The sequence below is a fragment of the Anolis carolinensis genome, chromosome 1 (genome assembly GCF_035594765.1).
Source record: "Anolis carolinensis isolate JA03-04 chromosome 1, rAnoCar3.1.pri, whole genome shotgun sequence".
NCBI classification, from domain to species: Eukaryota; Metazoa; Chordata; class Lepidosauria; order Squamata; family Dactyloidae; genus Anolis; species Anolis carolinensis.
In genome coordinates this window covers 291,317,918-291,390,006 of record NC_085841.1, presented here as the reverse complement: position 1 = coordinate 291,390,006, position 72,089 = coordinate 291,317,918, and the positions used below count along the sequence as shown (strand labels likewise).

General features: G+C 41.4%; 2 protein-coding genes and 1 long non-coding RNA gene across 4 annotated transcripts in view; all 3 read left to right on the top strand.

Moving 5' to 3' along the window:
• Positions 1 to 28,003: 28,003 nt before the first annotated feature.
• On the top strand, positions 28,004 to 32,309 carry LOC134295424 (uncharacterized). Its single transcript, XR_010001989.1, has 2 exons — positions 28,004 to 28,198; positions 28,803 to 32,309. It is a non-coding gene; the product is annotated as an uncharacterized LOC134295424 (long non-coding RNA).
• A 21,255-nt stretch (positions 32,310 to 53,564) lies between these two features.
• On the top strand, positions 53,565 to 60,154 carry lmo2 (LIM domain only 2). Its single transcript, XM_003225163.4, has 3 exons — positions 53,565 to 54,172; positions 56,606 to 56,821; positions 59,094 to 60,154. Exons 1-3 carry the CDS (start codon positions 54,132 to 54,134, stop codon positions 59,311 to 59,313), a joined length of 477 nt encoding a protein of 158 aa, XP_003225211.1. The 5' UTR covers positions 53,565 to 54,131; the 3' UTR covers positions 59,314 to 60,154.
• Positions 60,155 to 67,294: 7,140 nt separating this feature from the next.
• The window catches only part of fbxo3 (F-box protein 3), a 20,072-nt gene continuing 15,277 nt past the window's right edge, over positions 67,295 to 72,089 (top strand). Inside the window, exon 1 of one of the 2 annotated variants that reach the window (XM_062967858.1) lies at positions 67,295 to 67,371. In XM_062967858.1, the coding sequence (XP_062823928.1) occupies positions 67,310 to 67,371 (62 nt within the window). In that variant the 5' untranslated portion in view covers positions 67,295 to 67,309. Of the gene's footprint in view, positions 67,372 to 67,588; positions 67,757 to 72,089 lie in introns of those variants that run through there. The other variant, XM_003225162.4, reaches the window with a different exon arrangement.

The window sequence follows — 72,089 nt, the reverse complement described above, 5'->3', positions numbered from 1 at the left end:
TTTATTCATCAAGAATTGTGCAATTTTGATATATCACCACTCAGCTGTTGCTATATTTTACCTCGTTTTAGATCTAGATTTTGACTTCCACAATTCCAAGGTTTCCCCTTTTTCAATTAAAAAATAATGCGGTTTGGGCAGTAACTACACTCACCTGTGTGATAGGTCAGAACACAGATGATACTATAGAAATGGACAAAAGTACATCACATATGATGGGAGTGAAAATATTATCCGCAGGGCCGGTTGAACGTAGAGGCCGCTGAAGCGGCCACTTCGGGCGCACGCCGATAGGGGCACTGTCGAGGCGTTGACAGCGCCCCCATAGCGCCGCCGATGTCGCCGCTCCGCACCAAACTGCACAGCACCATCGCCCAAAATGGCTGATGATGCTATACGCAGGCGCAGATCGGCCAAAATGGGCAATCTGCGCCGTGCGCACGTGCCCATTTTGGCCGAGGCTGCTCAACGCAGGCTCAGATCGCCAGCTGATCTGCGCCTGCATTGATGTCACGACCCAGGCTACAGGGCACCAATAACCATACGCAGAGGCCAGATTCTATCTAATATCTTTATTAAGGAAATATATAAAGTTAGTAAAAGCAAATGTAAAAGATAGTCCAGAAGCAGACCTTTCAGGAAAGGTCAAAATTAGTCCAAAGAAGTAATGTCCAATATGAAATATTAAGGTCCAAAGTTGTAATCCAATAACCGAAACACTCACTTTGCCAAGCAAAGTGAGGGGAGACGACAAGGTCCTTTAGTCTATAAACTTGAGCAAGGCTAGGAAATAACTTGATACTTGAAACAAGGCTTAAAACGTGGAACAAGGTAACTAGGAACAAGAACAAGGTCCATGGAATAACTTGGTAAAATCCGTGGATCAAGGCAAGGATTGGTCCTGGGAAACAAGGCAAAGTCCGTAGATAAACAAAGGCTGGGAAGCAAGGCGAAGGCTGGATAGCAAGGCAAGGCTTGAGCAGGAGCGAGGCTTGAATCGGAGCGCGCTGTCCAGACACAACTCGCTCCGTAGGCTGACGAATTGACTCCGCGAAGTTACTACGCGGGTAAAACATCTATATAGAGTCTAACTTTCCCACCGAAGCAGTTCTCTGGGAATCAGAAACGAAAGCTAAACTCTGAGACCAGATGTTAAACTCCTTAAAGATTCTCACGAGAAGTAGTCTTAATTGGCTACATTCTTAGCTGCAATCCTCGCACTCCTGCGCGAAGCTGAATCCAAACTTCTCTGTTGTTTACAAAACTCCCGGCGCAAGAACACGGGAGAAGTAGGCTCTGGGCTTGTTTGACATACTTCTGGGAGACAACTTTCTTGCAGGTGCAAGGTTCCCAGATCTGCCTGGGAAAGATCTGGCTGAGAGGAATCCAGTTCAGACTGGGAAGGTAAAAAACCCAAGTTCTCATCTTCATCAGGAATTACAATGTCCTGAGCAGGACTACAAGGCCCATGGATCATCACACTATCCCCCTCCTCAAGGCCCCTCCCAAACTGGGGCCCTCTCCCCGAGGCGCGAGGTCACGGCTTGGCGGGATAGGTCTGATGAAAGCGACGGGTTAGATCAGGAGCGTGAACTGTGGAGGCGTCTTCCCAAGAGCGCTCCTCAGGGCCAAAACCTACCCAGTCAATGAGATATTGCAGGCGGCGGCGGTGAAAGCGAGAATCCAAAATGTCCTCAACCTCGAACTCCTCCTCCCCATTCATCAAAACAGGAGGGGGGGCCGGTTGGTCTGTATCAGGACGCACACCTTCCGCCGGAAGGAGCAGGGAACGGTGAAACACTGGGTGGATGCGCATTGAACGCGGAAGTTGGAGTTTGAAAGTCACGGGGTTTAATTGCGCCACCACTGGATAGGGGCCAATGAAACGGGCATCTAACTTCCGGCAAGGGCGGTGGGAGGGCAGAAAGCGAGTGGACAGGAAAACCCGATCTCCTACCTTGATTTCGGGGCCCGGCTGGCGATGTTTGTCAGCGTGGCGTTTATAGTCCTCCTTGGCTTGGTCCAGTTGCTGGAGCAAAAGTTGTTGTACCGCTGTGAGTTCCTGCAGCCAATCCTCTGCTGCGGGAACTTCTGAAGTTTCAATGACAGGGGGAAAGAAACGTGGGTGGAAGCCGTAGTTTGCAAAGAACGGCGTTTCTTTTGTAGAAGCTTGAACTCCATTGTTATAAGCAAACTCTGACAGTGGTAACAGAGAAGCCCAATTGTCCTGTTGGTAGTTTACATAACAGCGAAGATACTGCTCCAAAGTGGCATTGGTGCGCTCCGTTTGCCCATCTGTTTGGGGATGATGAGCTGAAGATAAACGAGAGTCTATGCCCAATAGTTTTTGTAGTGCCTTCCAAAAACGAGAGGTGAATTGAGAACCACGGTCTGTGACTAAACTCTTGGGCAATCCATGTAGTCTGAAAACATGTTGGAGGAATAGATCTGCAGTCTCTTTGGCCGTGGGAAGACCTTCACAGGGTATGAAATGGGCTAACTTGGTGAAAAGGTCCACCACCACTAGGATCGTGGTGAATCCACAGGAAGGTGGTAGGTCAGTGATGAAATCCGCAGAAATTATTTCCCATGGGCGAGATGGGGTAGGAAGGGGATGTAGAAGCCCTGAGGGTTTCTCCCTTCTTATCTTGGAGCGCTGGCATACTGGGCAGGTGTTGACATATTTTTCCACATCTTTGCGGATCTTGGGCCACCAAAAGTCCCTTAGGATCAGATGCATGGTTTTAAATAGTCCGAAATGCCCTGCTGGTTTGCAGTCATGACACAGACGAAGCGCTTTTTCCCTGCCCGGTCCGGGTGGGATATAAACATGATTTCTATAGCAAAGCAGTCCGTCTTTAAGCGAAAAGGGAAAATGCAGACCTTGACGAAGTTGGTCCTGCGCCCAGGCATCTGCTTGCTGACTAGCCCTGATTTCTTGAGCACAGATGGGTCCTGGAGTAGAAGAAGTTGAACCAATGGGAGTGGATTTGGTGTTCCCCACTGTGAGCGTGGCAAAGTTCTCGGGTTGTAGTAGTTGGGATTCAAAGGTCTCCTTGCGTCCTGCAGCGTATTCCGGTTTACGTGACAGGGCGTCCGCTTGCTTGGTTTGGGCTGGGGTCACATAATGGATCTGGAAGTTGAAACGTTCAAAGAATAAAGCCCAACGTTGCTGCCTCTGATTTAGTTTGCGGGCAGTTCTTAGATGTTCTAGATTACGATGATCAGTGTGGACTTCAATGGGAAATTTGGCCCCTTCTAGCCAATGTCTCCAAGTTTCAAAGGCTGCCTTTATGGCCAGTAGTTCTTTTTCCCAAATGGTGTAATTCCTCTCCGGTGTGGTTAGTTGACGAGAGTAAAAGGCACAGGGATGGAGGTGGTCTCCCACCGGTTGTAAGAGTACAGCCCCAATTGCCACATCAGAGGCGTCCGCTTGCACCACAAAAGGGGTTCCAGGATTTGGGTGCTGTAGAATTGGCTGGGAGGTGAATAGTTTCTTTAGTTGCTGGAACCCTTTCTCTGCTTGATCAGTCCAGCGGAAAGGCTGCTTTCCACGGATGCAGCTAGTGATGGGGTCAGACCAGCGGGCAAAATCTGGAATGAACTTGCGGTAATAGTTCGCGAACCCCAAGAAACGCTGCACCTCTTTCTTGTTAGTTGGCGCCCGCCATTCCAATACTGCTGAAACCTTGGCTGGATCCATGGAAAGCCCTAGAGGCGAGATGCGGTAACCAAGGAAATCTACCTCTTGTAGATCAAAGGCGCATTTTTCCAGCTTGGCATAAAGTCCATGATCCCGCAATCGTTGTAACACCATTTTGACGTGGTTCTCATGTTCTGATTGTGATCTAGAAAACACCAAAAAATCGTCCAGGTAGATTATCAAGAACCTGTCTAGATAGTCCTGAAAAATGTCATTGACAAAATGCTGGAACGTTGCGGGAGCTCCGCATAAACCGAAATTCATAACTCGGGACTCGAATAATCCGAACTTGGTCTGGAAGGCGGTCTTCCACTCGTCCCCTTCCCTGATGCGAACTAAGTTGTAAGCCCCCCGAAGATCCAGCTTGGTGTAAACCTTGGCTCCTCGAAGCCGGTCCAGTAGATCTGAGATTAAGGGCAGGGGATAGCTGTTCCGCTTGGTGATATTGTTCAATGCTCTGTAGTCCACCACCAAGCGTAGTTCCCCTGACTTCTTCTTCACAAACATCACTGGGGAGGCGGCTGGGGATTGAGAGGGTCTGATGAATCCCTTGCGAAGGTTTGTCTCTAGGAATTCCCTGAGAGCTTCTTGCTCTGGTTCAGTCAGGGAGTAGAGATGCCCTCGCGGGATCGGGGCCCCCTCCACCAAGTCAATGGCACAGTCATAAGGTCTATGTGGGGGTAATTTTTCGGCTTCTTTCTCATTGAATACATCCCAATACTCGGAGTACTTCTTTGGCAAGGTGATGATGGGCTCGGTGTCTGTGGCATGGCAGACCTTGGCTACGAGGCAATGGTTTTGGCAGTACGGTGAAGCAAACTGCAGTTCTCTGTTGGACCAGGAAATGTTAGGGTCGTGGAGAGTCAGCCATGGAATTCCCAAAATCACAGGGAAATGGGGGACCTCGGTAACAAAGAAGGAAATCTCTTCCATATGTTCCCTTATCCACATCCTGGTGGGTTCCGACCACTGACTTACGGGCCCCGTCTTGAGGGGGCGGCCGTCTATGGCTTGCACCACACGGGCATTCTTGAAATCATGATATTGTAATCCCAGAGAGTCGGCATACTCTCTATCAATGAAATTGTTGGTAGCTCCAGAGTCTATCATGGCGTGGATCATGACGGGTCCCCTTTTTGCTGACCATAATGTGACCACGAGAAGGAACAGGACCCCGGTTGGCGGCTCTTGAATGGATTTTTTGACCGGGTTGGCGAGCCTCTCTACACCCGGTCGTTGGCTTCCCCCGCCGGCTGTGTGCCAGTCGGCTCAGACGCCTTCGTCTCCGTGGAGGACGCCGCCGCAAGACGGGCGGCAGGCTTCCCTTTGGCTGGGCACTCTCTGGCGAAGTGGCCCCCGTTCCCGCAGTACCAACAGAGGTTTAAGCGTTGACGACGGGCCTTCTCGGCGGCATCTAGTCTGGGACGCACATTGCCCAACTGCATCGGCACCTCCTCGCCTCCTCTGGGGTATGGGGTTGGCGGTGGGGGTCTCCACACTGGACGTGGCTGAACGCTGGCGGGAGCGGGGGGTTTTGCCCCGGCTCTACTGCCCTGGCCTCGAACCCACTGTTTCCTGTTGGCAATCATGACTTCAGCCCGTAAACATTGATCAATGAGTGCCTCGAGGGTCTGGGGAGGATCCACCTTGGAGATTTCTTCCAGCATTTCAATGTTGAGACCCTCCCGGAATTGTCCTCTGAGGGCTACATCGTTCCAGCCGGTGTTGTGGGCCAGCACTCGGAACTCGGCTATATACTGAGACATAGGTCTGTCTCCTTGGAAAAGGCGACGGAGTTTGTGACCGGCTGCCTCCAAATTGTCCTCGATTCCCCAAGTCTCCTTGAGGTGGTCCAAGAAGTGTTGCGCTGATCTTAGGTGTGGAGAGGCTTGGTCGAACAGTGCCGTCGCCCAGTTGGCCGCTGGCCCGTCTAGAAGACTGTAAACCCACGCCACTTTGATGTCTTCTTGGGGAAACTCGGCATCACGGGCCTCTAGATAAGCTTGACATTGGCGACGGAAAACATGAACCTTAGAAGCTTCTCCAGTAAACTTGGTAGGCAACGCCATGGCCGGGAGGCGGATTCCGCGCTCCCGCAAGCCCTTTATTTCTCCATCCTGGGCGTTGAGTCTGTCGCGGATGCGATCCACTTCGTCCTTGCTGATGGTGTAGCTCAGTGGCTGCCCACCGGGCACGGTTCCGGTAGACATTCTGGCCGAGGTTAATTGGTGCTTAGGGTGGCGGAGTCAAACTGTCACGACCCAGGCTACAGGGCACCAATAACCATACGCAGAGGCCAGATTCTATCTAATATCTTTATTAAGGAAATATATAAAGTTAGTAAAAGCAAATGTAAAAGATAGTCCAGAAGCAGACCTTTCAGGAAAGGTCAAAATTAGTCCAAAGAAGTAATGTCCAATATGAAATATTAAGGTCCAAAGTTGTAATCCAATAACCGAAACACTCACTTTGCCAAGCAAAGTGAGGGGAGACGACAAGGTCCTTTAGTCTATAAACTTGAGCAAGGCTAGGAAATAACTTGATACTTGAAACAAGGCTTAAAACGTGGAACAAGGTAACTAGGAACAAGAACAAGGTCCATGGAATAACTTGGTAAAATCCGTGGATCAAGGCAAGGATTGGTCCTGGGAAACAAGGCAAAGTCCGTAGATAAACAAAGGCTGGGAAGCAAGGCGAAGGCTGGATAGCAAGGCAAGGCTTGAGCAGGAGCGAGGCTTGAATCGGAGCGCGCTGTCCAGACACAACTCGCTCCGTAGGCTGACGAATTGACTCCGCGAAGTTACTACGCGGGTAAAACATCTATATAGAGTCTAACTTTCCCACCGAAGCAGTTCTCTGGGAATCAGAAACGAAAGCTAAACTCTGAGACCAGATGTTAAACTCCTTAAAGATTCTCACGAGAAGTAGTCTTAATTGGCTACATTCTTAGCTGCAATCCTCGCACTCCTGCGCGAAGCTGAATCCAAACTTCTCTGTTGTTTACAAAACTCCCGGCGCAAGAACACGGGAGAAGTAGGCTCTGGGCTTGTTTGACATACTTCTGGGAGACAACTTTCTTGCAGGTGCAAGGTTCCCAGATCTGCCTGGGAAAGATCTGGCTGAGAGGAATCCAGTTCAGACTGGGAAGGTAAAAAACCCAAGTTCTCATCTTCATCAGGAATTACAATGTCCTGAGCAGGACTACAAGGCCCATGGATCATCACAATTGAGCAGTCGTGGCCGAAATGGGCGATCTGCGTTGTGTGCATGCACCCATTTTGGCCAAGGCTGCTCAACACAGGCGCAGATCGCCGGCTGATCTGCGCCTGTGTTGAGCAGTCGCGGCTGAAATGGGTGATCTGCGCTGTGCGCATGCGCCCATTTCACCCGAGGCTGCTCAATGCAGGTGCAGATCGCCGGCTGATCTGCGCCTGCATTGAGCAGTCGCGGGCGAAATGGGCGATCGCATAGCGGCACCGTTGCCGCCGCAGCCGCCGCAATCGCGCCGACCTCTGGTTTGTGTGTGTGTGTGGGGGGGGGGGGGGGGTTGGGCACCAAAATGGGGGAGGGGGGCGCCAAGTAGTAGGTTTGCCTACTACTTGGAATGACCTCGGGCCGGTTCTGATTATCCGTTTTCATTATGAACACAACAGAACACATACAGTAAGAAAACGATCACCCCTGCTTCCCGCACCCTCAATGGGATGAAGTCCTTAATCTTACTCTGTAAGATGCCTTGGGTCTCCATATTATAAAAAAGACAAAATATAAAATAAGAAAATGAATACATTGTGGGAAATTTTAGCACCCCATCTCATTTTCTTTGATTTTTAGCGTGCCTCAAGCTTCTATGAATTTGGCCATTAAACAACTGCCCCAACTTTGTTATGAAGACTATTCTGCATTCTAATTGTTTGGTGAAAAATATTGCTCAGCTACAACATGAACCATTTTAATTGGCCCCAGAGCCCAAAATGTGCTTTTTTTGTTTGGCTGCCAAGGCTGCTTTCCCGCTCACTAATTATGCTGAGTTCTAGCTTTTAGCAAAAACAGGAAATAAAGCATCCATTACTCAAATGACAACTTCACACCCAGCCTGCTTTTCAACATCCATTGTGTAATTTCCTACTCCTAGGCCCAGTTAAGAGCTAAACATGTTTTAAAAACAAGCCACCACTCTTTGCCAGGGCTACTCTACAGTTTATGCGACCCATTAGTAGACTGCAATGCTTGCAATTTTAGAAATGCTCCAAAGAAGTTTGCTGTGCACCCAGCATGCATCCTTGATACAGAAGTCATTATCTCCCAGTATGGATCCTGCTGCCTACCTATTTTCAATAAATAAACCCACCACGGGACTATATCAGCCTTCAGGCAAGACAACGGGTGAAACTGCCCCATGGGATTTTGAGTCATGGTCCTTCAGGAATAATCTTTCTCCATTTTCTCTCAACAAAGGATCACCACCATGCATCAGCCTCTTTGCGTTCAGCCCCTCATAGAGTCACCTTTCCTCAGCTTTAGCCACCAAAGAAAAATAAATAAATTATTGACTCTTTTACAGAGCTATAATGGGACAATTGTTCTCAAGGGAAGTGTCTGCTTTTGAAGTGAGAGCTCAGAACAGGAAGGAAGCAAACAAGCGAGCAAGCATCCGTGACCTCTTGGAGATGGAGGGAGGCTGGAAGACATTGGGCAGAGCTTGTCCTTCTCTGGCAAAGCATATTATGGCTATTTGCAAGAAAGCCAAAATTGTATAGCAAAAAAAGCAGAGTACTGTTCTGAACTTCAAGAATAGGACCGTAGTATGATAGTTTTTAGCATTGTATGCCTCTTGCTGATTTTAATGATTGTTTTTTTTACTGATGTTGATGTTTTTATTGGGTTAATTGTACTCTTGCTTTGTATTGATGTTTGATTGTTGTATCGGGCAAGGCCCCATGTAAGCCGCCCCGAGTCCCTTCGGGGAGCTGGGGCGGGGTATAAAAATAAAGTTATTATTATTATTATTATTATTATTATTATTATTATTATTATTATTTGAATGGCAAACTTGGCAAATTGTTTGTGGTTTCTTTTCCGACTATATCATTAATATTTTTTTTAAAAAACGTGTTGGTTGATTATGCATACATAATGAAATTCAATGAGCTTTCAAGTGCTTAGATTAAAGGCAGATGCAGTACTTGTAACAAAGGTCACAGGTGAACCTGTGTGTAAGGATTTCATTTCTCCTTTGTTTACTCTCATAATTATACATGAAATTTTATTATCATACTGAATTCCATGAAAAGGTTGGGCCAAAAATGTATTAGTCTCTAAAGCACTCTGTGTTGTTTTCGCTGGTGCAGATTGGCACAGCTGTCCTCTTCTCCTGGGAATTTAACACAATATAGTCTCTAGCATAGTTGTGACTCCCCATTAACCTTTGCTGCAGGTAAATCCATGGCATTTCAGCGGTTGAAAAAATTCTCATCTTTCTAGATGAGCAGATTTTTTTAAAGTTCATTGTATGCCATCAAGATGATGCATCTCTTCTGGGAATATTGCCTTTTCTTTGTGAAAAACCCACAAGATTCCTTAAGATAGCCTACTTTGTCACATTGCAATTACATTGTGCCTTATGTGCATGAAAATAGCTCCTACTGATCATGTGTGAAATTTGGGAGATTCTGGCAGGGAAACAGTATGTTTTTAGTGGCTTATTATATATTGCTGCTCATACTTTCTCATATTTGATATAAGCAATGTATGTGTTGCAGCAGCTATTCCCAGAATGACCAGTATTTTATCCTTTTTGTGCTGAAAATGTTGAACTTGTATCAACTATAATCACTTTCTGTATTTCACCATACTGCAAATATGACTCTAATTTTGCTATACTCACTATTACGGTATGGGTATAATTTCCTTTGCATTACACCTCCTTCCCACTTTCCTCCTATCTAACTTCTGGCATTAGTTAGGGAATGCAGTCTTCATGGCAAAATATGCCCCTATAGCTCACTAAGCTATCATCTGAACCTGCTGTAACTAACAAAGCAGTATGTACAGAAAATTATTACATATTAAACAGCAGTTCACTTTTCAAACAAAAACATACCGTGCTTTATTTTCCCTTAAGAATGGTGATGTGATTCACTCATGCACTATATCATTCTATTCAAAGACATAGCTGTGTTAGTCTGTAGCACTTTAGAAACTGAGGGATCTTGTAGCACTTTAGAAACTGAGAATGGAGTTGGTAGCTTAAGCTTTTGCATACAAAATTTACTTCATCAGATTCATGGAGTGAAGAGCCTAGGAACACACTTTTAAGGTAGATTGTGTATGTGAATAACCATAGAATTGCAAAACATATGGGTATGGTGATGAGGTGATGGGTTTAGTATTAATAATCGTTATTGGGGGACCAGAGGGAGGCAATATGATGAAATTATGCTTGTGGGCATGAGGGATGCAATTAGTACTGAAAAATCTTTTGTAGAATTGAGGTCTGTGAGGTGGGGGTGTTGTTCTCCAAGGTCATTTCAGGGCCGATGGTGCCACCAAACTCCAGACAAATAGTGTGCCCTGTAATTTCAGCAGGGATCTCCCATCCCCACAACACACCATATTCATTTTCCCCCATTTTTTTTACTGTTTTGCAGACAAAACAGATACCAAGCTTATTGATTGCACCTGGGGTGTAGTAAGTTGCCCAGTATGTCAAAAGCTTTTTCTAAAGCCCCTTGAAAGTACAGCCGAGCTATATCCTCTCACCCTCCCTATTCAACTTGTATGCAGAGCACATCATGTGATGTGCGGGGCTTGATGAATCCAAGGCTAGAGTTAAAATTGCTGGAAGAAACATTAACAACCTTAGACATGCAGATGATACCACTTTGACGGCTGAAAGTGAGGAGGAGCTGAGGAGCCTTATCACCAAGGTGAAAGAAGAAAGTGCAAAAGCTGGGTTGCAGTTAAACATCAAGAAAACCAAGATTATGGCAACTAGACTGATTGATTACTGGCAAGTAGAGAGAGAAAATGTGGAGGCAGTGACAGACCTTGTATTTCTAAATCAGAAGACATTTACTTCTTGGGAAGAGAGCAATGGCCAATCTCAATAAAATAGTGAAGAGTAGAGACATCACACTGGCAAAAAAGGTCTGCATAGTTAAAGCAATGGTATTCCATGTAGTAACCTATGGTATGGATGTGAGAGCTGGACCATGAGGAAGGCTGAGCGAAGGAAGATAGATGCTTTTGAACTGTGGTGCTGGAGGAAAATTCTGAGAGAGCTTTGGACCGCAAGAAGATCCAACCAGTCCATACTCCAGGAAATAAGGCCCGACTGCACACTGGACGGAAGGATATTAGAGGCAAAGATGAAGTACTTTGGCCTCATAATGAGAAGACAGGAAGGCTTGGAGAAGAGAATGATGCTGAGGGAAAATGGAAGGAAAGAGAAGAGGGGCCAATCAAGAGCAAGATGGATGGATGGTATCCTTGAAGTGACTGGCTTGACCTTGAAGAAGCTGGGGGTGGTGACAGCCAACAAGGAGCTCTGGTATGGGCTGGTCCATGAGGTCATAAAGAGTTGGAAGCGACTGAACGAATAAACAACAACAAAGCCCCTCAATACCAAGGTGAATCTTGCAGTTCCCCAAGACAAAATCTCAATAGGCTCTTGATTATTATCAGTTCATGGAAATATTTGAAGGCTCAGTGCCAATGCTGTCCTTTGCTAAAGTGTGCATTGCCCACTCTTTTAGAATGCAAGTCCAACATACCATTATGTGCTACAAAATTTAATGACAGTTCCACAACTTTTTGCTCTTTCATCTCTTCTCCCAACCCATCTGATGAGTCTGGAAGGGATGTCATGCTTTATGGATTTGCAGCAGTTAACCACAAAGGCTAAGATGTGTTTATGACATTTTTTGCTTGATTGCATGGGGAAAAAAATCTTTATCAAGGTGGAACCAGTTCATGTTCTGTCCATGAAGATGTGGATAAGCTCTGCTCTGAGGGAAAGAGATAATTCCAACTTCTGGTTCAGTGTGGCTGAGAGCTGAGTTCAGCCCTTACAAACTCTTTTCTCATAGTCCTTTATTTTCCCCATCACTTTTTGTTCTGCTTTCACTGTTGTTAGTGTTGTCGACCGCGTTTCTAGGGGATCGGGCCCCTTAAGGAGAGAGCCGATCCGGTCCTGAGAGAACGGACCCTGGCGGAGCCAATAGGAGAATATGAGCCGCAATACAACCTGGAGCCGAAATGAAGAAGGTCCGCCAAAGTTGAAGGAAAATCCGCCAAGGAGTCTTTATTGAGCGATTCAGCTGAAAAGGACACTAGTAGCGATCATTCAGTCTACTAGCGTACCATATAATCAAAATACAGCCATATTTATACAAAATTTCAGTCTGACAGCCCTTTGAATTTCCCGCCCCGCTCCCCCGCCCATCTGATCGCTGATAGGCTAGAAGGTTGAACGAGGCGGGCTTTCGTTTCCCGCCTTGCTCTGTTGGCCCAATAGGGAGCTGCTTTTTGTCCCCACTCGAGCCAATCAGGAAGGAGAAGGCGGGAGTTATTGAAACAATGAAGTGACAGGGCAGGAAATATCATATTAATTCCTGCCCGGCCGAATTCTAAAGGGATTAATGTCAGCAATCAAGGGTTCCTGTCACGTATACAGATTTTAGATATGCCTTGGGGTGTCAGGGGGGAAGTGGTGATGGGTGTTGATGAGCCAAAATTGACAGGCTCCACAGGGCGCCTTCCTGAGGTGTCCTGGAATTTCCTGAGATATGACAATGTTTGCCCTGGGGGCTGAATCACCTTTAGGACTGTACTCCGAATTTGGTGACTCAAGCCTTATATTGTCCATGCAATCTGAATTAGATTGGGTTAAGCTGTGGCAGATTATCCTTTTGTTTTGGGGAAGGTAAACCTGGGTCATAGGAGCTGGGGTTCATGTTGGGGTCAAAATATTTCCCATTTGATTTCATGATTTGACAATTATATGAAATAAAATGAAAAATAAAACAAAGTTGGAATATAAACCCTGCTGGGAAAAATACATATTTTCCGGGGATCCCAAAGAGTACAAATACATATAGGCAGACAGATAGATTTCATGGAAATAAGGGAGAATCCATAAAAGTGAGTTACATTGCATAAAGGGGAATCATGAGTGATATAAACAATTGAAAATATTTGATAAGAACGAAGTTCATAACATCTGGAGAACCCAATATGGAAATTCATAAAAGTGGAGTTTTAGCAGCATGATTTTACAATTCATGAAGTTGTTATCTCTTGCCTCAGAGTGCAGGGATAATCCACAGTAAATTCCAGTAAAAAGTCTCAATCACCTTCTACTATAACTATATGGAATATAGAACATAAAGTCTTGATTTTTGAACTATCTTTTACAAAGTCCTGGGGGGAGAGGGTGGTCACCTCGATCACATTAGTTAATCATATTAAAATGATCAGAAAATACTTCTCCAGAAGGAAATACATCCGTAATATAAAATCTAAAACTGTAGACTGAACAGAAATGTCACAATGGAACAGACACAGAACAAAGTAACAAAGCCATCATTCTTTTTAAAATTCTTGTTCGCCTTTACTAAAATGTGTTGGCAAAAAGGAGCACAATCAAATAGGCCTCTACTATTTGTTGTATGGATCATTTATCCAGTTATGATAAGACGTTGTCAAAGACTTTTTCAGACTGTATATTGTGGAAACTTTCTTCTCACAGGCATGAGATGGTAAGCCTCTGCTTGTTTAGAGGTAATTTCCAATATTTAAGGAAGTATGCCCTATCAACAACTAGATACACAAACACACAAATCTTTGGGATATTTTGTTACTGACCTTAAAATAGCCAATGTGGAAGAAAGAAAGTTCAAAGGGAAATTGGAACCTTTGTTGCTAGACTTTTGAACTGAGGAGAGCCAGCACCTATATCTTATCCTATCGCCCTTCCCTACTAAAAGTGGCCGAAAGCAACCCAATGGCTTCCCACAATTGCTTTTAGCTGACCATGTGCAATTATCTTCATAATGCCTCCTTCATTTTGTATAACATTGAAAACAGTGGAAGGTTACAAATCAAGTCTGGCTGATGGTTTGGGGCTACCAGACCTGCTGACCAGAGGCCTCTGATAGAATCTACATAACATAACAAAATATAGTCATTGCACAAAAACCTCAGTATATTCTGAAGCTTCTTGGACTGCTATTTTTCTTCCTCTTTTTTGCTGTATTGCAATTTGTTTTTAACAATCTTGACAGCTGACCTAGAAATACAATGTGTTGAAGAGCAGTAAATGAATAGCTAGCAGGGCCAAGGCATGGTAACATGAGGTCCATTGATGAGAATAAAGCAGGGAGGGAGACAGAAGGAACCAGGTAGGTGGCTGCTGAGGAAACTGGAATTAGAGAGTAGTCCCAACTGCAAGTTCTCTAGTCTTCTGGGCAAACAACTAACCGATTACACCAGCTAATGACAAGAGTTTGGAAAAGTTACTTTTTGGACTACAGCTCCCAGAATCTGTCAGATAGTGCAACTAATAGCCATCCATTTTTGGAGGGAGCTTCTGGGAAAGTAACTCTCCCAAGATCTGCTGACTAATATGCAGCCTTGGCAGAAAAACACTTTTTTATCCATATAAATTCTTAGCTCAGTAACTTCTAAATCTGCTATATTGCCCCATTGTTACACTGTGCACACTTCGATAAGACATATGCCATCTTGAATCTATCTATATATATAAAAGAGTGATGGCATCAGGGCAGCAGACAAAACAACAAAACTACAGGCCCCCCAACCTCGAAATTTGACAACACTACCCATCATTCACGGCTCTAGGTTGATACAACAAGAAGAAAAGAAAAACAAAGTCCTAATTACAGGGAGAGGAATAATTGTTTTTATCCAATTGCTGCCAGTTAGAAGGCTAAGCTCCGCCCATTTGGTCTCCTAGCAAACCTACTCAGCCCAGGGGACAGGCACAGTTAGGCCTCACTTAGGCCTCTTCCACAGATTATGAGATTTTAACTGGATTATATGGCAGTGTAGACTCAAGGCCCTTCCACATCTATATAACCCATTTAGAATCTTATATTATCTGCTTTGAACTGGATTATCTTGACTCCACACTGCCATATAATCCACTTCAGTGTGCATACTAAACATAAAGACAGCCATACAACAGACATTCAATACCACCACTACCTCAACAATTTCTCACCAACACCACCAGACAACGCCACAGCAACGCGTGGCCGGGCACAGCTAGTATATATATATAAATGTAATGTTTGTTTTACTATGGAGTAAACAACAAAACCACTGAACCAAATCATACCAAATTTGGCCACAAAAGACATAGTCATCCAAAATATGTCTTTTAATTAAAAAAAAAAACCTAGAAAAATAGTCCAAATTACAGAGGATGAGGAAGAGACTTTCTCCCCCTAACTGCTAGTTAGAAAGGTAGGCTCTGCTGCCTTTAACCTCACCTGCTGCCTTTAGGCCCTGCCCCTTTTGTATCCTAGCAACTCCCTCAGTCAAAATGGTGCCCAGGGCAAAGGCAGAGTGCCCTTAGGCCTGATCCACACTGCCTATAAAATACAGATTATCTGATTTGAACTGGATTATATGGCAGTGTAGACTCAAGGTCTTTCCACACAGGTATATTACCCATTTATAATCTTATATTATCTGCTTTGAACTGGATTATCTTGAGTCTACACTGCCATATAATCCACTTCAGTGTGGATTTTATACAGCTGTGTAGAAGGGGCCTCATATAATCCACTTCTAAGCAGTTAATATAAGATTATAAATATAATATGAAATAATTACTGTGGTATAATAATACAGAACAATATAATCTCTAAAACCAGGACAGTAAATAAAAAGCAACACTCTGAAAGCAGGGAAATAGGGAATTCCAGAAAGGAAACAATCAGGGCCAGCTAACACTTCCCAACAAAGGATTCCCCCAGGCAGAAAGCAGCCAGGCTTTGAAGCTGCAAGGCCATTAAATGCTAATCAAGGTGCCTAATTGCAGCATTCATACCTGCCACACCGAGACTCTTGATTGCTATTCAAACTGGCCAACCAAGGATTCCGCAAGGTAGAAAGAGGCCAGGCTTGCAAGCAGCAAGGCTATTCAGTGCTTTTCAACCTGGCCAAGCGAGATTTCCCCTAGGTGAAAAATCCCCAGGCTTTGAAGCCACGAGGCTACTCCATCCCATTCAACCTGGCCTAGCAAGGATGCCCTATTTAGAAAGCAGCCAGGCTTTTAAGATGCAAGACTATTCAGTGCAATTCAAGCTGGCCAAACAATGATTCCCCTACAAAGGAAGTAGCCAGGCTTCACAGCGGCTCTTTGATTGAGGGTGCTACTCCAGCTACTCCAGAAAACGGCCAGGCTTTGAGACTGCAAGGCTATTCACTGCTATTCCACCTGGCCAACAAATGATTCCCATAAGCCACAGCAACACGTGGCCGGGCAAAGCTAATCTTTTTATATAATTCTTTAAAACTATAATTCTTACAGAAGACATTCTGAGATACTAGTTATCACGTTTCTTCTTATATTGAGACATCTGTGAAATGGCGGGAGGCATTGATTTACACTATTCATTGCAAATCCATGTTTCCTGCCATTTCACAGATCCTCATGTTTCAATATGAGAAGAAAAGAGATGCTTGGTTCATGCATTTCATAGATATTCATAAATCTGGGAGGAAACATTCAATCATTTTGGATATGATATAACCTATACTACGTGTAGGCTCTGTATTACTAGGACAAATCAAGGTGCTTTTTCAATTGTCCATAAAAACAATGGGTGCAAAGTACTTATATTTTCATGGGCAATTTGCAAAGCTTATTGATCACCTTATGTTTAATCTAAAGTTTGATGTCCCAGAACAGGCTATTCAGTACCAATGGGTTGAGACACACAAATAGACATGCTTAGTGAGAATGAAAACCCGTGCACAGAGCAGCAAACTGTTCCCAAATAAGCTCCAAAAGCCAGTTAATATGAAACCAGTTCATACTAAGAGTATTGTCCACTTGGGTGTTGGGGGGGGGGGGGGGTAGAACTAGCACATCAGGGAGAAAAGTGTGGATATCATTGAAAGAACAAAATGCCTTATGGCGCCTTAAAGTGTAACAGGTTTATTGTAACATAAACTTTTAACATCTGATGAAATAAATTCTAGTCCACAAAGGTTTATGCCACAATAAAAGTGTTAAGTCTCTAAGGTAAGATCAAACTTTTCCATGGTTTTGTTGCAACAATCAGTCATCTCTGCAGAACATTCTGACCCTGAAATATTAGTTACAACATTAAAAGAAAAAAACTTTTCGCAAAGGCAGAACATTTCCACATGTCCTACCCTCAGTCTGAAGTCCAGAATTCAACCACCTCAAATAATAATACTCTATGCTGAGCAAGAGATGACCCCACACAGAGAAATCTTGGCTAGCAAGAGCAAAGCATCAGTTGCTGTTTCAAATGGAACTAAATATTGTGGTTTGTGAGGAACATGAACTTGGCCATGCAAGAAATAATGGCAAACCAAACAGTGATTCATATACCATGAAATCATGATGAAACAAGATTATATATGCCTGCCCCATACATGTATGTTGTCATAAGTAATCCTAGGTCAATGCCCCATTCAACTTGGTATCCTAAACCACCTTGATGAGATATTGTATTTTATATGCAGCATAATTAGATCCTTGAAGCAGCTGAGACTATGGGCCCTTATTATACCACTATGATCCTACTTGAACTGCCATAGTTGCATTATATGGATTCAAGTTCATTTAGAAACTAGAGCAATCTGGCTGAGAACTCTAAATACCTTTTTCTAGACTACAGGATTCCATAAGATGGTACCATAGCAGTTAAAATGGAATAATGATGTTATAATTGTGGAGTTGGAAGGGCCTCATCATTTGTTCAGAAGCCCATGAAGGTCTTCCTGGAAATATGGTGGAGTCTCCTTCCCTGGAGGTTTTTAAGCAGAGTGTTTTGATTTTATGTTCCTGCTTGGCAGAGGATTGGACTAGATGGCCTTTATGGTCTCTTCCAACTCTGTGATTTTAATGTCATTTTCATATTGCAGTATCATACGGGTATGAATATCCCAAAATGTCCAGTGTTAAGAAAGGAGGGGAGGCAAAAACAGAAGAACAATCAGCTTTATGTGAAACGACTGGGGTTTTTTTAGTTTTGAAAAAAATTGAATGAGAAGAAATTTGACCCAAAGGATGACGTGAGAATTTAATTTCCTCTTTTGATGATGAATAGGATATAACTTGATCAGTAATAGGAAATTCAGATACTAAAAGCCTAGGATATGGGGCGGGATGTCAGTACACTGGAAAATAAATTAGTCCAGAGAATGAAGGATATGGTGACATGGAAATGCAAGAGAGACTATTAAGCAAATAGAAGACTTGAATATATGCTTAAGATTTGTAAGACTGCATTTGAAGAATGTAAATTAGGCCTTAGAAAACTGGGAGCAGATTGAAATAAAACAGTGACTCTCAGCATTGTTTTCTGTGATCGGAAATCTCAGTGCTAGTTTATGCACTATGTTTAGGTGCCCAGTTTGAAACACATGAGGAATTTGGAATATAGTAGAAAGTAGTAACTTCCCACAATTACTACTTTCTTCTACATATATTCCAAATGCCTCATATGTTTCAAACTGGTAATTCTGCACAAGGGCCAGCCCATAGCCTTATTTACACACTAATTTATTTAGCGTGTAAATAATTCCCATTTATGTTTCTCACTACAGGGATGAAAGCAAGAGTTTGGTGTGTTGTTGCATACTTATTGTCTTTGGCTATTTTCTGAAGAAAGAAAACATTAAAATGTAGAACATAATGGTATAAAAGTAGGGAAATCCATGTATATATTCATGTGTAAGTCTAGAATTTTAGTAAAAAAAAACTACCCCTGGGTCAACCTAGCCATGGTCACTGTAAGTATTGTGCCTAAGCTTTTTTTTTTAAAAAAAGCAACAACCCCTTTCTCTGAACAGAGTGGTGAGAGACAAGAGCTTTGTCCTGGTCCAGGAGAACCTCCGAAAAGAAACACCAACCCTTCTACTATCTCTGCTGCAGCAAGACTTCTGGCCTTTTAAAATGCCTAGATGGGAAAATGGAGGGGACCAAGACACTTTCCCTTCTTCGTGGAATGACGCTTGACTTATCCACAGGTCATATCAAAATCCATAATTTTGGCCCCAAGACCTGCTTTTGACTTATACGTGAGATTAACGTATGCACAAGTATATACAATAGATATGGTATATACTCCTTGCACCAATAAATGAATTGCATTGTTTTTGAGATGCAGTTTCCTTACAGCCTTTGGTGTGTAAGCCTTTAAGTGACCCCTCCAAGAAAACTGGGAGTGAAACAACATATGATTTTAAAAGACCTGTCTCTTTAAGACTCCAAGGTACTTGCCTCATCATTTCAGAATAACTGTCAGTTGACATACAAAATACACAGCCTCTATGGATTTTCCCTAATGGGAAATTCCATAGTGTTCCCTAAAGATGAATGGATATTGATTCCTGGCATTTCTCACCCCTCCCTTGCATCCTTCTGGATTAGGAAAGCATCAATTTCCCATCTCCACATGTACTACCTGACTACGGTGGTTTTTAACCTCAGACTCCTTTCTGATTTAAGACTTCTGCCTCTCTGTCAATTTTTCACTTCCAGCTCCTGATGCTTCAGAAATATAATTCTGCTGTGCTTTTCCAATTAAATTTATCATATACACCACATCTTCCACCCCTGACAGTGACCAACAGGGCCAACTCATATTGTTTGCATGTAGGTTTGCAGCTTAGAACAAATATGTATATATAATCCATTCTTTTGCTCTTGCTCTAATTTTCTCCCCCTTTCCTCCTCCCTGACCTTCATATATATTAGAAATTTGGCTATCCCTTTTGTAAGACACATTTCTTCCATGAACAGAATATACAATAGCCCCTTTAATACATGAGCTCATTGAACAATTTTATTTATATGCAAAGTGTTTTGAATACCATAGTGATGCATATAGAAGTGTTCTCTCTAGGCTTCCAACACAATTCTATGGCCAGCTTCCATCAGTTTCTGCCAGGGATTGACCATATGGCATGCTTCAGCTAGAAGTCCAGATAGCATTCATAGAGTTCCAGATTATGCCAAACCTATATTACACAAAGAGTCCTGGAATCAACCCCTTGTGGACTATTGTACTCACATGATACACACGGCTTCATAGGAAGACAAGGGGGAAATGGGTTGATACACAGAGTATTAAGTGAGGTGGCTTATCTAGCAATCAATATTCTGCTCTTGACAATTTTGGAGGTCCTCTTTGCAGACCAAAGCCAAGGTAAATGGGTTTGTGGTGCCCCAGTTCTTATGGAAGAAGAAGTACAGCAATCTGCCTTGCCTTATTGTTGCTCCAAACATCTCTCACAATGATATGGAATTTAGATCACAATAAAATGAGAGGGAATGGCCTGGTGAGCGTTTATGCCAACCATAATTAATAACCAAAGTTCCAGATTTAAAACCTCACAATTGAAGTGAATACATAGGACAGAGGCATTTATTTCCATTTTGGCCAAGAAGCAACACTTGCAAGCTCCTGCTTCAAAATTACAAGCATGTGCTCTGCACAACAGTTTTTATACAACCAGGTCTCCTTTCTTTTGAGCCACACCTTGGGGCTATTTCTCAATGTGAAGCAACAGCTGGATAATTTGCTTCCTGACCTTAGGTCAGGTAAAGGTCAATGTTTCCTTTCCCAGAAGTAAAATAAAACATGTTTAGTAGATTCATAGGAATAAAAGTGCAATAATGTATAGTTTATAGAGGGGAGAGAGGTCTGTGGGTGATGGGGAGGCCTGGGAGCTTTATAATAATAATAATAATAATAATAATAATAATAATAATAATAATAATAATAATAATAATAATCATCATCATCATCTTTATTTATACCCCGCCACCATCTCCCCAATGGGGACTAGGGGCGGCTTACATGGGGCCATGCCCAGGACAATACAATATAACAAAATATAATAGAACAACAAATCATAACACATTAAACAACACAATAAAAGAAAATATACACTACATTAAACAAGATCAAAAGAACAATAAAATCAACAATAAAATTATGCAAAAGAGAGGGTACTGCTCTATCTCATTCTGGTTTGTTGCTCTTGAAAAACTATAAATCCCTAACTATAAATTCTTTTCTTATTAGGGGTGGGGGTAGTAGTGTTCAGTAACAACAAGAAAGTAGGGCCAGAAGAGCAGTCTTGGCTAACCCTCTCCCTCAGTAGGAATGAGGCCTCCTGGCTTCTCAGGATAAAGTTTCAAGTGTTATCAGAGCATTGCAGGCAACAAATTTTCATTGGCACCTGTGAGAGGGAATGGTGTTTATTGCCAAGCAAGAAAGAGTAGAACCCATAACAAATTAGCTTGTAAATTGTAACTCATCGGGTAAGAAAGCAAAAAGATGGGAGTGCTGGATTTTGTTCCTTTACTGGAAACTGTAACATTCTTATAGACATGACAATGTGACACATTTTGACCTTGGTACAAAACTTATTTTTAATATGGTAGTTGGTTTTTTAGTGGTTCCTGACGCATCCAAAGGCAATGACCAAATACCTAAGCTTAACTTTCTGCCAATGTGATTGCGTTTCTGCCAGCCATAAATTTAGAAGACTCTACATTCTTTACAGCTACCTTCTGTTTCAGTTTTACTGGCAGAGTGCTGAAAACTAGAAAACATTAAGTAAGTTTAAGATTAAAGTCGGCACAGAGATAAATTCTAACTTTTTCATCATAATGATGTGGCAATTCTGTCTCAGAGGTGGTAGGCAGGTAATTAGATATTTAAGGGGGGAAGCACCAAGAAAGAATAAAGCAAAAACTGTAGAAATATTGTGAGCTAAGGGACACAACACTTAAAATGCCAACCTAAACCAAAATGATGTAATAATCATAACAGCAATCACACACCTGCCATGGGATAGCAACTTTATGCAATATAGTCCTTACTAACCTACAAAATTCATTGTGTGACCTTGAACCAGTCATTTCTCTCTCAGCCTGAACTATTTATTTATTTACTATACTTATACCCCGCCCATCTCACCCCGGAGGGAGCCCCGGTGGTGAAGTGTATTAAAGCACTGAGCTGCTGAACTTGGAGACCAAAAGGTCCCAGATTCAAATCCCGGGAGCGGAATGAGCGCCCGCTGTTTGCCCCAGCTCCTGCCAACCTAGCAGTTCGAAAACATGCCAATGTGAGTAGATCAATAGGTACCGCTCTGGCGGGAAGGTATCAGTGCTCCATACAGTCATGCCGGCCACATGACCTTGGAGGTGTCTATGGACAACGCCGGCTTTTCGGCTTAGAAATGGAGATGAGCACCAACCCCCAGAGTCAGACTTGACTGGACTTAACGTCAGGAGAAAACCTTTACCTTATACCCCGCCCTTCTCACCCCGGAGAGTGAATTGTTTAAAGAATTGTTATGATGATAACGTAGAGGCAAGAAGAGCATTGCGTACACTGATTTTATCTTAATGGAGAAAAGGGGGAACAGAAATTTAACTACATAAATATATTAATGTATATACATATAAATAAATGTACTGTAATTATATAAAATATCATAGCAAAAAAGTCAAATAATAGATCAATCTTAACACCTGCCCCTCATGAATGAATAAAAAAGCAATTTCTTTTAAAAATAGAAATAGATGCAAATGTGTGTATTCATCCTTAATATTATATTTATTAAACACACACACAAACATTTGATTACAACTTTCAAACTGTACCCAGGATTTGGTGATGGCAGAGGTTGCTGATAATTTCACAAATCTTGCCAGCATGTATACTCTACAGCTGGGTTCAGGTTGTAAGCAACATACATCATAACAAAAAATAAAAAATACACATGCTTGCTTAGAAAGTTGCAAAAATAATTGCCAGTGGATGCAAAATATTTCTCTATAAAGAATTAGCACACCTTGAGCTGAATCTAAAGTATACCCATTGAATCCACTACTAAACACTTGTTCAATACTGATTTGGCCACGGTGGTCCACACCTTAGTTACCTCTAGGTTAAGGTAAAAGTTTCCCCTGACGTTAAATCAGTCATGTCCGACTCTGGGCGTTGGTGCTCATCTCCATTTCTAAGGCAAAGAACCAGTGTTGTCTGTAGACACCTCCAAGGTCATGTGGCCGGCATGACTGCATGGAGCGCCGTTACCTTCCCGCCGGAGCGTTACCTATTGATCTACTCACATTGGCATGTTTTCGAACTGCTAGATTGGCAGAAGCTGGAGCTAACAGTGGGCGCTCACTTTCAGTCTGCAAGTTCTGCACCACCCGGGGCACCTCTAGGTTGGATTACTGCAACGCACTCTATGTAGGGTTGCCCTTGAAGACGGCCCAGAAACTTCAATTGGTACAACGGTCGGCAGCCAGGTTGTTAATGGGACCGAATTATAGAGAGCAGACGACCCTCCTATTAAAACAGCTCCACTGGCTACCAATAATTTTCTGGGCCCAATTCAAGGTGCTGGTTATCAACTATAAAGCCCCAAACGGTTCAGGTCCGGCTTATCTTTGTGATTGCATCTCCTACTATAAACCTGTAAGAACCTTGAGATCTGTTGGGGAGGCCCTCCTCTCGCTCCCGCTGCCGTCTCAAACATGGGTAGCCCCCTGACTCTGGAACTCCCTTCCGAGGGAAATTAGATCAGCCCCAACACTGGCCACATTCCGAAAAGAGTTGAAAACCTGGCTATTTCAGGGTGCTTTTGATTGAATAGGTATACTTGATGCTGTCCCTATTTGCGAGTTATCAATCAGTCTGGTTGCCATAATCTTGGTTATCTTGATGTTTAACTGCAACCCAGCTTTTGTACTTTCTTCTTTGACCTTGGTTATAAGGCTCCTCAGCTCCTCCTCACTTTCAGCCATCAGAGTGGTATCATTTGCATATCTAAGGTTATTAATGTTTCTTCCAGCAATTTTAACTCCAGCCTTGGATTCATCAAGCCCCGCACAACGCATGATGTGTTCTGCATACGAGTTGAATAGGGAGGGTGAAAGTATACAGCCCTGCCGTACTCCTTTCTCAGTCTTGAACCAGTCTGTTGTTCCGTGGTCTGTTCTTACTGTTGCTATTTGTTTGTTATACAGATTTCTCAGGAGACAGACAAGGTGACTTGGTATCCCCATACCACCAAGAACTTGTCACATCTCCTCTAGTAGATGGTACCAAATAGATTCGAGCCATCTATGAAATAGTTCTTTTACTAAACCAAAATGCTTCATTTGTTTCTGGTTCTTTAACAGAACAGCTGCTTGAGGAATGTCCTCACATCTTACATGCCCCAGTAGTGCCTTATTCTGAACACATGAACTCATCTGAACAAACAAGTAAAGCAAATTCTTCCTTAAACCTACCAGCGTGAGGCTTCAGATCTCTCAAAGCTTATTAAAACTTAGGCAGGCTAAGTAAATATTGGTACTGACGAGATGTTATGTTAACATCCCATCTTACTCATTATCCAAGTGTCATGCCTGGGCAATTTGCCTACTTTTGCTAACTTTAATCAAAAACCTCTTTTCAAAAAAGAAAAGAAAAGGAAGAAAAATAGCAACTTTGCTGTGCATGGGTTACCCAATCTGATTGTGATGTTTCTGTAATCTTCTGTGCAAATGTCACTTCCTATCATGGTATCTAATGAAGAAGGGCAGATAAGCTTGATAATGATTGTATGACCCTGGTTAAAAATAAATGCCTTTCTTTTAGCACCATAGCAAGTTGACTTACACAGAGTCAGACTATTGATCCTTCTAGGTCAGTATTATCTCTATAGGCTAGCAGTAGGTTGCAAAGGTTTCAGGAAAAGTCTTTCCTAGCCCTAGCTGGAAATGTTAAAGATTGAATCTGGGACCTTCTGTATGCAAAGCAAATGCTACTCCAATGAGGCTGCTTTGTTCAGATGAGTTAATATCACATTGCAACATTAAAATATTCAGTTCCCCTTCAAAGATGATGGCCACATCCTAATTAACCCTGTGATTTGTAATTAAGGGAAGGCAATTCCAAGTGCTCCATTAGTGCATTCTAGAGCAGTGTTTCGGCCTACAACTCACAGAAATCCCAGCCAGTTTACCAGCTGTCAGGATTTCTTGGAGTTTAAGGCCAAAACATCTGGGGACCCACAGATTGAGAACCACTATTCTAGAGCCTCACCAAACTACAAATCCTAGAATTCAAGAGCAATCCCTGTGGATTGGTCTTGAAGGAGAGCAAAGCGAAGGTTTTGAGTGTGTGAATAGATTTATTCCACTAGAATATGGTCGAATCTTGCCTTTCCAAGTAGGATCAAACAAAAACCAAAAAACTAAGGGTTGCAAGTGCTCTACGTTTGTGCATTCTTCCCATTAAAAATGTTTGCCACTTTGATCATACTGTGATGTTATTTGGCCATATGTGTCCTGGTTTTCATCTGTGAAATGTTGAAGGATATGTTAGCATCACCCTTACAATAGGTAGAAGAACATGAATGGGTTGCAATAATAAAGTATCACCCCTGCATCTGCAGGAATGCTGTCCAATCCATTGTTTCATTTATCCATATCAAACAAAATATACCATCTCTGGGCATTTTCTAGATCCTCCAGTGTACTCTATGGTATTATTGGTCCAGAAGTCCTTCACATCAATAGGTTTGCTATTATTCATGGTTTTGCATATCTGTGCAAAGACTAGGATTGTATTCCACATTGATATGAGGGTTGCACTATTTTTGTTGTTTCTGAAATGAAGGACTAAACAAGATTTGTTTGTTATTTCTGCCTTTTGGTGAACCTAAGGTTTTCTTGGCAAGATTTCTTTGGAGGAACCTTGACTTTGGCTTCCTGTGAGGTAGTTTCCATGGCTGAATTGGGAATTCAAACTCTAGTCAGTTCAACATTCAAACCACTAGACCACACTGGCTCTAACAGGATACATAGCCATTAATTATTTTTCTATTGCACAAATTGCAACAGACTTGGCATTGGTTTTGGACGATAGACATGCAGGTGGTTATTATGAGGGGAAAAGAGAAGAAAAGAAACACATTCATCTATCCAGCCAACTGTGGTGACCAGGAAGAACTAATCACAGGAAGCCATCTGTAAAGAGCTGGCCTATCAGTGTATGGTTTACTGTTACGGAAGAGGGGGATGGCGCAGGAAGTCAGGCATACAGGAAGTCAAGGAGAGGTGATTGATGCCTGGCCAGTTACATTTTCAAACAAATCTCTATTCCTGTTTTGCCCTTAACATTGTTCACAAGTCCATTCAGCAGAAAAAGAAATAAGCTGCCTGTCCAAAAAATATTGCCTACTTTATCATGGAATGTAAGTTATGTTAACAGGCAGTCTGGCAAATTACAGATTTTGGGTTATCTCCTGAAAGTTGTGTTTCCAGGATATTACTTAGAATTCGAACAATTTGTTTTAAGTACAATTATTTCTTCTTTTCTGGGAAGAAAAATTGCAAACTTAGTAGAAAATAATGTGGGAAAAACAAAGATGATGATGGCTTTACAGACAAAGACAAATAAAAGTATATATGACCACTAACTTTGTAGTCACTGCCAGAATTAGAGCAGCAATTGAATCAAACGGCTCAGAACAGCAAAGGCAGATAGTTTTACAATTTTGTTTTTAGGAGTATTGTTCCCAGAATTTCCAAACAGAACACCCACTGGACACCTTGGGTGGAGGACTGTGTGAATTCTCATGCAAAGGAGTAACTTTTCCATGTTCTGGTGAGGAGCAAAAGTAAAACCCTCCTAGATTGTGGACCAAAGATGAGAATCTAGACCAGGCCTGCACAACATATGGCTCACGGGCCAGATGCTCCCCATAAAGGCCTCCCCTGCAGCCCACGGAAAAGGCTTGGCTTCCCCTTCGGTGATTGTAGCTCTCGGCAGTAGGCACACAGGCAGGTGGAGGCTCACTCACTGGCGCACCTGCCGGTGAGAGCTGCAGGACCCACTCACTAGCTCATAGAAGAAAGGCGAGCAGGTGGGTGAGAGGTGAGGGAGTGGGCAAAAGAAGCCCAGCCCTTTCCCATCCTTGTAATATTTCCAAGGAACAGCCCGAGGCTGATGAAGAGTCAGGGCTTCCTTTTCGGCAGGCAAGGATGGGGTGGAGGAGAGGTGGCACACACAAGTTTTGTTTAATATTGCCCCTTTACAAGAGCCAGGTTGGGCAAGCCTGATCTAAACTAACATCTGGACCAGGTGTCCAACTAGATTGTGCCCTCCCATTGCTGTTCCTCAGTGCCTAATATTCACTGGCATACTAGTCTTCTTTGTTTGTTAATCCTCCAAAGGTATGGTGCAGTGGGAACATCATAACAGTTTGTCTTTTCTGTCAAACTTACTGAATTTCTGTAGGGCTAAATTAAGACATCAAATCTCCTAAATTATGTGATGCTTAAGATATCTTATTAGCATTGCCAGAAAAACGTGAATTATGTAAATTTTGATATTTAGTATTTGTATTTAGAAACCTCATAATCTGATGCCCTTCACCTAATTTATCTAAATTGTAAATTAATAAATCTGGCATTGCAGTTTCATTTCATTTGTCATTAACATACAACAAAAGACAACTGTTTCTGAACAAGCCAATTCTGTTTTGTCGTCATGACTAATAGTCATTGATAAACTATTCCCTCAGAAGATGAGCCTCTAGTTCCACTTCATTTCTCAGTTTAAAACTGGAAGTAGATGTTTGCTTTTAGGATGTATGAAGGACGATTGTAGTAAAATAGCTTCTCACGGTGTATACAAAACACATATTTTCCCTCCACTGCAAAATATATTTTGCAGATTTTTGAAGTATTGCAAACTTCAGCAAAACATGTTAATTAGAAGCAAAATAAGAAGGGTGCATACTAGGGTGCAATTCCCATTTCAGACCACATTATGTAAGGTTTCCCATGTAATTGTACTCACTGTTTACTGCATTGGAAGGTAATGGCTGAAGAAAGGCAGCTGGTCAGAATAAAACATGTTTCTTTTCTACTTGGGTCAAGCATACTATAGAATATTCTCAGTTTAAATACATATCTTTATAGTTGAAGGCATATAGATATTTCCTTAATGTCTTTCTTGATTATGGTAGAAACTAGATATCCTGTCCTCTATCTCATACCCGTCATAAATCAAAGAGGATTTTGTACTCCAAAAAGGGGAAGTGTTTGAGTGTACACAGCTATTTCCTTTGTATAATCTCTACAAGATAATCAGAAGTATATTCTTACCATAGGACATTGGTAAACTGGGGAAAAATATCATTCATGCACCTGGAAAAAGAAGAGGAATGTGCATACAAGAGGTAAATAAAATCTCTCTTTTCCTGTCTTAAAATAGAGATTACATTTTCCATCATGTCCCTGTTAATTGGGCATAGCTCCTTTCAGTTCTGTTACTTGAATTACTTATTTATTTTCTTTGATAATCTTATCTGAGATATGTTGCCAATGAAATAATAATTAATAATTAAATAAATAATAATAAATAATAATTAAAGAATGAAGAACATTCAAGTATTGTTTTGCTGATATAAAATATTGTTTGTTCATACTAGAGTGCCAGCAGAGAACATGAGTATACTACCACCATCACGCTTAGGTCCTCTGTGGTGCAGCTACTCTAACCAGCCAGAACCCAACTGGCGACCACCCAGATCACCCAGAGGACCTTTTCATCGGCTGCCCCAAGACTGTGGAATGACCTGCTGGAAGCTCTCCAACAGCTAAATGAGCTGTCGGAATTTGAAACTCATCTAAAGACCTATTTCTTTTGGCAGGCCTACCCAGCCAGTTTTAATCATGAATTTTAAACGTGTGTCCTGTGTTTTAATCTTTGTTCTGTGTATTTTAATATGTGTTTTATAGAAATACATTTTAATATGTACATTTTAATATATGTATTTATAGAATCTTTACGATGATTATGTGCCAGAGCTAAGCGGGGGCCATGAAAAGACTTCCATCTTGTCTTTTTACATCAGCTGAGGCCCCTCCCACCATCTCCAACTGACGCTCGGGTGCCAGAGCTAAGAGGGGGCCATGAAGAGACTTCCATCTTGTCTTTTTACATCAGCTGAGGCCCCTCCCACCATCTCCAACTGACGCTCGGGTGCCAAAGCTAAGAGGGGGCCATGAAGAAACTTCCATCTTGTCTTTTTACATCAGCTGAGGCCCCTCCCACCATCTCCAACTGACGCTCGGGTGCCAGAGCTAAGCGGGGGCCATGAAGAGACTTCCATCTTGTCTTTTTACATCAGCTGAGGCCCCTCCCACCATCTCCAACTGACGCTCGGGTGCCAGAGCTAAGAGGGGGCCATGAAGAGACTTCCATCTTGTCTTTTTACATCAGCTGAGGCCCCTCCCACCATCTCCAACTGACACTCGGGTGCCAGAGCTAAGAGGGGGCCATGAAGAGACTTCCATCTTGTCTTTTTACATCAGCTGAGGCCCCTCCCACCATCTCCAACTGACGCTCGGGTGCCAGAGCTAAGAGGGGGCCATGAAGAGACTTCCATCTTGTCTTTTTACATCAGCTGAGGCCCCTCCCACCATCTCCAACTGACGCTCGGGTGCCAGAGCTAAGAGGGGGCCATGAAGAGACTTCCATCTTGTCTTTTTACATCAGCTGAGGCCCCTCCCACCATCTCCAACTGACGCTCGGGTGCCAGAGCTAAGAGGGGGCCATGAAGAGACTTCCATCTTGTCTTTTTACATCAGCTGAGGCCCCTCCCACCATCTCCAACTGACGCTCGGGTGCCAGAGCTAAGAGGGGGCCATGAAGAGACTTCCATCTTGTCTTTTTACATCAGCTGAGGCCCCTCCCACCATCTCCAACTGACGCTCGGGTGCCAGAGCTAAGAGGGGGCCATGAAGAGACTTCCATCTTGTCTTTTTACATCAGCTGAGGCCCCTCCCACCATCTCCAACTGACGCTCGGGTGCCAGAGCTAAGAGGGGGCCATGAAGAGACTTCCATCTTGTCTTTTTACATCAGCTGAGGCCCCTCCCACCATCTCCAACTGACGCTCGGGTGCCAGAGCTAAGAGGGGGCCATGAAGAGACTTCCATCTTGTCTTTTTACATCAGCTGAGGCCCCTCCCACCATCTCCAACTGACGCTCGGGTGCCAGAGCTAAGAGGGGGCCATGAAGAGACTTCCATCTTGTCTTTTTACATCAGCTGAGGCCCCTCCCACCATCTCCAACTGACGCTCGGGTGCCAGAGCTAAGAGGGGGCCATGAAGAGACTTCCATCTTGTCTTTTTACATCAGCTGAGGCCCCTCCCACCATCTCCAACTGACGCTCGGGTGCCAGAGCTAAGAGGGGGCCATGAAGAGACTTCCATCTTGTCTTTTTACATCAGCTGAGGCCCCTCCCAGCATCTCCAACTGACGCTCGGGTGCCAGAGCTAAGAGGGGGCCATGAAGAGACTTCCATCTTGTCTTTTTACATCAGCTGAGGCCCCTCCCACCATCTCCAACTGACGCTCGGGTGCCAGAGCTAAGAGGGGGCCATGAAGAGACCTCCATCTTGTCTTTTTACATCAGCTGAGGCCCCTCCCACCATCTCCAACTGACGCTCGGGTGCCAGAGCTAAGAGGGGGCCATGAAGAGACTTCCATCTTGTCTTTTTACATCAGCTGAGGCCCCTCCCACCATCTCCAACTGACGCTCGGGTGCCAGAGCTAAGAGGGGGCCATGAAGAGACTTCCATCTTGTCTTTTTACATCAGCTGTGGCCCCTCCCACCATCTCCAACTGACGCTCGGGTGCCAGAGCTAAGAGGGGGCCATGAAGAGACTTCCATCTTGTCTTTTTACATCAGCTGAGGCCCCTCCCACCATCTCCAACTGACACTCGGGTGCCAGAGCTAAGAGGGGGCCATGAAGAGACTTCCATCTTGTCTTTTTACATCAGCTGAGGCCCCTCCCACCATCTCCAACTGACGCCCGGGTGCCAGAGCTAAGAGGGGGCCATGAAGAGACTTCCATCTTGTCTTTTTACATCAGCTGAGGCCCCTCCCACCATCTCCAACTGACGCTCGGGTGCCAGAGCTAAGAGGGGGCCATGAAGAGACTTCCATCTTGTCTTTTTACATCAGCTGAGGCCCCTCCCACCATCTCCAACTGACGCTCGGGTGCCAGAGCTAAGAGGGGGCCATGAAGAGACTTCCATCTTGTCTTTTTACATCAGCTGAGGCCCCTCCCACCATCTCCAACTGACGCTCGGGTGCCAGAGCTAAGAGGGGGCCATGAAGAGACTTCCATCTTGTCTTTTTACATCAGCTGAGGCCCCTCCCACCATCTCCAACTGACGCTCGGGTGCCAGAGCTAAGCGGGGGCCATGAAGAGACTTCCATCTTGTCTTTTTACATCAGCTGAGGCCCCTCCCACCATCTCCAACTGACGCTCGGGTGCCAGAGCTAAGAGGGGGCCATGAAGAGACTTCCATCTTGTCTTTTTACATCAGCTGAGGCCCCTCCCACCATCTCCAACTGACGCTCGGGTGCCAGAGCTAAGAGGGGGCCATGAAGAGACTTCCATCTTGTCTTTTTACATCAGCTGAGGCCCCTCCCAGCATCTCCAACTGACGCTCGGGTGCCAGAGCTAAGCGGAGGCCATGAAGAGACTTCCATCTTGTCTTTTTATATCAGCTGAGGCCCCTCCCACCATCTCCAACTGACACTCGGGTGCCAGAGCTAAGAGGGGGCCATGAAGAGACTTCCATCTTGTCTTTTTACATCAGCTGAGGCCCCTCCCACCATCTCCAACTGACGCTCGGGTGCCAGAGCTAAGAGGGGGCCATGAAGAGACTTCCATCTTGTCTTTTTACATCAGCTAGAGGCCCCTCCCAGCATCTCCAACTGACGCTCGGGTGCCAGAGCTAAGCGGGGGCCATGAAGAGACTTCCATCTTGTCTTTTTACATCAGCTGAGGCCCCTCCCACCATCTCCAACTGACGCTCGGGTGCCAGAGCTAAGCGGGGGCTATGAAGAGACTTCCATCTTGTCTTTTTACATCAGCTAGAGGCCCCTATCCACAATAACATGCTATGCTAGTTTTATATCTGGAGCAGAATGAAGGGGCCGGGAAGACATCTTTCCACCATGTCTCCTATATCAATTTAATGATATAATGATATATAATAATATTATACTACACTAATATTATAATACATTGTATATACATGTAATATTAATAATAATATTATGATGTAATACAATGTAATAATAATTATAATTGACTATTATAATTGTATATTTATATTACATGCAATATTACTAATAATATTGCGATATAGTTGTATAATATAATGTATGTATATATACTTGTAAACCGCCCTGAGTCCCCTTCGGGGTGAGAAGGGCGGTATATAAATGTCGCAAATAAATAATAAATAAATAAATTATGTGTTTTAACTATGTTGTAACCTGCTTCAAGCCGCAAGGAGAGGTGGGTAAGCGTTATTATTATATTATTATCATTCTAGGACAGGAGCTCCTGGAAGGAAATGGTATTTGATACAGTACAGTTGCCATATTCATACAGGATATGTTGGATACCTGAAATAGTTGATAATAGTCAACCTTATATTTTGACTATACTTAAGTTGAAAGCATATCGTAGAATTACATTGGAGGACTTAGACAGGTCTTAAAGTCATTACAAACTAAGGATTCAATATCAACAGCAAAGCCCTGGAGCAAAGGTAGAGCCCAAGTGACATAGAAGCCCCTAGCTATAATTACACTAGTAGTTACAACATAAAGTTTCTGCCCCTTTCAGCAGTCTGAAAACCCAAAAACAGCTCTGGATGGTTTTCCGGCCTTCCAAAGTTAATGTTAGGGAGTTGGGGGTACAGTTGGTTACAGTGGAATGAGTGGATTAACACCTTCCCGCTTCTGTTGGATTTTGCCCTTTCAGCAGTGGGTGTCTACTATTGGTTCCTGGCTCTATATTCCCATAGTCTTATCTATGACTCTTATTCAGTCATGATCCACATAGCACTCAGACATAACATCACTGGGTAAGTTAGCTGAACAAAGTTCTATATATTTGCAGGTATGCTGAAGTTTGTATGCTTGATGTGTGAAGTTCCCATCTTGAGTAAAACATGACAACATTTTTCCACCCCAAAAGTGACTTTGCAAACACTGTTTTGTCCCAAATATTTTTATCCCAAAACAATCTTGCTAAAGAATCCTAATAAACTGTTGAACAGAACACTACAAACATTCACTAATACCTTTCTGAAGAAATAGGCATCACAAGACATTGTGAAACAAATTAAACCAGTGCAGAAATGAGGAAGGAAACAACATGTCAAATCATTTTATTTTCTAAGCTTATTCTGTTCTTTACAGATAGAAGCTTAGAATCAGAGCTGATTACAATGCAAGGATTTGATTAAATAAGTCAAAAAGAAGAGTGGCCTGACATAATGATGCTATCCATTCCAAAAAGTACCCAGCTATTGTAAGTATTTTCTCCTCAAAGAGGCATCAATAATTTAGAGTGGGATTTATCTTTAAATCTTCTTGAGCCAAATTCTACTGTTAGCCCCACAGCCACAAGGCTAGAGTAAATTTATTTCCTTTAAACATTCCTGCCTTTGGTGGAGTAAACTTGATTGTGACAAAATATGAGTCTTAATGTATTAATAACAGATGTCCTTTCTGAATGTAGGTTGCTTAGGCTGCTAATATACTTTTTATTACTAGGGCTTAATCTAAGATCAATTTTACACACTTGGATCTTCTGTGGATTGGCTAAATGTTATGCAAGGGTTAACATCATATAATATAGATCTTGCTGGACAGATTAGTTTTGCAAAACTGATCTATCCAGAACTGATCTACATAACATGTAGGATGTTGGTGCTATGGAACCAACAGGTACCTCTATCATTTCTTGTCAAGAACCCAAATCAGCCAGAGTTGTGACTGCAGATAACTGGATGATGATGATGATGATGTTGGCAATGATAGTGGCTTATTGTTACTGTTACTACTACAGTTCCTGCTTCTATATATTCATAGTTTCAGTCAAATAAACTCAAGATGGCACACATGGAGTTGTCCTAGTTCTCCTTAAAATAAACTTGCAAAAGTAATCTATCCAAATAAAAGTATTGACCTGTCCCCCAATCCAGCTTTGCTGATTGAAGGTTTGACATCTCTCTTATCAAGTAGAAGTTTTACCTATGCACTGCAGTTGTGAGGCAAATTACCTTGGCGGAAGAAGAAGTCACTATTTGGGAAGGCAAAGCAAAAGGAGAATGAGGGCTGTAGGAATAAGGGTCAGGAAGATCAAACCAAAGAAATCATGCAGCCAATCAATGAAAAGGCCCAGAATTGTGACTAATCTGAGTAGAAAGGATTTGTGTTTCCAGATAACAATAAGGGTGGATTTAGAATTGGTTCAACCTTGAGTGATCTTGCAGTAACAAGGAAAAATAGGAAATTGTGTCCAGGCCATGAGTCTGAACAGTTAGGATCCTCGGGATGTTCAGAACCATACAATTATTTATCTTGCCCTGGTGGCTGTTTAAAATGGTCTCCTTACTCCATGATTATTCACATCAAGTTGTGGAGCATAATTTACCACTAGGCTATCTCTAGATTAGGGGTACGTTTGGAGTATGAAAAGACTTGTCTTGCTTGGTGTCACTGGAAAGTAGAAGCAATCAGACCTCAAAGTGATCAGAGAATTGCCATGGGTGGATTTTTTAAAATCCTGTAATTTTATATTGGACTTCACTTTGCTTTACTCTTTAAATTTTAAATAGTGGCAGCACAATAAAGTACAACAGAAAATGACAGGAATATGCCTCCAGTTGTGGACCTGCACTTTCCTCCTTGTCAATTTCATCACCATCCACAATGACCAGTGGGAGCTACCACCTTCCAAGTCAATAGTAATTAATCCACTTCAGGTTTTAGCCCAGAAATTAAAAGAGCTGTTTAAGGTGCTGAACCTATTTTGACTACACTGCTCTATATCCCAGGATCTGATCCCAGATTATCTGCTTTAAACTGGAGTATAGGAATCTACACTGCCATATAATCCATTTCGAAGCAGATAATCTGGATTTTATATAGCAGTGTAGAAGGGGCCTTAGGTCATTTAAAGTGTGAATGAAAACCCAGAGCAAATTCATCTCTCAACTGGGTTGAAAGTCACCAACCATCATTGTGCTTGAATTACATCAATCTATGAAAGCCTTGTAAATATTGAGATTATTAAACCAAACATAGTCTCTGAGCCCCTAGGGTAGCCATGTGTCCTTTTTTCTTTGGAAGAGAACACACTTCTGTTTGGAACGATAGAAAATCCTCCCCACAGAAATACAACTCGTGCCAATGCTACAGTTGTTTTGGCACCAGCTCAAAACCTTTTTGTTTGCCTGGGGAGTTTTTTTTTTTAAGTGACACTAATTTTAAGTGATTCTGACCAATGTTGTGTCTGTTCATTCGCATAATAATAATAATAATAATAATAATAATAATAATAATAATAATAATAATATACTTTATTTATATTCCGTTTTATCTCCCCGGAGGGACTCATAGCTGCTATTGTTCCGTTTTTCCATGCCAAGGAGCCTATTGTCTGTAAACATTTCCAATCGTGTTGCCGGCATGTCTGCATGAGGCACCCTTTTACCTTTCTGCCAAGGCGTTACCTATTGATCTACTCACAGAAGCTAGGGCTAACAATGGGAGCTCACCCCAACTCGCAGCTTCGAACTGCCAACCCTCTGATCAGCAGATTTCCTGCAGCTAGCAGTTTAACCTGCTGTGCTACCGTAGCCCCTTTGAAGAACTGTTGCATGTTGACAAATGGACTTCTCCAGGAGGCACACTGGACATTGGTTCCAGTCCTTCCCAATAATTTGAGACGCACTGATTTTCTATTCAGGTAGAAGCATTGCTTTTCTATTCTATTTATAATACAGGTAGGTATCAATTCATGTCAGGGTTGCATTCCTGGACTTGGACTTTCAGTCTAAAATTTGAGAATGACATAAATTTTAGGGAGGAGTTCGGGCAGTTCCACAGGGAAACACTAGGGAGATGCATTCTGATAGAGGGAGTGGGTTACTCAATTTTAAAGAGGTTTTAAACAACACAGTTTAGCTGATACTTATAATTATTCCATTGATGGCAGCTTTCACTTGTTATTTGATGCATAGTTTGTTGCAAATATGTTACTTTTTTGTTATTTTCAGGTTTTTTTGTTTGATCAAATCTACAGTGATGCAAAATAAGATAAAATAATGCAAAAAAAGCATTTTAGGATGAAAAGTAGCTATGCTACCACCCATTGTGCTATTTTGCTAAAAGAATGCCATTGCCCCTTTTGTTGTTCAAAAAAGTAATGAAGGTGACTCCCAACTTCTCACTGAGTGGGCATTCCTAGGGAAAAAACCAGAAATTGAAGGTTGCATGCTGCAACTAGGTTTACAAGAGTGAAAACTGGAGACAGCTCCCTTATCTTTCACGGGTGGGTAGCAAAGGCATTTTCAGCAGATGTTGCTTAACAAACAAGACCTGCTGAAATTCTCCCTTCTGGACAACCATGAAAGGCATAGTAGCTGCCTCCAGTTTCAAGAGAAGAGTGGGATACAAATGAGGCAGGCAGGCATCATGAATGAGATCATTTGGGGAACCATGTACCTCTGTCAGACCGAAACTGGTGAAGTAGTCTCGCACGATTCCCAACTGGCCTCCTTTATAAGGCATTCAAAACCAAGGGGGAGGTTTTGAAGGCCACATGAATGAGGGCAGTTGGGAACTGCATGGGACTGAGCCTAGGTGGGTTGGGTGGGGATAGGCGAGAGACCCAAGGCTAAGTATCAGGAACAACTGGTCATCAGCGGTGCTTCTCCTCATTGGGCACCACAAATCCCTGAAGCTGCTGCCATCACTAGGAAACAGCCTCTTCACAAACACACACACACTGCCTCCTTTTCCTGCTTCTGGGGTTTATGCCTGCAATTCTAATACATCATGGAATCTAATGCACACCTCAATTTTGGCAATGTAATTTAGCACCAAAAAAAAAAAGGTGAGCATTACACTCAAGTAAATATGGTAGCTTTTGTTACCACCTATCCCAGCAACCCATTTGTGAGCTGTATGTGGCTTGGCGATTGTGTGAAGTTTAAGTTTGTTGTTCTATATATCAGATTTTACCATTTCACTAGATAAACTGTTGTTAAGTACAGGCCAAATGGAGTTCCCCTAGCATTCGGTTCCATGGAGTGCTTCTGGGCAAACCATTACTCCTTCTACGTACATCTGACAAAAGAGAATGCCTCTCTCCGGCTGGAGGAGATTGGTGCTGCATTTCTTTTGCACTACCTGGCAATTTTTATTCTTTGTGATAAAGTTAACATACGGGGCTGTCATTTTGACTGAAATGCCCAACCGTTTATCTCCCATGGATGTCTAACTTCTGATAATCTTATAATTAGCTTAGACTGCTCTTAGGCCTTTTGTCCTGCAAGCAGTAAGCCAAATCAAAGCGAATGCTTCTATTAAAAGACCCCCTCTCTCTCTTTTTTGAGACTATAAAACTCCAAGAGAGGAACACAACCGACAAAGATTTCCATGGCATTTGTAAACATTTGTAACTCTATGAAGAGTTAGCAACTAGAGTTTAGAAAATTACCTTTTCAAAAAAATAATTAGTTGCAGTTATAGTTCCAAGGCTCATTGGTACAGATTTCCCTTATTTGAAATGCTTGGATCAGAAATGTTTGAGATCTTGGATTTTTTTTTCCAGATTTTGGAATATTTGTATTTGGATATATGTTTTCTTCATTCACGCAGTCGTTTCCGACTCTTCGTGACCTCATGGACCAGTCCACGCCAGAACTTCCTGTTGGCTGTCACCGCCCCCAGCTCCTTCAAGGTCAAGCCAGTCACTTCAAGGATACCGTCCATCCATCTTGCCCTTGGTCGGCCTCTCTTCCTTTTTCCTTCCATTTTCCCCAGCATCATTCTCTTCCCCAAGCTTTCCTGTCTTCTCATTATGCGGCCAAAATACTTCATCTTTGCTTCTAATATCCATCCCTCCAGTGAGCAGCCGGGCATTATTTCCTGGAGGATGGACTAGTTGGATCTTCTTGCAGTCCAAGGCATTCTCAGGATTTTCCTCCAGCACCAAAGTTCAAAAGGATCTGTCTTCCTTCGCTCAGCCTTCCTTATGGTCCAGCTCTCACCACCATAGGTGACTATGGGGAACACCATTGCTTTAACTATGCGGAACTTCGTTGCCAATAAGATGTCTCTGCTTTTCACTATTTTATCAAGGTTGGCCATTTCTCTCCTCCCAAGAAGTAGACGTCTTCTGATTTCCTGGCTGCAGTCTGCATCTGCAGTGATCTTAGTGCCTAGAAATATAAAGTCTGTCACTGCCTCCACGTTCTTTCCCTCTATTTGCTAGTTATCAATCATTCTGGTTGCCATAATCTTGGTTTTCTTGATGTTTAACTGTAACCCAGCTTTTGTGCTTTCTTCTTTCACCTTGGTGATAAGGCTCCTCAGCTCCTCTTCACTTTCAGCCATCAGAGTGCTATCATCTGCATATCTAAGGTTGTTAATGTTTCTTCCAGCAATTTTAACTCCATCCTTGGATTTGTCAAGGCCCGCATGTCACACGATGTGTTCTGCGTACAAGTTGAATAGGGAGGGTGCATATATGTACATAATATTTTGGAGATGGGACCCAAGTCCAAACAGGAAATTCATTGATGTTTCATGTATACCTTACACACATGGCTTGAAGATAATTTAATACACATTTTAAAAATAATTTTCTGCATGAATGAAAATTTGTGCACTATGAAACATCAGAAAGCAAAAGTGTGAGTATCTCAGCACACATGTGGACAACTTTGGATTTCAGAGTATTTTGGAATTTTAGATAAGGGATGCCCAACATGTAGTAAGATACCAATATACTACAGACTCTTTACTTTTGTTTTTCCCTCCAAACATAATTAAATACATTTTAAAATTACGTAATTTAATAACCTTAAATTAATTTTAATAGTTAATTTAGAAAATGTCACTGCTTTAAGTCACTAACATGTGATACAAAATATACTCTCTTCTTGTCCACTTCATTGTTGCATGAGAGACACAGTATAAGCCATTTCATTAAGGCATACAAGTAGCAAAGTAGGTCTCTCCAGACAAGGAACAGTATCTTCCATCTACACCAATAAGGAATGCTGGGAGTTATAGTCCAACAAAAATAAAAGTTATCCTGACACTGCAAAGGTGTAAAGTTAATGCCATGTTAAATCACAATTGTAATATAGTATAACACAGCAACTGAGGAAATTAATTAGTTGCAAGTGAGATGTTATTGAACACTTGAATAAATAACAATGCATTAATGCAAAAGTGTGCCACTGAGTCCTGATGAGAGATGCTAGGAAATTTCATTTGGTCTCTGACTGAAAGATCGGCAATTCAAATCTGGGGAACAGGGTGAGTTCCCACTGTTAGCCCTAGCTTCTGCCAGCCTATCCGTTCAAAAACATGCAAATGTGAGTATATCAATAAGTACCACTCCGGCAGGAAGGTAACAGCACTCCATGTAGTCATGCCGGCCACATGATTTTAGAGGCATCTAAGGTCAACACCGGCTCTTCAGCTTAGAAATGGAGATGAATAACAACCGCCAGAGTCGGACACAACTAGACTTAATGTCAAGGGGAAACCTTTACCTTTACGTTACAGTTATGGGGGTTAGAGGTGCCCAGCCATGCACAGGAGAGCAGGAAGGAGCAGTTGGTCCTTCGGAGGCAGCTCTCTGCTTGTCTCTTCCATGCCTTGCTGCCTCCATCTGGCCCATAGAACTTTGTCTTCTCACTCCCCTGTCCAATCCTCTTCCCATCCTTATGCCCCAGTAAGTAGGGAAACTTTGAAGTTTGTGGCCTAGACTGAATGGGGAGGCATTTAATTCTCTCACGAAACAGAGAGCAGAGAGAGCACTTTTGTTTTGGAAACCTTGCTATGCAGATCAAGGATTATTCGGGAAGAAGACGAGGCCTTGCAAGCCGCTCCCACCAAACTCAAGGCAAAGTGCCGGCAAAATGCTGCCATGATAGAGAGGTTGTGGAGTTACAGAAAGCGGAGTAAGGCAACTCATCCAATGGGAGTACAAGTGGTTAGTCAAGAAAACAAATTCTATTGGTTGATGTGATTGGTTGATTTGATTTGCAAATACAGTAGAGTCTCACTTATCCAACATAAACGGGTTGGCAGAACGTTGGATAAGCGAATATGTTGGATAATAAGGAGAGATTAAGAAAAAGCCTATTAGACATCAAAATAGGTTATGATTTTATAAATTAAGCATTAAAACATCATATTATACAACAAATTTGACAGAAAAAGTAGTTCATTACACTTTAATGCTATGTAGTAATTAGTGTATTTATGAATTTAGCACCAAAATATCACAATATATTGAAAACATTGACTACAAAAATCCATTGGATAATCCAGAATGTTGGATAAGTGATTGTTGGATAAGTGAGACTCTACTGTATATGCAAATATACTTCTATCTGCATGCATTCTGGGAAAGAAAACCCCACAGCCACTGTGGTCCTCTGGCCTAAAATCAGATACAGTGCTTGCCTGATCATGTAGAAATGCCCTTTTGTATTGAGGTGACCTCAGGATGGGGGAACTGTATGCCTTTCAAAATCAATTTGAGTTTGGATTAAAATAGGTGAGTGTGGCCACATCATGAGGAGACAGGAAAGCTTGGAAAAGATCACGATGCTGGGGGAAATGAAAGGAAAAAGGAAGAGAGGCCAACCAAGGGCAAGATGGATGGACGGTATCCTTGAAGTGACTGGCTTGACGTTGAGGGAACTGGGGGTGGTGACGGCCGACAGGGAGCTCTGGCGTGGACTGGTCCATGAGGTCATGAAGAGTCGGAGACAACTAAACGGCTGAGCAGCAGCAGCAGATATTATTGGGGTCAAACCAGGGAGGGTATTGCACACTGTAGCTGAGATATGTCCCTAAGCGTGGATTCAGCCTCTGAGTGCCTGTAGACATTCAAGTATTGCTAGGAAAGTTCCCAATTCTGCTTCACACAGAGAGATCTTACATAGGTCCTTACAACCATCTTTGGTATGCACACAGCATTCCTTTTTCTTTGCTGTCAGAGCAGAGTGGTGGCACCAACAACAGCTGGAGAGGGTCTCTCGAGATGAAACAGGTGTTGTGCGGCAGCAATTAGGGAGAAAGCAAGAAGGCAAAATAACCGGGAATTGCCAAGAGCTCAATTCTTCCCTCTGGGGCAGTGCCTGACCTCAAAGCATGAAACATCCAGTCGGACTGAAATGAAAATGTTAGTCCCTATAATCATGCATGTTAACCATCCCAGTCACATCTCTCTTTATATTCTGGGCGGTAATGAAATCTCCGTCGAATGATGCCCTAGATGTGGTTGCCACTGTAAATAACAGCATGAGAGACAAAGCACATACGGCAAGCGGCTTTTCAGGTTGCTTAAATTGAAAGGCTGTCCATTTGAAAATTTGGCTGTCATTAAAAAAGAACCCAGGCAATTTCATGCCACAGTAGTTAAAGGCAGGCAGTGTTCTGGTCACTGGTAAGTACCACGTTGTTGCTAATGTCTTCAGTAACTGCTAATTTACTCTTCCATTTTGCTTCTTTCCACCAGCCACAAAGGGAGCAGACTCCAATTATTTTTCAGACAGAACCAAGGCTGGTGTTTACCATTATCTCCCTGACAACCCCCTTCGTGTGACAACATTATGCAATGTAATTGCAAAGCTGCTTCATCTCACTGGGGTTGTTATTTTCGGTTATTTTTTCCCAAGGTCAAGGATAATAATTAAGGGATTGGAATGCCTGCAACACAACCTTGTTATGTACAAAAAACAACTCCAATAACGCATCCACTGTTCCCATGCGAGAGATTTTTGTCCTGTTAAGAAGTGCAGAAAGATTGTTTGAAAGCAGTTGGGGGAAGGAAGGGAACACCACGGGATAATTTGTACAGATCAACATCTAGAAGCCCAAACCATGCCAGGTGTTAAGTGCAGAAATAAAATTGCTGATTTGCATGCCAGTTTCTTGATTTCTCTAGCGTGACCAAGAAAAGGAACCCAGGAAGGGTCTTGTCTAGGCTATGTCCGTAAACAGAGTCCCAGTTCTGAACAATGTTAACTACATTTTGTGGAGCATGGATGTTCAAGGAATTAAAACTTTATGGATTCTGCTGCACATTGACATTATTTGTGCCTCCATGTACTCAAAGTAATGTGTGGATTGGAACACAAGTACTCCTCAAATTTCACACTTCTTAAATTTTTGCACAAGATTTCTTGTCTTGTGATGTACCAAAGTGCATTGTCCAAATATTTTAGAACAAAATGCCTTTAGAAATTCATATATTTGGATAATTACATTCATACATTTGCATTGTTTGAGGAAATACATTCAAAATTGATGTTTCAACAAGCATATGTGGAGTTTGTTAAGCTGCCCATTGAATGTGTTGGCAGGATAGAACATACATATCAATCCAAACTTGGCATGGAGCAGAAGTACAAGAATCTGTGCATTTCCCATATGGAAAAAGTGGTTCTTCTTAGCTTTTCAGTATAGTTATTCAGTTATTCTAATCCACCCTACACAATTTATGACCATCTGTGCAGAACATTGGCCATTAATGTGTTGTGACCTAATTATCCATTCCAGTGTGGGGCATATATGTCTGAATTTTATTATTATTATTATTATTATTATTATTATTATTATTATTATTATTATTCGTGTCAGGAGCGACTTGAGAAACTGCAAGTCGCTTCTGGTGTGAGAGAATTGGCCGTCTGCAAGGACGTTGTCCAGGGGATGCCTGGATGTTTGATGTTTTACCATCCTGGTGAGAGTCTTCTCGCATGTCCCCACATGTGAAACTGGAGCTGACAGAGGGATCTTACCCACTCTCTCTGGATTCAAACCTCCAACCTCCAACAAGGGTTTAACCCACTGTGCTACCAGGGACTCCTGAATATATAATATATGTTATGGGAGTAGAATGGTGATGTTTAGTTAACCTACTACAGTAAGAGTTCTCTATCTCCAAGGATGGTTTCTTCAAGTATTCACCTAGCCAATGCACATTTGTACTATTTGCAAATGGAAAAAATAAGTGACTACTTGATATGACAGTGACATAATAGCTGCCTGTTTGTTTATTTTTTAGATTATGCTCCATCTTTCTATGAAAGAATGACACTCACAGTAGCTATCAATGATAGAATTTTATAAATAAAATAAAACTAGAGCAATTTAAGTGCACAGTACTACTACTAGTTATAATACTGTATTCATTAATTTTCCCATCTTTTTTTTCTAATACTGAGTTTCCAGGTGGCTTATAAACTATAGAATTAAAACCATTGATGAATCAATGAAGAGAAAATTCCTCACTATGATTCTGTGACTAGCCAGTGGAAGAACAGAAGAAGTGAGCGACCACCAGCAAGGAAGGGGAAAGCTGTACCATTGCCACATGGCAATCCACCTCTATCCTCCACTCCATCTGTCATGCAGTAAACTCTCACAGGTCATACAAGCTAATTATTATTTAAAAAGTGGGGACTATATTAGATGGTGATAACAATGAAGAAGATGATGATAGAAAGTTTCTCCATGGTACCAAAGAAAAATGTTCTATTAACTTTCAAATTGCTTGATAATTCCTGTCTGCAGTTTTTCTACTGTAGAGCCCACTGTCCACAGTGAGTGACCCTTTTGAACGAAATGCTTCCTCCAGCTTGGACACCATAGTTCCACCCCTATGGTATAATAACTACAACTACCAGGCCGACCCATATGCATTGACAGAGATAGCGATGGAAGGAGCAAAGTGAACGTACTGGCACAAAGAAAGTGCAAATCACTTTAGAAGGCTGACACTGATGAGCAATGGCCTTTTGCAAGGAAGTGGTCTGCTGTAATTGGATCCCACTTGTGTTCAAGGCAGAAAGGTCTTGATGGGAGCAAGGGAAATCAATGGAACAAGATAAAGGCAGGATGAGGGTGGAGGAACCCGTGCACTTGGCACCAGTAAAACACCTCTCCATTTTGTGAAGACTTACACTTTTCCTTTCATTCCTTTCAGCGTCAGCAGAAGTGTGTCTTCTTCCTTGGTTGTAAAAGCAGGTTTATTTTATCTCACTAGGTGCAATCTAGTTCTCCAGATTTTCATCTGTACAACTCCCACTCCTTTCAATCAGTACGAGACTGATTGAAAGGAATGCGAGTTGTATAGAAGAAAATCTGGAGCACCAGCAAGAGCACCAGCTATTCTACATTTTGTGCATTCCACTCATTTTAATACACTTCCAGTCATTTTACCATTTTTGACTACACATAAGAAGAGAGTGGTACAATTTAGAACAACAAAAACCAACAGGTCACTTGCAAATATTAGTTCTAGATCTTGACTTTAAATACATATATATGCACACACACATGTATGCAGATTGCATATAACTTACCTAGAATACTTGGGACCATTATTAGCAGGGGTTATCACCCTGGTAAGTTACCACTGTCCGTGATCATGCAAATGCCACAGGACTGTGAGTTTGTGTGATAAATTCCTGGTATAGTCCAGTGTGGTATGAAACTTTCAAAATCAGCCCTAACTTAAGGCAACTCTATAACCACTAGTGTAATAACAAGGATTTGTTCCTATTGCCCAAAACAAAGGCCTCACACTTAAAACAATATGGAAAAGTTGCCAATAGTTCTAAGTCGGATATATATCTAAAATAACAGAGAAGTTTCCAAAGTTTCTATATCAAGATTCATTTTTTTAAAATTCCAAAGCAATAACCATTACCTCCTGGTTGCTTTACTCTGACAAGATTCCATTACAGGTTGTCCTTTTCTACTAAGCTTATAAAGAATGATGCATAGCAGCTATTTGCTTGTAAAGCTGCAGGCACCAACAGATAGGTTCCCATCGCTGAAAGAAAGAGCACTTGGAATGATGTAGTGCAGCAAGTTACTAGATAAAAGAGCTTTGAGAAGCCTTGAAAAGAGAGGAGATTTAAAAGAAAGGAATTGTTTTTATATGTTGCCTTTCACACTCCAAAGACCCCGAAGCAGCATTGTTCAGAGTCATGTAATAGATATTGGTGAAGTAATAGACATTGGTGGGGTAATAGCTTGCCACAGCCAGTATATGGCCAACAACAGAATTATAGTGTTTGAAGGAGCTTAAAGTGTCATGGAGTCCTCTCCCCTGCGCTGGTGCAGGATTAATGGCTAAGACTGCAAATCTCTGCAGACTTACCTGGGAGAAAGTTTTATCAAGCAGACTGAAAGAAAGAGTGCTTGCTTCCAGTTAAGATATTTCCCTATGTATCAACATTGCCCCCTTGGAATCAAGAGAACGCCGCCTCCTAATTCCTTTCTTTAATAACCATAGCTTCTGACATGCAGGTTTAAATTGAGAATTTCCCTCCCTAAGAATGTAATAAATCAGTATGCATAGATCTCAGAAGTAAAACCATTTGGAGCAAGGAAATAGTTTGGAGGAGGATCAAGAAAAGTGGAGGAAGAGGAGATGGTAGCCCCAGTGAAAGCACATGCTTTATCTATTCATATCATGTATATGTTGTGAATTACAGGGTATAGTGAAATAATGCCTCCACAGGCAATTCACATCTCAATTTTTGATACTTTAAGTGTGTTGACTAATGTCTTTTTCACACTACACTATAAATGGCATACTGATACCATTAACTGCCATGACTCCATTCGATGAAACACTGGGTTTTTTTGTTTTGTTTTGCTAGTTATTTAGATTTCTCTGCCAGAAAACTATATTACCAATCCCAAAAGGCAGCCACGGCAGTTAAAAGTGACACCAAAGTTCTATCATTAGGTGAAAATCACCTAAGAGGAAACTGCATCAAAACAAAATGCATGATGGTTAGAAAGCAGGTGAGGCTACACATATGTGCATTTCCCTGTTGGTTATTTTACACCATCTAAATAGTCTAGATCACAGCTGGAGATGACAGACTTTATCGCACAAAGCCACTATTACATGATAATCATAGTATCATAGATAGTGGATACATACTGGGATGAGTACTTTCAATATCACACCTCTCTTCATTTGTGCAGTTGCATAGATCCAACAAACCATAGTCCTGCTTTCATGTTTTCACATATCCTCATACCCTGCCTTCCTGCGCTTCTGCGGCTCTGAAATTGTTTTATTTTTAATAGCAATTTTGCAGTTTCATCAATTTAAAAATCACATATAACTGTAATTTTAAAAAACAAACAAAGAAACAGAAAATAGACAGCCCAGGAATAGTGAAGGAGAGTGGAGAGGAGGAGAATCCCTCCCCCAACCTCACTTTACTGCCCACATGCCAGCACAAAAGTGAAAGGAACCAATCACATCAAGATAGGTGAAAGGAACATTGAGGGGTTGTGACCTACTGATGGGTCAAGGAATGGGTTAATCGTATGGAGAAGGCAGACCATCAATGGGATGTGCATAGTGTTATTTCAATGCCAGCTTGCCTCCCTTGTGCAATACAATCCTCTGTGAGTCTTGTCTGACTGGATTTTCTTTTCCTGACTAGTGCTATCATGTCTGGTCAACCATTCCGATTGAGAAGGAGAGAAGATGGCACCAGTGATGAAATCAGCTTTTGTTTCCTTTTACTCTCAAATTCACCATGTGATCAATCCTAACCTCTCAGTATTGTCTCTTAAATGCAAAATTAAATGCTTCTCCATCATCATTGTTTTGTTGCAGTTGGGATGATCCAGTTTCTGCTTAAACAATGCACCTCCTGGGTCATGGCACACGCACATGTACAAAATATAATTAATAATACTGACCTGATATAGGATTTCATTCAGAAGGGAATGGACAATATTATTCATCTTAATGAATATTCACAGAATATTGCTGAATTCCCAGTCTAGAAAGATCAACAACTTAACAGCGAGCTTACCGAGTACGGGGTCTCAAATTAAACAAAGAGAAGTCAACAGGAAGAAATAATGTTTTATTTTCCAGTGTAAGGTAAAAAATGAATGTGTTCTTATTGAAAGATATGCTTATAAAACTATTGATATCCTTATAAACCTCTGCTATGGCTCTCATTGTAATTATGCACCCTCTTCCTGCAGGACAAATGAAACTATAAACGTTGTAAAGAAAAGAAAAGTTAATTACTCATGGTGGGAAAGTATAATTCAGTTTAATATTTTACACAGTTCATTAACAAAAAGAGATATTATGAAAAGAGAACAGTGCAGATATAATGTTATTACTTACACATTCAAAGCAAGAGGCGAAAGCTTACTTCGGGAAATCAAGCTTACACTGTAGTCTTTTTTTTCTTCACTTGAAAAGAGTAATCAGTTAATCCATGTCAGTAAAATGTTTATTTTGCTTCATGTTCTTTTATCCATTGGAAGCTGACATTGTGTGCAACTACTGAAAGCTTGAGGAAAGAGCTTATTTTAGATCTGAATGGAAATTCCACTTAGAAAAATGTTGTTTGATTGTGGCTTGAAATACATACACCCTTGAATAAAGGATACACCCTTCTGGCTTCAGAAACCTTTATATACATCTTCAGAGGGTTCCTGCTAACGCACAGTATTTTAATATTCTACCTGCCACATAAAACTAAGCTGTGTTTCTGTGACATTTATCTTTATGCAATATCTCCTACATAACTATTGTTTTAACTTGCTAACGTAAGTACCAAGCATAGTGGCATGACATTCAGATTCTCTAAATTGTTGAACATTTGATGTTTCACCATTGCACAGTATTTTCCTCTCTTGCTAGTTGGCATGGCATCACATGTATAAAATGAAAAGCATAAACATTGAGAGAGATCGTTATAAATCAAGAGGCAGAAAGTACAATTTGGATATTTTCATGTGTCAGAAAATCTGGCAGGTCAGAACTTCCATATTGAATTTTGTACTACTGAACGACTTAATCAAGAGTATTCTAAAGCTGAGCCCCCGGTGGCACAGGAGCACCTGGCGGTGCAGCGGGTTAAACCGCTGAGCTGCTGAACATGCTGACCAAAAGGTTGGCGGTTCGAATCTGGCAGCGGGGTGAGCTCCCACTGTTAGCCCTAGCTTCTGCCAACCTAGTAGTTCAAAAACATGCAAATGTAAGTAAATCAATAGGTATCGCTCTGGTGGGAAGGTAGCTGCACTCCATGCAGTCATGCCGGCCACATTACCTTGGAGGTGTCTACGAACAACACTGGCTCTTCGGCTTAGAAATGGAGATGAACACCAACCCCCACAGTCGGACACAACTAGACTTAATGTCAGGGGAAAACCTTTACCTTTACCTAAAGCTTACAAAATGCCTGCATAGAAAATCTCAGCTTCTGTTTTGGATAGTGGTTATATGATTTCTAGGTTTATTAGACAATTTTCCTCCATCTGATATATGAGGCCACAATTACACATGATGTTTATCACTCAGTGATTACAACAGCAACCATATTTCTTGCAACATATTGCATTTCTATGAAAACGTAGTTTTCTGAAATGTTTGCACATTTATCTGCGGATCATGGAAATCCATATCAGTGGTTCCGAATGGTTGTAGTTGTATTTACAGGGAAAACACAGAGATTGCCCCACTTACTCATCAATACAAGTTATGATAACATACATGTGTATTGTAAACAATAAGCGATTATGACAAAAAAAAAACTTTTTCAGACTGAGTAAATTGTGCCTCTGAGCACTCTAATCTATTATACAGTGACAAGTCCTATACTCCATACTCAGTGTTGTATGAAGCTTTTCAACCTCTCTCCACTACTCAAAACAACCAGTCTTATTAATCAAGGGTACAGGAGCAGGCCCAGCATTATTGTCACTTCTAAGATGTGGTGCAGTGATTGGCATGGCAAGAGAGGTAAAAGTGTAGTTTTAGGCTACTACTGAGAATGCCTGACATGCTAGAGGCCTTTCACTGGCATTGTACATTGGCTACTCACAATCTCACCTAGGCAGTGCCTTCCTTGCAATTTTTGGATGCATGGTTAATCCACAAGAACAGTAACCAAAGCAGCTAGTGAGATAAGGCTCTCATTTACATATTAACAATATGAATGTGCTGTTCTGTTTTTGTCTGTCAGTTAGCTTATTGGAGTTGTTTACATTGCTTTATTAGTGGTACATGAATTAGTCAATAACAAGAAGCCATGCTGCAAATGATAATATTCTTCTTTTCTGTATATAGCCACTTGCATTTTATAATAAAAGCTACCGTATTTTAAAAACCAAAATAGATATGCTCTACCAAATAGCACATTTTTGTACATTATTGGATAGCTAAGATGGGAAATAGAATGTATATTTGCATATTCTGAATCTGGATCTTGACTTTCTACCTTTGGCTCTTGGAACGCAAAGGCTGTAAGCTACATCCCAACCTATGAAAAGTAGCCCTTGGTGAGAATGGCAGCATCCATCTTCTCCTTAAGAATGACTTGAGGAATGAATCATAAAATTATATATTAAAAAAAACATTGGAAGACACCCTGTGGGCCATCAGGTCTGACCCCTTACTCAGTGTGAAAAAGAAAAGACAAAGAAGAGTAAAAAATAAAACCAAGATTACGGTATCCATATATGCTTTCTTCAAAGATTAAAGGGAGACATTGTTAATAGAGATGGTGAACATACATTCTGAGGATGGTTTTGGAGAACAATAAGTTGTTTCATCTTGCTATGTTAAACTTTAGGCACTGTTGAAACATCAGTTGCTGAGAGACACAATGTTCAATATCTAGCTGTGACATCTCAGCAGGTAGATGCCCTCTTTTTGAAGACATCCAGAGAAGGAACCCTATTGCATCTCTAGGTGATTGTTTCCCTTTCTGAACTGCTGTTACTGCTGAGAAGTTCTTTCTGATGTTAAACTGAAATCTTCTGTCTTGTAACTTCATCCCATTATACCTGGTCCTAAAGTCTGGGGCAGCAGAGAACAGACCTGTTTCTTCCTCTTTGTGTCAGCCATTGAGGTATTTCAGGGATGCAAGCACGTCATCCCTCAGTCTTCTCTACACCAAGATGAACATGCCCAATTCTTTCAATCCAGCTAAACACACCCAGTTCTTTGTATTTTTTGTTCTCCATACCTCTTATCATCCTTGTTGCCCTTCTCTGAACCTGCCCTTGTTGCCCTTCTCTGAACACGTCTAATATGTGCCTTCATGTCATTTCTGACCTATGGCAACTCTAAGGTGAATCTACTGTGGCATTTTCTTAAATATGTTTGTCCAGAAGGAGCTTGTTTTTACCTTTCTCTGAGGCTGGGAAAGTGTACCTTTCTAGGATTACCTGTGGGTTTCCATGGCTATGCAGGGATCCGAACCGTTGTCTCCAGAGTTACAGTCCAATGCCCAAGCGACTATACCATGCTTGCTCTCTACAATATCCTTCTTAAAATGAGGTACCCAGAACTAAGCACAGTATTCCAGATGCAGAATACAGGGGAGATATTACTTCCCTCAACTTGAAAACTTTGCTTCAATTAATACAAGCTAAGATAGCCTTTGTGTTCTGTATTGGAGACAGCAATCTTCTCAAGACTCCTCTGTTTAATGTTTCGTCTCTTTTATAGTGTGTCGGTTTATTTCCTGAAGTGTATGTCTTCTTTGGTTTGCAGGTTTCTTAGCTCTATGCACTTAAAGCAGTGGGAGGGGCTGCAGACCATGTGTCTGGTTCAGTGACAGTTTAGAAAGTTCAGTTTTAAAAGGATGACAATTAGAAGTCAGTTGGGGCTTGAGTCTGTTTGAGTGCAGAAGCCAGTGTTAGGAGTTAGAAGACATTGAGCCATGAGTTTCTTTGGAGGTAGACTGTTATAAAGGAGAGCTGTACAAAGCAATATAGTTTTAAAGAGACTGATAATGACAGTAAGTTAAAGATACAAACTGAAATGATTTAAAGCTTAACCTGACAAGAAATGTACCTGTATATTTAAATACATAAAGTTATGAGTAAAACAAACATGTTATTTTAAAGAAGTCTACTTGAATCTTTGTCTGCTGAAAGCATCAAATAGAAACAAAATATCTATGTGCCAAGTGGTCATCCATTATCCAATAAACTGAAGGAGCAACTCTAAAACTCTGCTACCCACTAGGTTATGATCCTAACAGGTCATAATCCAATAGCCCAATAAGTTATGATCCTAACAAGTCATAATCCAATAGCCCAATATTCTGAACTTCAGCACGCTTAGTTTGCTTTGTTTTGGGTAATATCCCCCCCCCCAAATAAGTATGAATACTATGAAGTCCCCAAAACATGCACACTATATTATTACAAGAATGCTATATAGTTATGATCTTAGTAATTTGTCAAATTGTAACCCATGCATAGAGCAATCAGTCACACATCTAGAAGCCAGATATCAATATTCGTGTAATATCTGTGACAGCAAATCTGAATGCATTCGAATAACTCCTTCTTTCTCCAAAGATTATCCACTGGAGATATAATCAAAGTTGAATAGGAAGAGCTTCCAGGTCAAATGAAAGTGACTATTTATGAACCTAATGATCTGCATTTTGAAAGGGGCACCAGGGCAAAGTCCTGACACTTTACCCTGATTCCCCAAGAGTTTGAAGAGAGGCTGAAGAATAAACATAGTTTTAAAACTAGGCAATTAGAAATGAGCTTAATTTTCATCACCACCTGCTGCCTCACATATTCGGGAGGACATATCTGCAAGGGGAATGGTACATATCACCAACACTTGAGTGGGTTTGGATCTCCTGCTTCCCTTTGCTTAAGTAGCTGCAACTTATACAGGAGCCACCAGAGCAGTTAATTCCCTGTCCCTGCCTGTACTTGAGAGACAGGCGCACCTCCAGCCTGGCATTGCTGTCACTGCACTTCTAACGGGAAGCTGGATTTCCACCACGAAGCAGATCTCGCTCCACGGTGTGAATTATCCTCCTGTCTCACCGGAGGGGAGAGGTGAAGAAGGGAGCGAGGGAGAGGCTGGAAAAGATGATGAGATAGCGGTTTCTTTCCATTACTGGCTTTTATGTGCCTGTTCAAGCCTTCAGCTAGAGCTGTGTGAATGCCATTCTCAGATATATATATGTGTATTAGCTATCAGTCATATATGTCTATACTCATATTAGACTCTATTAGTTATTATTAGAAATTAGTGTATATATAGATAGATATTATTAGTCATATATATGCACACACATATATGTATTATATGTATACATATACAGTAGAGTCTCACTTATCCAACGTAAACAGGCCGGCAGAATGTTGGATAAGCGAATATGTTGGATAATAAGGAGAGATTAAGGAAAAGCCTATTAAACACCACATTAGGTTATGATTTTACAAATTAAGCACCAAAACATGTTATACAACAAATTTTACAGAAAAAGTAGTTCAATACACAGTAATGCTATGTAGTAATTACTGTATTTATGAATTTAGCACCAAAATATCATGATATATTGAAAACATTGACTACAAAAATGTATTGGATAATCCAGAACGTTGGATAAGTGAGTGTTGGATAAGTGAGACTCTACTGTATTTGGGTGCATACGTGTGTGTATATATGTGTGTGTGTGTATATATATATATACACACACACACACACACACATATCATGACCAATGACTGGTCATGATAAAATTTGGCACACAGAGCCCCTATGACCAACTCTACATCCTGGTGTGGTTTGTGGGGCAACAGACCATGGATGATGGGACTTGCAGTACCTTCACTCACTTCCTGAGATCACTGCCACCCCCACCAGTGACTGATCAAGACCACACTTGGCACACAGAGCACCCATGACCCACTCTACATCCTGGCGCTGTTTGGAGGGGGATGGACCATGGAGGATGCGACTTGCATATGGGAGTTGCAGTTCTCCCTCACCCACTGAACCCAGCTAACGTTGGATCTAGAGTACACTTGGAACACAGGTCTACAATGCCTTTCTCAAATAACCCGGACACCGTCGGGTCCCCAAGCTAGTTTCAGTAGAGTCTCACTTATCCAACATAAACGGGCCGGCAGAATGTTGGATAAGCGAATATGTTGGATAATAAGGAGGCATTAAGGAAAAGCCTATTAAACATCAAATTAGGTTATGATTTTACAAATTAAGCACCAAAACATCATGTTAGACAACAAATTTGGCACAAAAAGTAGTTCAATATGCAGTAATGCTATGTGGTAACTACTGTATTTATGAATTTAGCACCAAAATATCACGATATATTGAAAACATTGACTACAAAAATGTGTTGGATAATCCAGAACGTTGGCTAAGCGAGTGTTGGATGAGTGAGACTCTACTGTAGATAATAAAAACAACGCGGCCCTTAAAACCGATTCTACCTGTGCGGAAGACAACTTTCCCCGTGCACCGCTCGCCTCCCTGTGAGCCCAGACCCTGCTTTCCTCGTTAGCAAACGTCTGCGGCCCTTGAGCCCAGCGGTTACCCATATCATCAACCATGACTAATAAATAACTCAATACACCCAAGGGCGAGTCAGCTCGCCTTGCTGCGCGCGCAGGGAAGGCGAGGGCTGGCCCTTTAAGGCGCCCGCCTCGGTCGTCGTGAGAGATGCGTCGGCTCCCATCCCCCGGAGGAGGGGGAGGAGGGGGGTCCAGGGGAGAAGGAGGAGAAGAAATAGACAGCTGTCTCTTTAAAATGTCATTTCCTTCTATTGTATTGGAGTCGTGATCAGGAAAGAGGATGTGAAAGCAGAGCGGCTGGGAGGGAAGGAGGGAGGGAGAAAGAGACAGAGAGACAGAGAAGGAGAGAGAAAGAAGAGCTTCAGAAGTAGGACCAGCAATAAGAAGAAGATAATAAGAAGAAGACTAAGGAGGAGCTGCTGTCGGTGTCGGAGGAGGAGCAGCAGGAGCAGCGGATGCTGAGCGCTGCCTAAAGCGAGAGAGAAGGATTCATCCCGGGATCGAAGCGCGGCAGAGATGGGAGGCTGAGAAGGATCTCTCCCCCAAAGGCCATCGCATCTCCCGACACTCCAGGCTCCTTTGGTCTGTCTGTGCTCCTCTTCCTCCCTTTCCAGAAGGGAGCCCCGTGGATGTGGTCGCGGGTGGGGTGAGCCCGAGCGAGACCTGCCAATGTCCTCGGCCATCGAAAGGAAAAGCCTCGAGCCCTCCGAGTAAGTCGCCTTTCCCTTCCCAACTTTGCCTTTCTTTTGGGGTGCCAACAGCTTCTACTCGCCCTGGATTGGGAGAGACATCCCACCTCCTCCAGGTCCAGAGATGCCCTTCTTTACTGAGCTTTTATTTTATTCTGATGCTGACTCTTAGAAGGCTCAGGTTGGTCGCTCAGCCACACAGTTTAAGGGGATCCCATGCATTGCATAGGGTTGTCTGATGCCCTTTTCCTGCCTTGATCCCCGTTTTTGGGGACCTCCTTTCGCAGTCTCGGGGTCCGTCTGGGCTTGGCGGTGGGAGCCAAGAGAAGGACGCCTCTTGACCCCTTGCCACTATTACCAGGAGCTGGTAGAAGTGGGTAGAAATAACTATTTCTCGGCCCACATTTTATCATATTGTAGCTTTTAAGTGGACACTTTCCCTGTAGTTGTTTGTGGATTAAACAAACCTACAAGGTTAATAATCAAATTCAGGTAAATGATGACTAACATAGTTCATTTTAGCAAGTGTGGTCTTGCCGAGATTAAAATTGGATTTAGTCCAATGGAACATCTACATTGACTATAAAGTGCTTTGGTCGTTATTTTTAATTCCATCTTGCAACAGTGCAAAGGTTGGGAGAAAGTGAGAGTCCAAATGAGCTTATTAAACCAATATTGAACAATCAGTCCAAAAAGATGGATTGAACACTGTTAATAGTTTGAGCTAGGAGCATAATATAATCGCTAAATCACATGATTAACTTTAAAAATGTAAGGGTTTTCTTTTTCATTTTCAATGGCAATGTTTATGAGCTTAAGGTTAAACATGTGCTAAAATGTCTTACTGTCAGCTGCTGACTATGCAGACTGTCAGTGTTTCGCTAGTATATTTTTCAACTACTGTTACTAAAGGGAATGTTCAAGGAACAAAGAATCTTCCAGGGAAATAATATGATCATGTTAAGAAACTTTATTCTTCTTGCTTTGTTTTATTTAGTTGCTAGTTTAGGACTGCATATTTTCTGAACACCAATAGTAATATGAATAGTTTGAGATTGAATTTCCCAGAATTCATAAAACCAAATTATACTGATCTCTGAAAGAAAATGAAGCTCATTACCAACAAGAACACCTTGCAACAAAATATTGCAGTATAGACTTCAAAGCTCCATTCCATTTGCCTTCTTCATTCATTAATCACAATTCCTGGGACTATATAGAATCCACATTGGTATGCTTTTGGCATCTCTCTTTTGCAGACCCTCCAATATTTTTATACTTCTACAAACTTTGGAGTTCCTGCTAATAATCCATGCCTCTCCTGAATGGATTATGATGATGGTAATTTTATTTGGCTACATAATTATCCACGCTCAGAAAATGAGTTTGTCAATAGTATATATAGAAAGGATGGGGGAAATGAGCAGCCCTACAAATGATGCAGGAGTATAGCATCCATCACCCCCATGAATTGCTATGTTGGCAACGGCCAACAGAAACTGTAATTCAACCACATCTGGAGAATCACAAATATCCTCCCTTTTTAAAAATCATGCCTAGTTACCAATATTTAAGATTCTCCCCAGCAGTTTCTAAAAGTATGTGTGTATTTTTTTAGCTTCAAAGGCTAGATATGTGATCATACAGAAATGAAAGCATCTCACATTTTTCAATGCTGCATCCAGATCAATCAAGGTAGTCACATCCCTGAGTTTGCAAGACCTGAGCAGAAGTGTTGATGAAGCAGGTTCTTGGAAACCTCTCATTCGTGGGACTGCCATCGGTTGAAGTTGATTTGATGAGAAACAACAACAAATTCATCCCTATCTCTTTTAGCCTCACCATGTTTCTGACTGTGGAAAATAAGATTACTTTCCCCTGCATATCTTATATACTCATGTATATGTCTAGAAATTTTAGCCAAAATTTCAACCCAAAAAACATGGGTTTCTGCTTTTCCCACATGGCAGAGGGTTGGACTGGATTGGCCATATGGCTTCTTCCAACTCTATTTCTGTGACTTATCCATGGATCTAGGTGACTGTAGTGCCTTAAGTCTTATAAAAAAAGGAACCGCCACATTGTCTGAACAAAGTAATGAAAGACAAGAGTTTAATCAGTTTCAGGATAACCTAAAACTAGCACCAACCCGCTCCATTCTCTCTATCTTGGGGCCACTTCTAGCCTTTTTTGAATGCCTAGGTGAGGAAATAGTGACTGGGAATGACCCTCAACTTATCCATGGGGCATATCAAAATCCATCATTTTAAATTCCAAGCCTGCCCTCAACTTATACATGAGTAAATATAGTAGTTTTTTCTTGTTCCTGCATTTCATGAAGGGCATGTGCCTCAGGAAGTACACTGAAACACAATGAGGCTAAAACTCCAGCCATAATGAATGGCTTGGAATGCTTGCTTTGGTATATGTCTAAAAACTGCTTCTTTCAAACAGGGAACCGGTGGACGAGGTGCTCCAAATTCCCCCTTCCCTCTTAACATGTGGAGGTTGCCAACAGAACATTGGGGACCGTTACTTCCTCAAAGCCATTGATCAGTACTGGCACGAAGACTGTCTCAGCTGTGATTTGTGTGGATGCAGGCTTGGAGAAGTGGGAAGGCGACTGTATTATAAACTGGGCAGAAAGCTCTGTCGAAGAGACTATCTCAGGTATGGAAAGACCTTTTTAATCTCCATATTTTGTGTTGCCTCCCATTGTTTAGAACACAGCTGGGATAAATCATGCCTCAAAATTCAACCAGAAGAATGAGAAGAGCTGAGTATATCCTGAGCTGAAGGGATCGGAAACAAGCTGGTCTCTAAACCAAGTCTGGAGCATCAGGAATCTCAGAGCAAAGTGTGAAGCATGTTTTTACCTATTAGGCAGAGGATGGCACAAAATGAAGACTTAGGCCCCATCTACATTGCTATATGGTGCCATTTGAAACTGCATTATATAACAGTGTAGATGGGCCCATTGTCCACTCAAGTAAGACTTCTTTCATTCCAGGCAAATTTTCATTCAATTCGCACATTTCTAGGACTGCACAGATATTGAAAATCATCCACACCTAGAACTCGTACAATTTGTGTGCTCACATTTCTGTGATAAATTTACTTGTATCTTTTATTTGTATGCTGAACTAAAGTGTTAACCCATTCTAATACTAAAATTTGTGGAGTTATGGAACATTTCTTGGGGAGCAGGATTTTTTTTGAGGAAGGTCAGCAACACACCATGTGCTGCTGATGTACACTATTACGCCTTTGCAGGCTGAGCATATGGCATGGGCATAAGAAGAGGAGAGAAAAGGAAGAATTATGCTAATTTTAAAGGAATCCATAATAAAACAAATATTTCATATTAAGTTGTTGCAATGTGCTTTCCCCAAATTAGATGGGTGGAAACTAAGTCTGAATTAAAATTTAAGCATTTTACAATCGCAATGCTGCTAACACACCCCATTCAGATTTTAGGATTTTGCTTATAGTTTCTGTTTCAAAATCATGTCAATAGTAGAAAAATTAAATAGGTTAAGAGTATCATTGGCTGTTCAGCATGTGATATTATTTACCATGTATCTTATACTTCACTTGGGTGATACTATAAAATCACATGAAAAGGCTCTCACTTTATATATATACAACTTGACTTAGCTGTATTAATATATGCCAAATCCACCTGGGAAAAGAGGCAAGAATAGAGTAGTAAGAACTTACCTAATTATCTGACTTCAAAGATTTTCCAGATGCAGCTTTGTCTGCGTAGGACTGGCTTCATGAAATGTAATGTGAAGGAAGTCTCCAGTGTATGAATCGCATTGTGTTTAGGTTCTATTTCTACTAGCTGCATATGTTCTCACCGTAATTTCAGAAAATATGGGCTGTTAAATTAATGCATTTCTGTGCCTTGTAATTGGATGTGTTCCATCTTTTCACAGTATAATGTGTTAATTATCTATGTCTGCTAATGAAGAGTTTCATAGACACGGACTGTTAAATTGGTTTTTGCATTTCATGAGTCTGTAATTCATATATAAAAATTTACACTGGCGAGCATGTGTTTGTGTGTGTGTGCTTGATATAATTTGATTTAAAACAGTTTCTCCATTTTTAACCCAATACTTTTTGCAAGTGATGTAGTTAAAAGTAAATGGTTTCCTTGGTGTCACTTATAAAAACATCCCTATATGACAATTATAATGCTGTTTTGAAGAAACGAACAGTGACCCCTCCTGTCAGTCCAGGGAAACAATATGTTATTGGACTCAGTAGGATGATTTTAGAAATGCTGGAAACTGACAAAATCAAACACATATAGCAAATATATTCTTATCTCTACTACCCAGCAAAAATTTGGAAAATTAAGTTGGCAGTATAAGCAATATGTATTATGAAACTTGTTTGAAGTCAGAAATATGTGCTGTCTCCTCCACATTACAATGAACAACTTTTAAAACATGAGAAATGAATGATAAATGTAGCTTCTGGAGGAATGTCTTACTGCAGATATGATATGCCAAAATAGAGCAAATTTAGAAAACCTTTGAATTTGGGATAAAACCTCTTGCTGATTCCAAAATCATTCTATGCAGTACGAATGGTTCTATGATCATGGAAGTCTTTTAGTCAGAAGGAAGTCCAAAATCCTACATATGCACTCCTATAATAATCTTCATTGCTTCATAATCCAAATTAGACCTATCTCATAGCAAACAACTTCGACAGGTCAGTTTGGGAAGAAATAAGACATAATAGAATAATGAGGCCTGCCACTGAATTCCCTGTATTACCTCTTCTCACTTCTTCCAGGTGCCCAACCTCCATTCCTTTAAACTTCTATGAAGTCTGGAAGACAAAATAGATGATTATTTTTGCTTTTACTTTGTTAGAGATAACATCTGCAAACCTAACTGTTCGGATTTTTTCCCTTTTCCTCAAGGCTTTTTGGCCAAGATGGCTTGTGTGCCTCCTGTGACAAACGCATCCGGGCTTATGAGATGACCATGAGAGTGAAAGACAAAGTCTACCATCTGGAATGCTTCAAGTGTGCTGCCTGCCAAAAACACTTTTGTGTTGGTGACAGATACCTTCTCATCAACTCAGACATAGTGTGTGAGCAGGACATCTATGAGTGGACTAAGATCAATGGGATGGTATAGCCGACCAGTGCCTCATAAGCTCAATAATCCATTTCATGGGGAACACAAATATCTAGGTGTGGTGGTAAGAGCACCAATCACAACATCTACATGCTTTGTGCTGGGGAAAGGGAAAATACAACAGAAAACACATACACTGTATTGTGTACAGATGACACCTGGGGTTTGAAACATTAGCAAATAGGTAGAGTTTTGTTACAAACAAGCTCTGATAATAAACTGACATTCTTGGAGATGATTATGAAAACTGGGGAATCTACAAATGAAGACAATGGATTTCCTTGACTATACAGTAGTAATGTGTAAAAATATTATGACTTTGACACATGCAGACTAGGTTGTGAAACTGAATTTTTAAATGTCCTTTCTATTTACTCTATATAGACCATAATCCCAACATTAATTCAAAATGAGATGGTGTCAGAAAGATGTAGAGAGAAGGGGGTTGGAACTCCAATTCTTTAAATTCTAGATATGGAAGGAGAGGTACCTTACCCCAGCATGGAAATAATTCCTGTCCCCATCCCACATATGGAATTAAAAATATAACCTCTGGCTGCAGCATTGCACAAATATACAACCAGTTATATACATTTAAGGGTTTGGCAGACTTAATGGCATGTGACTGGGCAAGAGGACTGAAACCTTAAATTCTAAGCAATGATTCAAGCAAACTAAGATGCACACAGCTATGTTCAGCTGTCATTCCTTGAAAATGAGAAATTCTACCACTCATTTGTATACAAATGAAGAGTTGCTCAGCTATTTTATTAACATAGGAAACACAAATAATTGTGTGTAGTAAGATCCTGCAGATTTAATAAAAAAGTAACTCATCTCAGAGCTGTGTTTTTCTTTATTAGTGGCCTTCTTAGGTGAATGTTTTAGTATAACAAACACAAAGTCATTACTGTACTTCATTGCTATGTACAGAGTTTCTTCTCTTGAGTTATCATTTTGTTGTGAAAATATCACACTTCTTTATCACTGAATATCCTTTTTTAGATTTCATTGATGTTTGTTGGTAACCAGCATGGAGCAATATAAAAAGCATAAGAAAGATGAAATAGAAATCCTCTCCTTACTAAGATGTATTCTGCTCAGTCAGCACTTCCACTGTTTTTGTGACTCCCATATAGTTTGCAGAATGTCATAGGTGCCTATTATATTCCAGTCTCCTCTCCATTTCCACAGATTCTGCATACAAGGATTTAACCATATATGGTTATACATTTTTTTAATCCAAAAGCAAACTTCAATTTTGTCAGTTAATATAAGGGTCACCATTTTATTACACCAATGTATATAATGGGACCTGAGCATCCATGGATTTTAGTATCCATGAGGGGTACAAAACCCAAGGGATACCAAGGACCTACTGTTTTCATGATGTGATAATGCTGTGTTCATGCTCTTTAGAAAGAGTATCTCATATGGTATTTTGAAGAGAAGAATATGAAGCAACTGAAAAATCATTCTTCCTCCATAAATATTAATGCACTGGGTCAAACTTCATCAGGTTTACCCCAAAGTACATTTCATTGTGTTCCATGGGACTTATTTCCTGGAATATGTGTTTGAATTTCAGCTTAAATTTCTAATAATATGGAGCTCTTTAAAAATTGAGAGCTATGGACTTTAAGCTACAAGTTTTTTTTAATGGACAGACAATACTGTGGCTGCCCTTTCTGATTAGCTTCATGCTCACTGGATATTGTGCTGTTTTATTTAAATAAGGATTTAAATAGCTGTTGTGCTAAGATTATATGCTGTTCAGTCCATTTGCTGATTTTGTGGATGGATTCTCAGGATGCTTCATATGGCAGAAACCATCAAATCATCTTCTGGATGATTAACAAGGCACAAAAATGAAATGCTGAAGAAGAGGCATGGGCCAGCTGTAGCATGGTAGAAGATTATTATCCATCCGTAGTTCTAAAGAAATGTACAAATCCCTTATATTTGAAAAGATTTGGGAAACATTCACACTTCTCCACACTAATTTTAAAGGTTACTGTCAAAATTTGTGCAGGTTCAGATGCATTGCATGTCACCTCTTGACTGGCTTTTGGTGTTTTTTAATTGTTCATATTTGTATGATTTAGATCCCATAGCTTTATTGTCAATCCATTTAGAAGTGCTCACATGTAAATGCAAAAACTGCTGCTATAAGATCTCTGAAAATCTAGGAGAATTTAGAGGAATGACTCCCAAACAATTTTTTTAAAAGCCCAATTATTCCAACAAATGGCCACAGGAAAATAACAATAATATGACAAAGTCATCAATGCTGTAGTGCAGCTGTTCATATCCACAGAAATATGACAAGCTGTAACTGTTCTCTGAGCAGGATTAATTAAGAATATTGCTAAAATTCAGATTATAACCCGGTGAAATATGATGTCATAATGGGGCCATGATTTTGCTGGAAAAAATAGGCCTCTCAAAAGACAAGACGACTGTAAGAAAGAAGTAGGGAATGACAGGATTAGTTACAATCACCTTGCAAATTCAGAATCAGCACAAACTGCACTCCACTGTTTAATGTATATTTTTATTGCAAAGCTCTTTGGGAATTCAGGATGGATTAATATATCAATGGATTCTAAATCTTCTTTTGAAGAAAGAATATTCGAGTAATGAAGAAATTACATTGAGATCCTATACATATATATAGCAGAATACCCCACTATGGTCTACCAAAATAAAATCAGAACGTAGTGAGAAATTGGCACTGGATTACATTTTTATTTCTTCTGAATGTGTTCAGCATGAGCATGATCTTTAAAAACACATCATTATTCATCATTCTCCCCCATTGTCCCCATTATTCAATGTCATGGTTTGAAGATGAGTATTACTGGCAGTATCTCTTTTTAATTCTGTGCCCTTCAGGGGAAAGCCGTAATATCACCCCAGCACATAATAGGGTTTTTAGTGAAAGGAGCAAATGGGAATTGGTTGCGAATGCAATATCGTTAGCAAAAGCTGGGTATAGCAGCTGCCTCTCCTGTCTCCTTTTTCAAGGTAATACTGTGCTCTAATCATAGTTGTACCCAAGAATCAAATTATTTTGGATTCTGGACACATCAGCACAAAACTGAAGACACTGCCAAATCCCTAGCACGCTTGAAAAAGAAAACTCTGCAATATCACTCATTTATACAACTGACAGTCTCCTGCTGTAAATTCCAAAAATGAGGTGGCCTTGGGTGCTCTATTTTTTGTCTTTCTGTGTCTGAGTCACCTTTCCTTCCAATATCTCTACTTGATATAAGCTAAAAATTCATCTGAGCCCCCTCTGGTTTTCGAGCATCTGCCAGGATATACAGAGATAATCCTTAGTATAAAATTGAGTGGGAAACAGTGCATTAACTTCATTAGCTGGTAAAAGTAAATTGAAACCCACAAAATCTTGTGTCATATCAGAAAAATGCAGTTTGAAAATAATTTACAAAAGTGTTGACAGATGACACGTATGATCTGCTTTGTCACAGATGTTGCTCTGTAAGCAATGTTGGATTTAGATTTAGGCATATGAGCAACGGCTGCTGGAAGATGAATTCCTTGCCCCACACTGCACTGCAAAAATACCACACAAATGGCCAGAATCATAGAGTTGGAAGAGGGCCATCCAGTCCTTCGTATACTGTTACAGACTAACATGGCTATTTCTTTGAACATTACTTAAATTAAGGTTAAGATTAATTATCTTTTTTTCATGAACACCTCTGGAAGTGCTGAAGAAAGAAGTATATTTGGGGAAATCCTGGGAAGACTGAAGAACTTTGCAATATGAGTGATGAAAAACTAATACAAGTTGAGTATCCCTTTTCCAAAATGCTTGGTATAAAGCAGTAGTTCTCAACCTGTGGGTCCCCAGATGTTGTGGTCTTCAACTCCCAGAAATCCTAACAGCTGGTACCCACAGGTTGAGAACCACTGATATAAAGTGTTTTGGATCTCGGTTCTTCTCAGATTTTAGAATACTTGCATTTGCTTATACATCTGTAGCAATATATCTTGGAAATGGGACTCAAGTCTAAACATAAAATTCATTTCTGTTTCATAGATACTTAATACACATAGTCCAAAGATAATACAATGCAATATTTTAAATAATATTGTGCATAGAACCACGTTTGTATATGCTAAACCACTGGAAAGCAAATATTCATTCACAGCCATCCGTGTAGATAATTTTGTATTTTGATGCATTTGAAATTTCAGAAAAGGGATGCTCAATTTGTACAAATATTTTGGAGACTATGCACCTGTATATTTTGTAAGTATTAACAGGAGTGTCCAATATGTCCAATATTAGAAACAGAACTGCACTGTTTTATTTTTAAACGTAACTGGATGAGAGACACAGCATTTCATTGTTTACAAAGAGCTTGTTACCTTCATCTGTTGTTGTAAAAATAAAAAAGTCATGTGGCACATTTATTAAAGCATGAGGTGACCATGAAAATAGATACTATAATAAACTAGACAGCCTTTAAGGTGCCACATAATTGCTACATAATTTGAAAAATCAGATGTTTTGACAACTAAACCATAAATTAGACAGGGAAAACTGAATAGCATGGTAAAGACTTAGGCTGCAGTACCTCGTCATTCTTGAAAGACCTTTCAACCACTGCAGAACTAGGTAATTACAATTTAGCAGCTCTCCTATTTAGAAGTACAGCATGATCTCCAAATCTGAGGGAGATACATTTTTAGACTTGGTGTGAATACACCAATTTGGGGATAATAGCAAACACAATTATTTTCATTGGGATGAATGACAGACACACTGAGAAGAAAGTATAGCTTGTATAAGAGGCCCTAACTAAATAAGTGAAACAGTGGATAAGCAAAACTATGTATATCAAGGTTCAAAGATATAGGGGTCGTTTTGTACCAATTTTTTTCCTAATAAGATTTCAGTTGACAGCTGGCCTTCATCACAAGTCAACTGTTGAATGCTATTTTTATTTTTTAATATTTGTTATCATAAACATGCATATTTATTGGATTAGGTTACAATGCCACAGGATTTCATGTGAAGAGCAAAAGTAGCTCTCCGCTTCTTTTCAAAATACAGCTAGGGAAGTCAGACCCATTGTACTAATCTCTTTGGACAGAATAATTATTTCGGAGATCCTTGAGTTCAGACCACCTTTAATATGTCTCAGTGCAATGCTAACCATTGACCTTCCAACCCCAGCACAATCAATACAATACTACAATACAATACTAAAAGTGAAAAGCTATGTGTTATTTTGAAAATTATATTTTATTTTCTGTTATAGCTTTTTGTGCTTTTTTAAGAAAAGAAACTATGAAACATATAAGATATAAAGATGAGATAGTGATTGTCTGCAGTGAATCTTCCTTCTTTAACTAGCAAAACAAGAATGTTTCACAATAATTTCACTCCATTTTCTTATACTGTACTGCTAAAACCTACTCTTCCTAGATGCTGTGATATTAGTGACAAAAAATACAAGAAGCCCTCTTGGAGGCATATTCTTGAAATACATTTTGCTACTAGTAGAAGTTTCAAAGCAAAATTTCAGCAACTTGAGTTTCCAGAACAAAGCACTCTACACAGATAAGAAAGGATAAGTCAAACTGAACAGGGAGACAAAGTTGACTCTTATTTAGCTCTCCAAGAAATGGGGACGGCACATGGAAAAATAATAAATATCAATATTTAAGAACGATCTCTTGTGCCTTTGTAAAATAATATAATAACTTTATTTTTATACCCCGCCACCATCTCCCCAAAGAGACTCAGTGATGTCATTGGGGACATGATCCTCCTCTGACAGTGACTGAAGACTCCAACAAGCACCTCAAATGACCTCATTGCAGATTCAGAGCCAAGACACATGGAACAGAGGACCATTTTACAATAGTTTTTTATCCTGAAAATAATAAAACATTCCTAAGGCCTGATAGCCCCACTTGAAAAACAAACCCATAGAATATAATTTATATGAGTTGACTCACCATTCAATAGGTGACTAACTAGGATTACCCAAAGAATTCAGAGCTAAACAAACAGATGTGTTTGGACTGTTGTAGAAAGCCTAAACTCAATGGTTAGCTATAAATAGAGTATACCAAACAACTGCAAATCACATTATTAATTAACTAAACCTCTATTTTGTTCAATAGCTCTAATTTAGTTGGACCAAACTGTACCGATAATCTACTGAAAACCATGTTATGCTGGCAGGAAAGTGACCGGCCCACTACCTCTGTCAAAAACAGGCAGCTGATGTGTGAGAAGCAAAATTATCAGCATGTAGTTCATACCATAATTTACTTTCTGATAACAGGGGTGGGGTGGGGAAGCAATGCATGTGCTATATAGATAAGGGCTCACAAGACTTCAAAAAGAGAATTTCTAGCCTTAAAGTATGGCTATACACCTAACTTAGATGTCAGCCCCATAGAACTCAGGAGTTACTTTTGGAGCTAATATGTTTGAGGAGAAACTAATGGCATTATGGAGCTACAATTCTATATGAAACAATTAGTATCCAGACAAATAGTAAGAATCAAATCTCTTGAGAAATGCTTTATCCTAAAATCCAAACCTATGGGACTTCATATGGGAGTCTTGTAATCAAAAAGTAATATGGAAAAGAGACATTTATTTCAATATCTTTACTGGTACTTTCTTCATTATTATATCATGCATTCCATGGTGGAAGACAATTATGCTACAACTTAGCAGTAATGGTGAGACGACTTCAAATCAAGTTCAACTTAACAGAAGTGAGAGTTGCCTTTACCTTTTGATAGCTATTTTGTTCTTATTATAGCCTACTCTTTATAGCAACACTGAGGTAATTGGTATGTTTATTACAAGGGTCAAAAAAGGAATTCAATGCTATTTTATTTATTCTACACTAAAGCTCTCTTCAGAGGCAAAGTGACTTTGTAAGAAAAAGATCATCTATGCTTTGTTATTCAAGCTTCTACGAAATAGAGTAATACTCAATAAATAATTTTTTTAAAAGAAATTAAAGTTCTTGTGCAGTATGTTGTGTTCTCGTACATTTATTTATTAAAGTTTATGTATGCATCCTTATCTCTTATAAAAGGTTTGCTTAACCTCTGGTTTGCTGGTAAAACTGAATCAGTCACAAAATAATGTATGTCTAAAAAGGTATATCACCAGCATGAAATGTTTGAAAATCTCTGCCTTGTATTATTTACAGATTTCCCCACTCGCATAAAATCTGACACATGCTTAAAAATGTGGGTCCCAATGAAACCCAAGAAAAGCCAGACCTGATTTTCTGTCTGTTGTAATGCAGCTAGTTCAAGGAATGGAATCCCATCAGGATGGAAACACAGTCAACTCACAAGGGATGTAAAGCAGGGGAACAGAGCATTTCATATCTTGGGTACCCCCAAGGAAGCATCATATAATCAAACTCATATAATCCACAAAAGAGATAGCATACTACACAATTATAGCACTGCAATTCCACATTAACTTCCATGGCAGCATCCTAGGGAATCCTTCGAGTACTACATTTGTCCATCCACAGCTGCAGTTTTGACTTTTGCGGATTTGATTATGTACAAATTTGATTAAAATGGTCTCTAAGGAATCTCTAGAAAGAATACCACTCTTCCAGAAGCATTCTCTCCTGACGCTTCGCCCACATCTATGGCAGGCATCGTCAGAGGTTGTGAGGTATATTGGGGATGCTTGCCATAGACGTGGGTGAAACCTCGAGAGATTACTTCTGGAACATGGCCATACAACCCAGAAAACACACAACAACCCTGTGATTCCAGCCATGAAAGCCTTCGACAAGATATTGTGGGATTTTCTGCCTTGATATTTTGGGATATATGGCTGTGTGGAAGAGCCCCCAGATTTCTTCTGCTGTTTGTTGACATTCAGTTTTCCGCTCTTGAGTTGAGGCAAGTCCAGTGAAGTTGATGGGATTCGGACAACGTGGGCAGGCCAGCGACGTTGATGGTGGAGAGTGACGGCTTCAGTGCTTGTGTTCCAGGACAATTGGCAGGATGTTCCCCAAGGTAATGCTGATGGGATCGTTCCAGATGATTGTAGACAGTCTGTGTTTCGTAAGTGTACAACAGTAAGCGGCTGAGGGGGAAAAGGAAGGGGCCTGAGGCTGTTAGGAATGGTGGGAGTCGAAGTCCAAAACACCTGGAGGGCCCAAGTTTGCCCAGGCCTGCGTGAGCTATCTATCCGAGGTTTCCCAGGGTGACAAGGCCCAGGCTTGGGCCTAGTTGAAGGGAAGGGAGGCGGAGCGAGAGCAGGAGGCGGAGGCCCGAGCGTGAGGCGGAGCAAGATGGCGGCGCCCGGAGAGCTGGACGCGGGACTGCTGAGCCTGGGGCTGCTTCCCACCGACCCGCTGCTCCTCATCCTCAGCTGCCTCGACTACAGGGATCTCACCAGGTGCGCCGGCAGGCAGGCAGGCGGGGCGGGCAAAGGCGGCCGAAGGAAGCGGGCGCGGACGCGGTGTTTTTGGAAGCCAGGCTGCAAAAAGGAGGCCAAGAGGAACATGGAAGGCGGCGAGGGAGGGATGGGGCCCGTCCACACTGTAGAACAAGCATGGGCAGGTTGTTAGGAATGGTGGGAGTTGAAGTCCAAAGCTCCTGGAAGGCCCAAGTTTCCCCGGGCCTGCTGTAGAACTAATGCATTTGGCACCACTTTAACAGTGCCGTGGAATCCTTCTGAAGTGAAGGCCTAGAGCTTTCTTTCTCCTGCCTCGCCAAAATGCAGCTCTTAGGATTCCACAGCATTAAGCAACGGCAGTTAAAGCAGTGCCAAACTGCATTAATTCTGCGGTGTAGATACCAACATTCCCCCCCCCCCTTCTGCTGCTTTCTTTCCCCGCGGCTCCAACAGGTGCGCCGCCTTCTCTTCTCTCTGGGCAGGAGAGCTGGCTTGGCCCGAACCAGGCCTTGGAGGCCCTTTCCACACAGCTAAATACAATCACACATTATCTGCTTTGAACTGGAATATATGGCATTGTGGAGTCAAATAACCCCGGGCTCTTCCACGCAGTCCTGTATCCCAGAATATCAAAGCAGAAAATCCACACTCAGATAATGTGGGATTTTGTGCCTTGATATTCTGGGTTATATGGCTGTGTGGAAGGGCCCTGAGAAACTGGGGGCTCTTCCACACAGCCATATAACCCAGAATACCAAAACAGGAAATCTCACAAAATTTGTTTTGAACTGTTTGTGTGAGTCCACACAGCCATATATCCTAGTTCAAAGCAGATATTGTGGGCTTTTCTGCCATGATATTCTGGGTTATATGGCTATGTGGAAGGGCCCTGGGAAACTGGGTTGTTGTGAGTTTTCCGGGCAGTGTGGCCATGTTCCAGAAGCATTCTCTCCTGACGTTTCGCCCACGTCTATGGCAGGGATCCTCCAAGATTGTGAAGTCTGTTGGAAACTAGGCAAGTGGGGTTTATATGCCTGTAGAGGGTCTAGGGTGGGAGAAAGAACTCTTGTCTGCCTGAGTGCCCTTCCACACAGCCATATAACCCAAAATATCAAGGCAGAAAATCTCACAATATCTTCTTTGAACTGGGAGGTGTTAGCTGGCCCTGATTGTTTCTTGTCTGGAATTCCTCCCTTTTTTTGAGTGTATATCTTTATTTACTGAGAAAGCCTCCTGCCAGAGAAGCGAGTATTTTGGTGTTTGAGGATGCGTTCCTCCATGGCTCAATCCTGTGCAATCTTGGGAGCTGTAATTGTACAGTGCCTTTTGCCTTCTCTTCCAAAGAGTGCTGTGCAAATCCCAAATCCCAGGATTTCATACATCAGTTAAAGTACTGTCAACCTGCATTAATGCTACAGTCTAGATCAGGCATGGGCAAACTTCAGCCCACTAGTTGTTTTGCACTTTAACTCTCACAATTCCTAACAGCAGGAGGGAATGTTGTCAGTGGTTGCAAACAAACCAAGTACTATATTCATTTTTTTAAATCTCCATGAGGCCTAAGGAAAAGGATGGGCAAATTAGAACATGAAGCTACTATTTAGTCAACCATGGGAATCATGTCAGGTGTGAATCACTATGACGTAGCTTTGTAATATTTTCTAAAAAGGACACAAGTTGTCGTTTGTGAATTTGATAATGCAGATAAAACAGATAGGCAGTTAGAAAACAAAATAAATATTTTAAAGAAAAATTTCAGATACGTGGCAGACTTTTTTGTAGAAATTAATCCAAAGAAGTCTGTAATGAGAAATGGTAGCCATATGCTATGATGAATCTCATCCAGATGAATTAGAAAAAAACTTTGAGTGACTTCTGTGATATTGTGTGCCTGTATGAGAATTACAGTGTATTTCAGGAGATATGCCTCATATGTATAGGCCTGTTTGTAGGTGTTAAATAAGGGGTATTCCATGAGTACATCATGACTCAGAGCTATTTTTTTTTTGGTGAAACAACATTTTCATGTATTGTCGAAGGCTTTCGTGGCCAGAATCACTGGGTTGCTGTGAGTCTTTTGGGCTGTATGGCTATGTTCCCGAAGCTTTCTCTCCTGACGTTTCGCTCACATTTGTGGAAGGCATCCTCAGAGGTTGTGAGGTGCACAGAATCCCAACATTTTCATGTAAAGTACACCATTTGTTTTAAGCAGCTGACAGATCTCCTTTTCTACCAAAAAAGAGTAATCGACATAACCCTTTTGTCCTGAGGGAAATGTCTCAACAAAGGACCATACTTTATGTCAGACATGATAGGCAATCAGAGCATGTCACTTGGATACTTCAGTGGTCCTTTCAATGCAAGATTTTCACACATGCGGTGCTCCATTGCTGGTTCTAATTCATAGCTGTACTGCAGAACATAAGTAATGGGATGGGGCTTATTCTACCAAATGGTACCTACCTTCGTAAGGTCTGTGATTAGCAGATCTTCTGCTAATTTTAGGTTACCTAGTTAAAAAAAAGTCTCCCAACACACCTCATTCTGTTCTGGAAGTACAGCTCAGCTAGTGTTGTCATAACATTGTCAGTGAGATAGTCTTCCCATGGTGCACAAGGTTACTTCTCAAAGTAATGTCTCTCCTCAGGGGATATTGAATCTTAACATTGCAGCAGCTGCACATCTTTATATCATATCTTCCTAGTTTCCTTGGCATAAACTACTGGAATTGGCATGTGCTTCTGAAATTGACCTGTTATTAGATCTATCCCTGTAGTATATCACAATTAAAGCTGCTTAAACATAGTTCGTGTGCTTTGAAAGTCAGGCAGTCAATCAGTGTTGTTTTTCTGTCAGACTTTGTGTATCTTGTGAGTGTACAGTACTTTTCAGACTCATTATTAGACTGAAGTAGTGCTCACATGAAGTCAGGATGCTATAGCTCCTCCAAAGTTTTATGTCCCCGTCCCCACTCCCCAGCCTGGAGTAGTAAATCAATGTTTGCCTTCCATTCTGTGATGCCAGGAACTTCCACAGTTTAATAGGATTTATCTCAAGCTGTCCATTCCTTCCTTCTCTATTTACAGACTAAATGTAAATATCAGTTTTTTTAAACACTCAGGATTATTTTGACTATAAATAAATAAAATAAAATAATCAAGAACAACACAAATCCCAATTAAAATTGTGTATACAGTAGAGTCTCACTTATCCAACATAAACGGGCCAGCAGAACGTTGGATAAGCGAATATGTTGGATAATAAGGAGAGATTAAGGAGAAGCCTATTAAATATCAACTTAGGTTATGATTTTACAAATTAAGCACCAAAACATCATGTTATACAACAAATTTGACAGAAAAAGTAGTTCAATATGCATTAATGCTATGTAGTAATTACTGTATTTATGAATTTAGCACCAAAATATCACGATGTATTGAAAACATTGACTACAAGAATGCATTGGATAATCCAGAACGTTGGATAAGCGAGTGTTGGATGAGTGAGACTCTTCTGTAGTAGTTAGCTGAAACTCATGGACATTAAGGCTTCTGAAGTGACAGTAACAGTCTAGTGCTTATGCAATAAAACAGACATCCTCAAACTGAGGATCTCCAGCTGTTTGGGCCTCCAGCTCCCAGAAGCCCTAGTTAGTTTGTTCAGTGGTCAGGAATTCTGGGAGCTGAAGGCCCAAACAGCCCGAGGCCGTAGTTTGAAGATGCCTGCAATAGAAGGTAGATGCTAACACAACGTGGCAGTAAAAAGGGGCCAGGGATAAAATAGGCTGGACTTCTTTGGGCCACATGCCCACGACGGGGGCCAAAGGCACCTTGCTCTTTGGGAACCTTTCCACAGAACCTTTGGCATCCCATCCCAGAACACAAGGCTTCCTCTGCACGCTCCATAGCCACTAAGCTTTCTCCCTCCTTGGGGCTTAGTGCGCTCACTTCCCACCACTACCAAGCAGGCACACATGGACTCCACGTGCTGCCAAAGGAAGCCCGAGCTGCTAGGCCGAAGAGGGACAGCCTTACAGGTGTCTTCTATCTTCCCAGCAGCACCTTGGACAAAGAGGAGGCAGCAGTGGGTATTAGGGTTTGGCTCCTGCTCTTGGTCCCGACCTGAGGGGAGAGGGCTGGCATCTAGGGCGCGTTCTGAAATCGTTCTAGTGATCCCCAGGGAGCATTATCACCCACGTTGGAAAGCACGGGCCTATATGATGCCTGATGTGGTATTACTGAGCTAGAGCATGCATTCATTTAGAGACTTTCATATTACGTATATTCATATTAGTGTAAATTTCAAATTTTCCAGTTTGATTTCTTCAGCTTCA

Bases quoted from the DNA above. Each gene is read 5' to 3' on its own strand.
- lmo2 (XM_003225163.4), top strand. From the start codon at position 54,132: ATGTCCTCGGCCATCGAAAGGAAAAGCCTCGAGCCCTCCGA. The intron at 54,173-56,605 runs GTAAGTCGCCTT...TCTTTCAAACAG, and splicing joins AAAAGCCTCGAGCCCTCCGA to GGAACCGGTGGACGAGGTGC. The intron at 56,822-59,093 runs GTATGGAAAGAC...CTTTTCCTCAAG, and splicing joins TGTCGAAGAGACTATCTCAG to GCTTTTTGGCCAAGATGGCT.